At 33.1% G+C, this 72,089-nt stretch overlaps 4 protein-coding genes and 1 pseudogene across 26 annotated transcripts; all 5 read left to right on the top strand.

Moving 5' to 3' along the window:
• Positions 1–7,771: 7,771 nt before the first annotated feature.
• LOC123228753 lies at positions 7,772–8,967 on the top strand (annotated as a pseudogene).
• A 5,029-nt stretch (positions 8,968–13,996) lies between these two features.
• On the top strand, positions 13,997–40,684 carry LOC123229165 (pentatricopeptide repeat-containing protein At3g22470, mitochondrial-like). 13 transcript variants are annotated; one of them, XM_044654791.1, is made up of 6 exons: positions 14,175–14,310; positions 14,504–14,670; positions 14,776–14,812; positions 14,883–16,097; positions 40,061–40,284; positions 40,367–40,684. In XM_044654791.1, the coding sequence occupies exon 4, from the start codon at positions 14,934–14,936 to the stop codon at positions 16,017–16,019; it is 1,086 nt and encodes a 361-aa protein (XP_044510726.1). In that variant the 5' UTR covers positions 14,175–14,310; positions 14,504–14,670; positions 14,776–14,812; positions 14,883–14,933; the 3' UTR covers positions 16,020–16,097; positions 40,061–40,284; positions 40,367–40,684. The 13 variants fall into 13 exon arrangements, with proteins under 13 accessions (XP_044510720.1, XP_044510718.1, XP_044510719.1 ...); XM_044654796.1 differs by having other exon boundaries at positions 14,776–14,855; positions 14,932–16,097; XM_044654793.1 differs by lacking the exons at positions 14,175–14,310; positions 14,504–14,670; positions 14,776–14,812; positions 14,883–16,097 and adding exons at positions 36,940–37,273; positions 37,584–37,633; positions 37,739–37,775; positions 37,846–39,060 and having other exon boundaries at positions 39,913–40,284.
• LOC123228752 (polygalacturonase-like) lies at positions 21,391–22,325 on the top strand. Its single transcript, XM_044654211.1, has 4 exons — positions 21,391–21,565; positions 21,782–21,961; positions 22,027–22,178; positions 22,266–22,325. The coding sequence occupies exons 1-4, from the start codon at positions 21,391–21,393 to the stop codon at positions 22,323–22,325; spliced, it is 567 nt and encodes a 188-aa protein (XP_044510146.1).
• A 9,899-nt stretch (positions 40,685–50,583) lies between the features above and the next one.
• On the top strand, positions 50,584–56,600 carry LOC123229166 (pentatricopeptide repeat-containing protein At1g62930, chloroplastic-like). Of its 7 annotated transcripts, none has more exons than XM_044654804.1 (4): positions 50,584–50,884; positions 51,135–52,665; positions 55,873–56,236; positions 56,319–56,600. In XM_044654804.1, the coding sequence occupies exon 2, from the start codon at positions 51,175–51,177 to the stop codon at positions 52,585–52,587; it is 1,413 nt and encodes a 470-aa protein (XP_044510739.1). In that variant the 5' UTR covers positions 50,584–50,884; positions 51,135–51,174; the 3' UTR covers positions 52,588–52,665; positions 55,873–56,236; positions 56,319–56,600. The 7 variants fall into 7 exon arrangements, with proteins under 7 accessions (XP_044510739.1, XP_044510738.1, XP_044510737.1 ...); XM_044654803.1 differs by having other exon boundaries at positions 51,078–52,665; XM_044654802.1 differs by lacking the exon at positions 50,584–50,884 and having other exon boundaries at positions 50,891–51,244; positions 51,350–52,665.
• A 5,469-nt stretch (positions 56,601–62,069) lies between these two features.
• On the top strand, positions 62,070–68,338 carry LOC123230208 (pentatricopeptide repeat-containing protein At1g62930, chloroplastic-like). 5 transcript variants are annotated; one of them, XM_044656373.1, is made up of 3 exons: positions 62,070–62,406; positions 62,600–62,765; positions 62,871–64,934. In XM_044656373.1, the coding sequence occupies exons 2-3, from the start codon at positions 62,696–62,698 to the stop codon at positions 64,106–64,108; spliced, it is 1,308 nt and encodes a 435-aa protein (XP_044512308.1). In that variant the 5' UTR covers positions 62,070–62,406; positions 62,600–62,695; the 3' UTR covers positions 64,109–64,934. The 5 variants fall into 5 exon arrangements, 2 of the variants coding, with proteins under 2 accessions (XP_044512308.1, XP_044512309.1); XR_006505033.1 differs by adding an exon at positions 67,721–68,338 and having other exon boundaries at positions 62,070–62,765; positions 62,871–64,186; XR_006505032.1 differs by adding an exon at positions 67,617–67,685 and having other exon boundaries at positions 62,070–62,765; positions 62,871–64,186.
• The last annotated feature ends 3,751 nt before the right edge of the window (positions 68,339–72,089 follow it).

Genomic DNA, 72,089 nt, shown 5'->3' with positions numbered 1-72,089 from the left:
GTTGCCCCATAACAACAAATTCTACATACATGATTGAAGATGTTATCAAAGTCTATTTTGCACTTTTTTATGATATGGCCCCACCAGCAAGCATAAAAATGAATCCTAAAGTGAACTTGTAATTATCCACAAAACCACCAAAGTCTAAATCAGGATACCCCACTTCTTCAAAATTCTCATCCCTCTTGTATACCAGCTTGAAATCTTTTGTCCTTTGTAAATATCTCATGACTTTCTTGACAACAATCTAGTGATCAGTACTTGGATTGGAAAGATAATGACCAAACACATTCGCAATGAATTTAATGTCTGATCTAGTACAAACTTAAGCATACATTGAACTCTTAATTGCAGTAGCATAAGGAACATGAGACATAGATGTCTTTCCCACATCATTCTAAGGACATTTCTTATTACTAAGCTTATCTCTTTTCACCACCCTTATACTTGTTAAATCTCTTAAGTACTCGTTCAATGTAAGCTTTTTGTGATAATTCCAGTAACTTGCAACCCTAGTCATGGTGAATCTCTATATTGAGGATAAAAGAGGTTTCTTCAAGGTCTTTCATATAAAAAACCATATACAAAAATTACTTTAACTCATAAAGCAAATCAAATTACCATCATTGCTAGCCAACACAATATTATCAACATAAAGAACCAAAAAAATGAATCTTCTCCCACTAATATTAATATATACACACTGATTGAACTTGTTTTCAACAAACCCATCTGAAGTTATTACCTCATCAAACTTCAAATACCATTGTTAAGAAGGTTGTTTCAATCCACATATGAATTTCTTCAACCTACATACCATATGCCTTTTTGCTTCAACTTCAAAGCCTTTTGGTTGCTTCATATAGCCTTCTTTATAAAGATTTTCATTCAGAAAGGTTGTTTTAACATCCATTTGGTAAAGTTCCAAATCAAAATGAGCCACCAAAGCCATAATAATTCTAAATAAATCCTTAGTGGATTTCAGGGAAAAAGTCTTATTGAAGTTTATACCTTCTCTTTGAGTAAATCCCCTAGCGACCAATTTGGCTTTAAATCTATCAGTTTTGCCTTTAGAGTCTTTCTTGGTCTTGAAACCCATTTACAGTCAATAGGTCTAACTCTATCAAGATGTTCTACTAGATCCCATACACCATTGCCACTCATAGGCTGTATTTCCTCCTTCATAGCCTTAAATCACTTATCTGACTATAGGTAGGAAATGACTTTTCTAAAATTTATAAGATCTATAATCTGAGCAATATCATAATTAGACTCATCAAAATAGACATAATAATCATAAAAAATGGTTAGACATCTCTGTCTAATTGATCCTCTAATTGGAATTATAACTGTAGGCTTATCAAGCACAATATTCGATACAGGCAATTAAACTAATGCAGGATCTAAAACAGTTTCATTACTAATGCCTTTATTCTGAATAAGCTTATGTTTTGAAGGATTCAAAGTTTGTTGTTTGGGTTTATCAGTAGAAGTAGGTAAAATACCATTATATACATTAGTCAATGGCTTTGAGCTTGATAAACCTTCTTCAAATTCCTTTAACAGTTGAGAACTACTACCTTCTGCTGAATCAAGCTCAAGAAATTTAGCAATTATTGACTCTGTTACTTTTATGCTATGAGAAAGGTAATAAAACTTGTATCTTTTGGAATGTTTAGGATAACTTATGAAATATCCCCAAACAATCCTAGGATCCAATTTATTCATAAACCCTTATTTTGGTAGAACAACCCCAAACTTGAACATGTCTAAAATGAGGTTTGGTTCCTGTCTAAAGCTTAAAAGAAGTCTTAGGCATTGACTTTGAATAAACCCAATTTAGAACATACAATGTAATCTTAATAGCTTCATCTCATAAATACTCTAGTAAATTCGATCTACACATCATACTTCTCACCATATCTTTCAAGGTGCGACGATGCTTACATCTACTCCATTTTGTTCAGGAGTCTCAGACATAGTGTACTGAGAAAAAATTCCACATTCTTGTAAATACTTAGCAAAAGGACGCATTTGCCACCATGAATTAGTATATTTGCCATAATATTTTTCATCTCAAATAGATCTCACATTCTTGATGATTTTTCCAGTTTATTTATCTAATTTTGTCTTAAAAATCTTGAACTTTTCAAGAGCACTAAATTTCTCTTTAATAAAAAAACATACCCATATCTAGAAAAATCATCAATAAAGGTGATGAAAAACTTGTTACCACACAGTGTGTACAAATAAGGCCAACCAATAAGTTTATTACTCCCGATTAAACCATATTTCTTAGTCTTTGTTTATTTTCTCCTTATACAGTCAAAGGTGGAAGAATTTCATCTTTAATTAATTTATCTACTCTTTCCTTTGAAATATTCCCTAATCTTATGTGTCATAATAAGGATGACTTCTCTCTAATAAAAAATCTTTTAATACTAACATTCTCAACATTAAAAGAATAATCAACATTATTGAGAGTCAAACAAATCTATATAAATTATCATAAGTAAAATAACTATCAATAGACTGAGAATTATACCATAAATCAACATTTCCATTTCCAAACAAAAGTCTATATCTAGATTTGTCCAACAACAAAACATAAATTAAATTCCTCCTAAAAAAGGTACATAAAAACTATTTTTTAAACATAATTCAAAATCATTCTCTAACAATAACTTGATAGTTCTAACATAAACGACTTCTACTTCGATACCAATTTCTACTTTAAGTTTGGCCTCCCTATCAGTTGGTTTGAGTCGACTGATTAAGCCTTGTAAAGAAGTAGTCATATGAATAGTAACACCACTACAATGGCCAACCCGACCCAAAGGCCCATTACTGTTTGGGCCTCAAGCCTGACCTATCCTATCAGCTCAATGGGTTGAGCTAAAGCCAGCCCGACCTTGGCCCATTGACACCTCTATCTCTTCTTAATACTTAAAACACCAGATTAATTAAGTTAAAAGTTGTTGATTTGATTTGCTTTTTTACAATCTTTAGGATTCAATTTCCTCAAAGATTAAACAATTAAAAAAATAAAATCTAGTGATAACAAGAAAGTTCATATCCACATCACTTGCCACAACCTAAACCTAAAATCTATCAAGATTTCAGCACTCAAGGATAGTCCGAACACTGATGGAATTCATAGTGGGTTATCAACAGGGATTAAAACTTATGATTTAGTAATGGTTGTGTCTTTCTTAGTCCCGAAAGTGAAAATAGTTTAGTCTTCAATGTCATATGTGTACCAAGACATGATATTAGTGTCGGTAGTGTTAGAAGGACTTTGAATGAGAAAGAAATTACTGGTTTGGTAGTGAGAAATTGCACTTTCACAAGCACCGACAACGGTGTAAGAATCAAGACATGACCCAATTCTTATGAGGGTGTGCTTTCCAATTTCACATTTGAAGACATTGTCATGAATAATGTCCAAAACCCCATTGTTATTGATCAAGAAAATTGCTCGCATAACGTGTGTAACAAGAAGGTACTTGAACAAAATATTAATTGGTTCATTATTGATTCATTAATTAGTAAAGTGACTCGACTGATTTTTAGCTAACATGATGATTATTATCGATTTGTCTAGGTTCCGTCAAAAGTGAGGATCAACAATGTCAAATACAACATTCACGACACTTCCTCCTCCAAGGTTGCAGTTAATCTTCTGTGTAGGATATTGAATTTGTGCAATAATGTGGAGATCGGTGATACCAACTGGGTTTACAATGGCATTGAAGTGGGTTCAATAACGTCTTTTTGTTTAATCGTTAAGGCAATCCTCAAAGGAAAACACTACCTAACTACTTGTGTCTAGGTCTTTTAATCTATAAAACCACAATAATGTAACACATTAAATCCAAAGCCCAACCTTATTTTTGTACTTTTATTATTATTATTATTTTGATTCTAAAAGGTATGGAACTGGATGCAATTTTTTCTTTTTTATTACATACTAAGTGGAACTCTTCAAGAGCATATTTTACCTAAAAATGAGCTCAAGTTAAATCAAACCATTCCATACGTAAATCTGGACTATTCTACAATTTAGAAAATTTCCCAAAGAGTGATTGATGTAACATTTTTTTTAAAATACATACCTTTATACAAAATATAATCTGAAAAGGTATGCACAACTTAATTATTTAATGGATACAACGGAATATGAGCATGCAATAAAAACTTCTAATTCATTTGCATGCAAAAAAGTGCGAATAAAAATTCTTTAATCTCATAAATAGTCATAGTAAAACCCTTAAATATAAATTCATAATCCAATCTCTAAAATCCAAATGATAATAATACCACATTTATAATGTCCATATGTCTTATAACTCTTATGCTAACAATAAAATATGAAAATGTCATAAACTCTAAAATGATGCATTTGCCCTTAGTCTCATGCAACAAATTAAGGTGAACTGATGACTCCTCACATGTCTCACCACTCGTCTCTACCTACAAAATCACAAAAAGTGAACATATAAGTAAAAAATACTTCGTAAGTAGATGATTTTTTGACACCTAGTATAAGACATAACTGAAACTAGCATTCTATTATTAAAGATTGATGTGGTCATAATTTGGCACCCTTGTGCCCTAAACATAAGCATAACTAAAACTACCAATCTATTCCTAGTCATACATGACAAATATAAAATGATTTTAGCCAATTCTTGCTTGGATTTTTGTCAGTCAATCATCCAACAGTCAATATCATATGCCCTAAGCATGATACACACATACAAGAAGCTTTAAAAACCCTAATAATCAACTTAAACTTGTGCAAGAGTCTCATATAATCAACCTTCATTCCTTACTCATGCAACCCAAGAACATAACCAATCTTTGTGCACAAAATCAACAAGCAATCATAAAACATCAAGAATAATCAGAAACCATTATCAATTCATCATGGGAACCAAGGAAAGACCATCCTACTTAGTTTCTATAAACAAGTAGTTTCACCACAAGTCTCCACCAATAGCTCTTTTCATGGACTATTGGAACTCTCACCTACCGCAAATGTTTTCTCACTCTTTGGTTTGCATGAAGGCATAAGAAAAAAAAATAGGGTTTTGTAGCAAAGGATTATATATTTATATATACTCAGCTCCTAAGAATCATTTGTCTCTCAAGATTCAAATTTTATAACGAGGTGAGACTGTACATCCATGATGTACAAGCATACATCTATGCAGGGGATGTATGGGCATGTGTCCTATAAGCATGGTAGTACGTCAAGCCAAAATAAATATCCAATTTTAATTTTGGCCTAATTAAACCTGAATTCAATTCCAAAACTTGGGCAAGGATAACAATGCCTTGGAGCATACTTAAGGGTGTTACAGTTATTATCTCTCTATAAGCTTATGAAAACCTATAAAGACTAACATAACTTCTGCCTTTGATTTTAAAGGAAAAAACCCAAGTGAAACAAAAGTAATCATCTATGAAGTGAACATAAAAGCTATACGCTTCAAGTGAAACTAATAGTGATGGCACTTAAACATCACTACGAACCAATTCAAAAGGAGTTGAGGATTTTATGCTAAGAACAAGAAAAGAAAATTGATGTTGTTTTCCAAACTGACCGTCTTCACAAAAAGGTAATTACTTTGCATTGCAATCAGGCAAATAAAGTCATTTAAACATTGCTAACCATTTGTATATACAATTGTGATTAGATTCGAATTTACCATCACAATAGAGACATATTCTTTTTACCAACATATCTCCAGACTCCAATTCCTTTAGTTGTCGAAACCACAACCAACTCCCATCCTTATCCAACATAGCATTGATTGGTCTCATTCCCGAAATACTCTGATACCATTTTGATAGAAACTCAATGTTTATATTATAAATAAAAATAATTATGGTTGACAATAAGAGATGTCAACTCCTCTCAAAGGCAAATAGAGGTGTCTTTTCCCTCCCAATCAACCAAGTGTTGCCCAAATTATCGAAATAACAATAGAATAATGTTATGTATACCTACTTTTGATATACAATTCATATACATAGATGATGCATCATCATATGATTGGGTATTATTCAAAATCACCTAATTACATGATGAGATATCATTTGTGTACACAAATTATGTACCAAAAATGGGTACACATAGTTTTATTGATAACAATAATTATCTCCTCTCTTTCAATACTTACTCCCCTTTATATATAACTCATTAAATATTATCCTAATAATATCTTTATTAAATATTATCCTAATTTTATCCTAATATTAAATATCTTATCATAATCATATATTTTACCCTAATATTATTTTTCTTATAAGTGCTAGAACCTTGAGACTTGACAATTATAAAAGGATCAGAACAAGGAATAAGACCTGTAAGATGGTCTTCCATATCATACACCCCAACAACGACAAGATTTGTGCTCTCTAGTATTTGTAGTTATCTTTTGCCAGCTTGGGTGTGAACTGGAGAGAGAGAAGGAGTAGTACAAAATGTGTGAATGACGTAACCCTAAACTCATTTCAAACGAAGATATGTTGTTGAAAAAAAACAATGTGTTTTGATCACCGTTGCTCTTCTCTTAACACTGTTAACTCTTGTAGCTCTTTTGCTTGTACCTTAGTTAATTTTCGAAACCTCAGTTGAGTACAACACACAATTGCAGGAAAAAAAAAATCTTCGTTTTTTTTTTTTTTTTAAATTCTAACAGTGGGTGTCACTCTTAATGCAATAACCATTTTGATTAAAAAAGAGATGCCTTGAAACTTCATTGATTTGGTCAGTCTTTACGCATAGGAGTTCAATTTCTAAAATGGAATCGTTTGGTAGTTGCAAACCTTGATATTGTAATAAATTGTGCTTGACGCCATTTTGAATCAATATTACCTTCTGCTTGCTGATTGTGTCGATAATTCGACATATTCTTAAGGCTCGGATAAACCACAATCTTTATGTCACAAAATCTTTTTAAATTATATGTGAAAATTTAATTAATTATTTATTCAAAAAGTTAAGTGCATAAAGAAATTAATTATTTTATCAGTATACACTGAATGGCAAGTCGTATAATTGCCATAGTAGAAAATGACAAGCTAGCTCTATTCATTAATTTAATGACAAACAAGCCTTCTGCCGTTAAAAAATCGAAGTGCTAGCCATTTGGCTATCTAAGATTTATGTACATGTAAATCTTCATAAACTTTAGGTATCACAAATCGCGCTAGTTTGCTTATAGTAAACTACAATACATTGATGTCGTATTCAGTGAATCAAATTCACAAGCAAAATTGTACTAGATAGTCGAAAATGACGTTAATAGAAAAAAAGAGGCTCAACTGTCCTCCATATGTTAATAGAATCAACATTTGTAAATCTTCCTATTTTTTAAAATAGCTTGCTTTTCTTACAGTGTCAGCAACAATCAGCCTTATTTGTATAAGGAAGTTCCTCTAACTTACTAGCGGCCACTGTATTAAGTTACTCGCAGAATCATGGTAAATAAACACAGGCCAATAATTTTATTTAAAGGAAAACTATTGGGGATAGAGTGCTATCGAGAATCTATAAATGCCTCTTAAAATCAATATAGCTGCCATAAACAAAGTGAAGCACACTAATTTATTATTAAAGTTCAGTTCATCAAGCTAGCTATATATAATTACAGGCTCTCGTGGATTTTCATTTTATACTCTCAACAAGTATTTTCTATCTTGATTGTGCTTATATTGTCAAAAAAAAATTTGTGCAATAAATGAAGCGATTTTCAATGTAATGGATTTCGGTGCCATAGCAAATGGGAAGAGTGATGACAGCAAGGTCAGCAAGCTATTTGTCCCACCAGGGAAATACTTGATTAGTTCAGTGGTGTTTGAAGGTCCATGCAAAGGTCCAATTAATTTTGCTGTGAAGGGATTTGGGAAGGCTCCTGCTGACCTTTCAACATTGTTGATAAGAAAATATGGATTGGCTTTCGATACCTCAACAACTTTACCCTCGCTGGAGGTGGAATTTTCCTTGGCCAAGGACAAACTGCATGGAAACAAAATGACTGCCACAAAAACTCCAATGTGTGAGCTTCCAATGTTGAGTACTTACGTCAATTATATGCCTTACATATCCCCTCTTAATACTTAAAACACTAGATTTTTTCAACGACTCAACAATTGAAGAAATAAAATCTATTAATAGCAAGAAAGTTCATATCAACGTTTTTGCCTGCCACAACTCGAACCTAAAATCCATCGATTCTCAGCACCTGGGGATAGTCCCAACACTGATGGAATTCATATTGGGTCATCAACTGGGATTAAGATTTATGATTCACTGATAGGAACTGGTGATGATTGTGTATCACTCAGTCCCGAAAGTGAAAACATTCTTGTCTCCAATGTCGTATGTGGACCAGGACATGGTATTAGTGTTGGTAATGCTGGTAGTGTTGGAAGGACTCCCAATAAGAAATTACTGGTTTGACAGTGAGAAATTGCACCTTCACAGGCACCGACAATGGTGTAAGAATCAAGACATGGCCCGACTCTTATGAGGGTGTACTTTCCAATTTCACATTTGAAGACATTGTCATGAATAATGTCCAAAACCCCATTGTTATTGGTCAGGAATATTACCCATATAATGCTTGTAACAAGAAGGTATATGAACACAATACTAATCGTTCACGGTTGATTTCTCAATTAGTAATGTGACTAAACTAATTTTTCGCTTATCAATTTGTATAGGTTCCCTCAACGGTGAAGATCAGCAGCGTGAAATACAACAACATTCGCGGCACTTCCTCCGCCAAAGTTGCAGTTAATCTTCTGTGTAGCAGATTGAATCCGTGCAAAAATGTGGAGATTGGTGATATCAACTTGGTTTACAATGGCACTGAAGCGGGTCCAACAACGTCTTCTTGTTTAAACGTTGAGCCAATCCTCAAAGGAAAACATATTCCAATTACTTGTGTCTAGGTCTTTTAATCTATAAAACCACAATAATCGTTTGAGGCATTTACTTGATTCATTCTTATGTATGTTCAACTTCATCAAATCATACATTTAATCCAAAGCCCAACCTTATTTTTTTCTACTACTTTTTTTTTTTTCAATTCTAAAATGCATGGGACTTGATGAAGTTTTTTCTTTTTTAATGCATATTGAGTGGAACTATTTTGGAACATATTTTACCTAACAATAAGCTAAGTTAAATCAAACTATTCCACGAGGGAAAATCTAGACTATTCTATACATGCCGTAGTATTAGGTTTTCAATAACTTAACATATCTAAACCTCTACCCTCTTTGTGCCACGACATTGCTCTTCAAATTTCAAGGCATAACTTACTATGTCTTTTCAGTGTCAACACATCACATTTTGAATCCTCTTTCTTGAATATGAGAATCTATTATTTGAAATATCAAAACTGCTTTGTTTTAACTCCAATTCTTAATAGGTTTGATTCTCAGTCACAAAATCTCTTCCATAAAAAACTGTTAGTACGATTTTTTTTTTTAGAAATACAGACAGTTGTAATCGTTTCTTTAATAAAAAAAATTGAGATATTTTTTTCTCAAAGTGTCCATTCTTTTTTTTTTAATCCTTTTTAAAATTCAGGTGAAACCTTTCATGGTATCAAAGTTGTTTTGTGACTAGCATTATAAAATGGATTATTCATGGATTTCTTCTAGTTCTACTTTAAAGATTTGATAGAAGCCTCGAGTCTAATGACATTGTATTTACTCATTCAGCCCATATCAAAAGTATTTCCTGTGTTGAGCTTAATTACAGGCAGTTGATCCTAAATTGCTAGAAAAAAATTATCACTACTAGTGCGCATAGATGTTTATTTCATTAGTTCGCACGATTTAGAAGAGCATTTAACTGGGTTAGTTGCTTGTCCTTAACATTTTTTAGTTGTTCAAAATGAGTTTATGTCTATTACAATTAAGAAAATGAATCCTGAATTTGTTGTTTGAAAAAAGTGGGGAAAAGGACTATTTCCCACCCATATTTTAGATCTATCTTAAACCTATACCCACGAGAGATGAAAAACCCCTTTTCTCACCCATGACCAAACTGCAATCCAATTTTTCAGTTAGGGATAGGGGTAAAATTGGTGTTTTACTGTTTAAAACCTTAAAACTTTAAAATTTCACCATTTTCCCCCTCCAGGTTTTAAAAACTAATAACTCAACCCATCCTCAAAGTTTAAAAAATTTAGATTTCACCCCTAGGGTTTACTTCCTTCTCTGGCCACCACCGACAGTTGACACATTCCATTGATCTCCCATCTCTGACTACAAAGGATGACCCTTCGTTGCCTAGATCTGGATGACGAAGCATCATCTATATCTGGAAAAACAGACGAAGCACGACACTTCGTCATTGCATCGAGAGACGAAGGATGACGAAGCGTTGTCCTTCATCGTCTGGGTGGAGCGACAAAGAAAGACCTCTTTGTCGCACCGTGCAATAAGGAGATGAAGATCCCTTCATCACACCACCGTCGTCGCACCAAGAGAAGGAGAAGGCCGGTGACGATGCCGAAGACGATGTTGGAAGATGAAATTGAAGAATGGGGGTGAAACTGCTATTTTTTAAGTTATTGGGGGTAGTTACGTTTTGAAAAATATGGAAACCCTAGGTTTGGGGTTGAAAATGTTAGTTTTCAAAATTTAAAAACTTTAGATAAAGGTGAAATGTTAGTTTCTAAAACCTAAGAGGGATGAAAAGTAATAAACTTTATAACTTTTTAATGTAAACAATAAAATACCGATTTTACCCCTGTCTCTAACTGAAAAATTGGACGGTAGTTTGGTCATGGGTGGAAAAAGGGGTTTTTTATCTCCCGTGAGTATAGGTTTGAGATAGGCCTAAAAAATAGATGGAAAATAGTACTTTTCCCAAAAAAGTGTATGTAACATCTCTATTAAAAATATTGTCCTTCAAAGGAGACGTAAGCACATAAACTAAAAAAACATACATAACACTTAAAAGCATTTATCCATCAAATCATAATTTTAGAAAATTTCATAAATACCTTTCATTCAATTTAGATGCAAAAACATGCAAAGAATTTCTAAATACATAAAGATACTCAAATAATGTGTGTAACAAACCAAGATAAATTCATATATAGCCTTAAACATAAAATGACAAAATACATTATCGGAATGCCCTATACTGAACTCTATGTTGACACTCCTACACTGCAACCATCACAATTGCTCATTACCTAAAAAAACATTAAAAGTATAGGAGTGAGTAATAAATTACTTAGTAAGTATTGAGGCTTTACTTAAACTTAATTAATCCCCATTATAACCTTGACTTGCTTCCACTCTAACTTAGTCATTAGGAGTACTCTTCTTGGACTTCAACCTTTAATGACATAGAACTTTCCAGTCCTTTCTTAACTTTATCTTAGGAACACCTTTGGTCCCATACGGTCATCCCAGGAAATGCTAAGGTCTCATAACTATGATAACAAAATCTCTTGGTCATCTAAGATACACTCGAAATTTTATACGTAGATGACTTTCTCTCTAGATACTTGAAAACTCAGGTGAAAACACTTAGTATTTTTATGGAATACTTAAATATGAGTTGATAAAATTAGGTTAAAACATGGATTTGTCACCTTGGTCATGTGAGTAACATACTATACAGTCTCATTTCCTTAAAAACATTATTGTATTGTGATATCATATGTAGGCCCTACTACGGGCTAATTTACCCTTCTATGAATATTATGTCCTACTGACTACAAGCGATGCTCTATTTTGGGCATATGTAGAAAAAATCTCATAAGTGTCCTCTCGTAACAACCCACATGAAACATATCTACAACTGAAAGATTATGGTTTAATATGATAACACTGATTGGGATGTGCTCATATGTATAAACATACATGCATCTCGAGTCCCTAACTTAATTTAGACTTGTAATTAGTTCTCTTATGGCCTAACTATATTGTTACACTCTTTAGGCATGAGTCAATACTACTATATATGATATACATCAATATTATCCTTCGAACAACATTATGAATTTTTGGGTTCATGACTTAGCTCAACTTTACTTTGTTATCGAATGTACAATAGTACATCCTAAGGCTCACAGTCATGTACCTGGTCTCTTGTACATGGTTAACTACTCACAAGCATCCTTGATCATGACACACGTTCTTGTACATAGGCGTACACATGTTCCTCATTAATGACTTGGCCTTCCTCTTCATAGTCATGTTGAAACCCTAGGGATATAATCCACTTTTTACTTTGTGAACAACCATATACCCTTTTTGTACAGTCATCCACCATAACCTATTCTATGTGTCACAGAAGGTCATTTGTGTCTTTTGTACGAACATCCACCAATCGTCAAAAATCAGAATTAAATCAAATCAAACCAAAATTAAAATAAGATTAAATTAAAGCCAGAATCATATCAATCAAAATAAATATCAAATTGAATTAAATAGTGTTGACTATAATCTTTATTTGTTTGTTATGATCTTTCCTTATTAATTTCTACCTATAATATTAGGAAAAAAATGTTTTTGTATCATCCTGTTCATAACTCTTGAACTCTTAATCAATAATTCTCTATCTATTATACGTTGTGCTTTAATAAATGTTATACTTCAATTTTTTTTGTATAAGATTATAATGTTATGCTCATTCTATAAATCATCATTGTTATTTTCAATTAATTACTATATATGTATATATAAAAGGCATTTGTTATTTCCCCACACTTTACAGTATAATAAATTTCATAATGGGCAAAAGATTTATTCCCACTCAAGATTTAGTCCATTGACAAAATTATATATGTTAATTTTTAAAAATTTAAAAATTTACTTGTTATTCAAATTTGTTAGTCTAATTGTAAATTATTAATTTACCCTTTTTAACATATATGTATACATACACATGAAAAATCAAAAATTGATGAAGGAGTGTATCATTTAGACAACCAACTTTTTCCCCTTGTCCAAGAGTTTCATATTGTTCATATTTTTTCCTCTTACAACTACCCCCTAAGTTTTGAAACATTATACTTTCACCTATGTCTTCGATGAACTTCTCCCTTCATCTTTGGCTGACGAAGAAAATCAAGGAACAAGGCTTAATCTTGTTAACTAAGAAAATCAACATTGCCAAAAAAAACTAAGGAACCAAGCCAATGATCACATGTGCAAATAAAAAAAAGGATGGTTGGAACAAGATTCGACAAAGGGAGGGAACTGAGCCGATGTAATGAGCATCAATGACCGAAGGAGAGTGTTGACTTTCGCTAGAAAAAGAGTGAAAATATCACCAAAAAAAGGTTACATTTTCATCAAGAAACTTTAATAAAGGGGCCAAAAATATTATTGGCAAGGGAGAGAGTATCAACAAAATGGAAGTTACATAGTCGGACCAAGAAGAAAGGTTATAAAAATAAGAGAATATAGTTGTGGGGTGTAACTTTGATTTTATAAAAGTTAAGGGGGTGATGATAAGTTAAAAATAAGAAACCCTAACAAGAGAAAATATTAGTTTTCAAAGCTATAATGGAAAAAAATATGAGTTTTTAAAATTAAGCTGAGGAAAAGGATAAAATTTTATTTTTTTATTATTAATAAATACAATCACAATTATACTCTTATTATTAATAGATTTAAATAAAAGTTAGGTATTTAAATTTTAAAAGTTAATAAGTGAGATTTTTGTCGGTGGACTAAACCTTGGGTAGAATAACTTGTTTTGCCTTTCATAGTTCAATTATAGATCATTCTAGAGGTTTCTTATAAAATATACTGAATTAAAAGGAGGTTATCAATTTTATATTTCAAATCATTAGTAATTAATTAAAAAGGATTAAAGTTTTAAATGTTTTATATAAGGGTACTTATGGGTTAGTACTGTTACACTTAGTCACAAAAGAGGACAAATCAGTAATTATACATTATTTGCGATGCGTAGGAATAGGGCCAAACATATTATGCGTCTGTCCCTGTACATTTCGCGTCGCACAAATCTCTTTACGGCCGTTCACCAAGGAATTTCAAGCTCCCTCCCTTCACAGATCCCCTCTTCGAAAATGTTTCTTAAAACTTCAATTATTTCCCTTAAATCATCTTTGAATGTTAGATTTTCATCTTCATTCATTCCTTCGTCACTGAAATCAGCCAAACGCACCACTACTATTAAACACCTTTCTCAACTTGATAATTTCCTCCATGTAAACTGCAAGTCGGGTAGCTTTTCTCTTGATGAAGCTCTTGATTCTTTCGATTACATGATTCATATGGACCCCACTCCTGGTATGTCATCTTTCAGTATTTTGTTTTCTGCACTTATTAAGAAAAAATATTACGATGAATTCCTTGTGATATACACGAGGTTCGTTTCAGCTGGGTTGTTGCCTAATTTGATTACTTTGAACATTGTTATTAATTGCTTATGCAAAATGGCCCGGGTTTCTGACGGTTTTGTGGTTTTTGGGAGTATTTTTAGGAGGGGTTTTTACCCTGACGCTGTGACTTTGACTAGTCTGATTAATGGTCTTTGTAAGGAGGGCAAAATTAAGAAGGCGATTGAATTGTTTAGAAAAATGGTTTCTGTTGGATGTAGGCCTGATGTGGTTACAGTTGGGGGTTTGATCACCGGCTTGTGTCGAACAGGTAATGTCACTGTTGCCCTTCAGTTATTTGATGAAATGAATAATGGGAATGGTGAATTTGGTGTCATTTGCAAGCCTAATGTTGTTTGCTATGCTGCTATTATAGATGGTCTTTGCAAATATGGGTTAGTAGACAAGGCGAAGAAACTGTTTTCAGAAATGAAGTCCAAGGCTGTCAATCCAGATGTGATTACTTACAACACTTTAATTTATGGATTGTGTAATACATCTAATTGGGAGGAGGCTAAAACTTTATTTGCAGAAATGTCGGATGAAGGTGTAAAGCCTAATGAGGTGACATTTACTGTGGTTATGGATGAACTTTGTAAGAATGGGAAGATTGATGAAGCCAATGGATTGCTCCAACTAATGATAAATAGAGGTATTCACCCCAACACAATTACTTACAATGCAATTTTAAGTGGTTATTGCTTGGCAGGTAGAATTGAGGATGCAAGAAAACTATTTGATTCCATGGAAAGTAAGGGGTGTGAGCCTAATGTTTTTAGCTTCAATGTTTTAATGGATGGTATGTGCTTGGCAAATAAAATTGATGATGCTAAGGAATTGTTTTCTTTGATGTTGAGTAAGGGATGCAAACCTGATGTAGTTAGCTACACTACGTTGATCAATTGGTATTGTAAGAATCGAAAAGCTGATGAAGCTATTTGTGTTTATAAGGAAATGACCTCAAAGGGAATTCAGCCAACAATCGTTACATTTAACACCTTGCTAAAAGGTTTTTTCATGTATGGTAAAGTTGGACATGCAAAAAAGCTATTTGGTGAGATGCAACTTAGTAATATTCCTCCCAATTTAATTACGTATACGTATAATATTCTTATTGATGGGTTTTGCAAAAATGGTTGTGTTTTGGAGGCTGTTGAACTGTTTCATTCTTTAAGAAACGGAAACATTCATCCTGGCATCTTTACTTTCAATAGTCTCATTGATGGTTTGTGCAAAACAAGAAGACTCAATATTGCTTTGGGACTATTTAACAGATGGCGCAATGAAGGATTTGTTCCAAATGTTGTGACATATAACATTCTGTTGTATGGACTTTGTAAAGAAGGGAAGTCGGAGATGGCAAGTAATTTGTTATCAGATATGGAACAAAACGGTTGTGCTCCAGATTTCATCAGTTTTAGTACTCTTATGTCTGGTTTCTTGCAAAATAATGAGACTTCAAAAGTGGTAGAACTTCTTCACAAAATGAAAGAGAGAAATGTAAAGCCAGATGCATCCACGGCTTCAATTATTCTAGATTTACTACAAAGGTATAGAAACTACAGTGAAGTCCTAAATTTGCTACCAGTGTTCTCTAACCAAGAACCTACGGATAGTTGATTGTCAAGTAACTGCATTTTCTGAGGGAGTACAACTTATCACAAGAGTCTTGCCAGATGTCAAAGTTTCTATGTAAAGGTTTGTGCCAACATAGTAGTGCTCAATAGGAAATATGAAATTTCGGTCTCCTTATTAGGGAAAAAAAAAATCAGTCAACCAAAAAATATCCATGTCAACCTTAAATTGTGCATGTTAACCAAGAAATATCCTGGTCATGATTTCTAAATTAAAACAAAAGTCTAAATTTAAATGGTATTAAAGGTTGGACCTGTTTCTGTGTAAGAGAATGCAAGTTAGGTTTTTCTATTGGAAAATATGAAATTTCAGTCCCTGTATTTAAAAAAAAAGAAAGTTTCAATTTTTTTTATTCAAAAAACTAATAGTTCGGTACATTCAAGTGTTGTTATTTCTAAACTAAATCGTTATATTTTATTGACTGCAATCCGCATTTCAATCCTGTTAATCTGAGTAAAGTTGCAAGATGAATAGTCGATGGTGAATTTTGCATCCTTATCTATGTTCAGTCTAGTTTCTCTCCTCATTTGCAAAACCCATGATACGTTAATATTCAAACTCAATAGTATGGTAGTCCGCTTGAAGTCTATTATTTATTACAGTATCAGAATTCCTGAAGTCATTAGTACTAGTATGGTTGAGTCTATGTATTTTTTCATGTTGGATTAACATGTTTCATGATAGCTGTTAGATTATTTATTTGAACACCAAGTAATGAATTATTTTGTGAACTTAATTAATTCTAAAATGATATTAAATTAGTGTAATGATACTCAACCCAAGTTATTCCCAGATTATAATCCATATCTTCATTTTTTGGTGGTTTAGCGTGACCATCAAGTTGCTATTAGTATGTGGCTGACACATCTTTGTTTCTAACAAGTGCATTTTTAATGTTATCAAAGGTTGTAGATGGCTTCACATTCAAGGTTGTTGATTAAAATGATGTGATTGAACCAATAAAGAAATCGTATGAACTCTTTTGCAAATTATAATTGGATGGTGAAGAAGACTGAGAAAGTGTGTGCTTATTGTGTGTTAAAAAGAAGTGTGGTTATAAAGTGATGTGTAAGTTTACAATACTGGTTTCTGGGTGTCATTTTTAGTAATATTTTTTTTTTCACTTTTTAAATTTTTATTGATTTCAGGTGTCATTTTTGTCATTGAATTAATGGGTTTATTATATGTGTGGGATTGTTTGTCATCAGAATCTTATAAGATTTATCTAGGAAGTCAAGATGAAACAGTGAGGTTTTGGTATTGTCTCTTTGTCTAGCCACGATTGTTCTTTGGGATTACTTGGTTTTTGATTTGTTGGTATTTAGAAAATTTCTTAATTCATTGATTATTTGATTTGTTTCTTTAATAAGGACTGAAATTAATTTATTTTTTATATTATTTTAGACTTTTTTTATTAGGGGCATTTAAAACTTTTGATAAAAGATATGTATTAGATAACAAAACTAAGGGTGTAAACAACGTTGAGTCGCTTATGACCTAGATGTCTTAAGTTAGGTTTGGCTTGATTTAAGTAAAGTCAAGTTTTAGCTTGCCACTCGAGTTCGAACACTTGAGCTAGAGGTTGATGTTGGTTGGCTCACTAAGCTGATGACTTAACTCGAGTAAAATATCAATATTTTACTAAAATTTTCAAATCTTGCATTTATATTCCAAAAAAATTATTTTTTATTTTTAAATATAAACGGCAATTAATAAATATATAAATTATGAAATTTATAATATTGTTTTGAAAGTTAAAGTGTTTAAATGTAATTTTTTAAGTCAAGATCAAATCAATCTTCTTGTCTCAAGCTTGAGCTTGAGTTCTCCTTTAATGTAATTAGGTGGAGCTCAAGCTAGGCACAACTTTACAAGGCTCGGATTAATTACACCCTTAAATGGAACTGAGTAGTGTTACTTAGTTTCAAGGATTATATTGTCGTTGAAAAATCAATGTGTCTTGAATTTGACCAAGTGTATATCTATCTCTAAGTATGTACCTCCTAGAAATTTTTGATGAGAGTGTGCAAAACACAGTTAAAACCATAAAACTAAATTAAGCCATTCAATTTTTTTGGTAGTTTGGTTTGAGTTGGGTTGAAAAAAAATTGGAAAATGGTTTACAATTTGGGTTTTGGTTTAGATAGTTTTGAAATTGAACGAAACCATAATTCTTTTTTTTTTTTTTGGACAAAACGACGTTGTTTTGTCCCCTTTATAACAAGATAAAATATAAATTGGTCAATTTCCACTGTGTCATAATTGACATCACTTTCCTCTCGACATCATTCTCTCCTTGCTCGAAGGTTGACGTTTCTACACTGATTCTGTATGAGAGGTTGTAAATTATCCCTAAACAATATTGTTGCAAACCTGAATGATAGGCCCTCCTAGTTAAGGGTTTTAACAGCGCTCAGCAGCTCCTTCAGCAGGTCTTTCAGTAGGTTCTAGGCATAGCTCCTTTCTACAAATTCACAATCCCAGTTCCTTTCCAACAACAATCCAAACGACATCACCAAATCTCTCACAACAGTAAGGGAGACGGGAGATAATCACATACATAAACTCACTCTCATTGTTCTTTTTATCAATTATACTTGTGCCATGTTTGTAATGAGATTAAACAGAGCAGTAATCATATTTCATTTCATATTCATAATGTGAAAAATAGTTACAACAATGTTCCAAGAATGTAATAATAAGTTCCTCTGGAAATTCAAGAATCCACAAAAGGTGATAACAAAAGCAGCAGAAACAGAAACAGAAAATGAACAATAGTCCAGAGATAGTGGGTTGCGAGAGCTAGCACCCTCCCACTATCTCTACCTACCTAGTAACAATATTCTGAATAATAATTTCTGCCCCCCCTTTCCTATTCCAAGCATTTCCCATTATACGTGCAGCCTTCTAATCGTAAATGGACCCCACCACTAAGGATTTTTCTCTGAATTCTGAGAAGGAGGTTTCAATTAATTTCAATTGCTTTTGTGAACTGTCCAAATTGCCCTCACCCATTTGGTCTTCATTTTTGCTCTTAGTTGGGCTATCTTCTTCACCTACTGAGCTGCCTTCTAGATTTTTGCCTTTGGGCCTACAGTGGTAGACTTTTGTAATTAGATTCCCAACAAATATCTTCGTTAATGGGAATCTCATTTCCTAGAATTTGTTTGGGTTCTAAGATCGAGTCAATTCAATCGGTTCAGGTTTAACACTAATTAGACGTTTCTCCAATTTTCCACTTATACCTTTTGCGACATCAAACCTCCACATCTTTATAATCATGATGTTTTGATTTAAATTTGTAGAAAAATGATTATTTCAATATGAATAAGCAAATGCTGCTAATGTCGGCAGCAAGAGCAATCAACTACTCCCAACAATAGTAGCCTGTGTCTACAATACATAAATAATAATATTCTTGTCTCTCTAATTTATTTATTCAACCAATGTATAATTTTTGCATTTAAATACTATCTTAATTAAATATTTCGTCTAATAAAATATTATGTTAATAATATTATTATTATTAATGTTATGATTATTATAATTATTTTTATCATCATTGACTAATCCTAACAAAAGCTTTTAGCCTCGTTTTTCAGTGGTGCACTTTTGATTTTCTTATCGGGACCAAACAAAACCATCTTGTCTCGAAAGCAAGAATAGATACGAATCGGATTGAGTTTAAATACTTTTTAGTTTAAGTTTGATTTGAATAGAAAATGTTCTAGTTTGAGTTTTAAACCCAAGTTTTTCGAGCCAAAATCAATAGTAGTTTAAGTTTGATTCAAATAAAAAATGATTTGGCTTTATTCATGGTTTGATTCGATTTGAAATTGTAATTCAAATTAATTATTTGAATTGGTGATTTAGATTTGTAACTCATTAACAAAACAATATTATTTTATCCAAACAATAAGTAAAATCATTTATTCAAACTGAATTGAGTTATAAATTTAAACCTTCAATTCGGACTATGAATTCAAACTGAACCGAATCTTGAATTCAAATAATCGATTTAAATAATAAATTTAAACTGAACTTGAGTCAAACTGAACTAAACACCTTCTATTGTATACCCAAATTGTCCATTTGCATGCAGGTTATAGTGTTTATATACTTATTTTGGTTAAATGGTGCTTAAATTTGAGAAATTATTGTTTAGTCTCTTTCAGAAAGAGAGCAAATATTTTGGTTATAGTTAATATTTGGTTTTGATTTATGGTGATGTTGGTTGTGAAGGGCTTTCCATATGGGAAAAGGCAAGTAACAGAATCGGTTGCAGCTTGTGAAGGGCTTCATTTATAGGTAACTGATCTAGGGATGACAACGGGGAAAGGCGGGGAGGGGATATCAATCCCCGTCTCCGTCCTCGTAGGGGATATCAATCCCCGTCCCTGCCCCGTCCCCATTACGGGGATAACAAATAATCTCTGTCCCCTCCCCGCGAAGGAAAATCTCCTCCCCATCTTCGTGGGGAAAAATCCCCTCCCCATCCCCGCTTGTCCCCGTGGGGAAAAATCCTCTCCCCATAACCATAAATATAAATTTTAATTCATTTATGTATTTCAATAAATAAAATAAATCATATTTTCCCAAAATATCACTTGTTACAAGAGCTACAAAATATTCATTGTTATTTTAGTTCAAATACAAAGTTTGCACAAAATTTAACAATATGCAATAATCAATCTTTTCATTAGTAGCTCTTTATGTATGTGATTTAGGGTAATTTTGTAATAACATTAAATTTAACACTTTTCATTCACTTCAATTGATTTTATCAAGTTTATAATTTGTTTTTTTTTGTAAAACCTGGTGGATTGACTAACTAAGTTTTGAAGTTAAAATATAATTAATTTGGTGCATTTACATTTTATGATAATGAGATTCTGGGGTTTTTTTAATATATTAGATTAATAATTCAGAAATTAGTAAAAGCTAATAATTGATAATTCAAAAATTAGTAAAATTAAAGCTATAGTTTTAATAAATCATAATATAAAAATTTTTAGAACTTAATAGTTTATAAATTATTATATTAATATATTATATTTAGGGGGTGGGGTGGGGTGGGGTGGGGATGGGACGGGGTGGGGAGGGGAGGGGAAGGGAGGGGAGGGACGGGGCGGGGACATATGTATCCCCGTCCCCGACCAGTCCCCGATTACAGAGATTTTTTTCGTCCCCATCCCCGCCCCTTTCTCCTTTTTTATCGGAGAATCCCCTCCCCGTTAGGGTTGGGGAGGGTCGAGGCCTCTAAAGTCGAGCCCAAATTGCCATAGCAAATGGGAAGAGTGATGACAGCAAGGTCAGCAAGCTATTTGTCCCACTAGGGAAATACTTGATTAGTTCAATGGTGTTTGAAGGTCCATGCAAAGGTCCAATTAATTTTGCTGTGAAGGGATTTGCGAAGGCTTCTGCTGACCTTTCAACATTGTTGATAAGAAAATATGGATTGGCTTTCGATACCTCAACAAACTTTACCCTCGCTGGAGGTGGAATTTTCCTTGGCCAAGGACAAACTGCATGTAAACAAAATGACTGCCACAAAACTCCAATGTGTGAGCTTCCAATGTTGAGTACTTACATCAATTATATGCCTTACATATCCCCTCTTAATACTTAAAACACTAGATTTTTTCAACGACTCAACAATTGAAGAAATAAAATCTATTAATAGCAAGAAAGTTCATATCAACGTTTTTGCCTGCCACAACTCGAACCTAAAATCCATCGATTCTCAGCACCTGGGGATAGTCCCAACACTGATGGAATTCATATCGGGTCATCAACTGGGATTAAGATTTATGATTCACTGATAGGAACTGGTGATGATTGTGTATCACTCAGTCCCGAAAGTGAAAACATTCTTGTCTCCAATGTCGTATGTGGACCAGGACATGGTATTAGTGTTGGTAATGCTGGTAGTGTTGGAAGGACTCCCAATAAGAAATTACTGGTTTGACAGTGAGAAATTGCACCTTCACAGGCACCGACAATGGTGTAAGAATCAAGACATGGCCCGACTCTTATGAGGGTGTACTTTCCAATTTCACATTTGAAGACATTGTCATGAATAATGTCCAAAACCCCATTGTTATTGGTCAAGAATATTACCCATATAATGCTTGTAACAAGAAGGTATATGAACACAATACTAATCGTTCACGGTTGATTTCTCAAGTAGTAATGTGACTAAACTAATTTTTTGCTTATCAATTTGTATAGGTTCCCTCAAAGGTGAAGATCAGCAGCGTGAAATACAACAACATTCGCGGCACTTTGTAACATCCCTCCCTAGAAGTACTACCCATCAAAGGAGAAATGTTACGAATTAATATTCGGAGCGTCTATTTTTTTTTCTTTTTTAAAAATACTTTAAAATAAACGCATCATTAAAAGTGTTTAGGAAGTATTCCAAGAAAACTAAAAATCTGGAAGCGAACAAAAGATGTATATACTCATATGAAGACTCATCTGAAAGTATCTGAAAATAGGGAGTAATCATATGTAACTGTACCATAATCTCAAAAGTCAAAAGTCCATAAGAACATGCTACTGTATGCATGTAATATAAACCAGAGATAACATGCTCCAGCTGGATCTACCTACGCTGACCTGACCCTGCCTCGCAGCTACCTCGATCACCTGTACCTGCAGTCAGGAAAGAAAAGGGAGTGAGTGATAAGAACACTCAGTAAGGGGAAAAATTAAGTAAACTATCCTTTTTTCCTGTTCTAACTCACTTTTGGGACTCAACCCCACATCCTAACCTCTATAAGAGATTGAGGGGGTAATTTAGTTCACTCTTTACTATTTGGGTCATACTTTGTCCCATCTGGTGTCTATTTAATACTTTCTGGAAGCTAACTATAGGGATTTAGCACTTTTTTTTAAGCTCAAGCTCTTTTTCTTTCACTACACTATTTCTGACTCTGAATTAAGCTCTACTGCGAGCATGCTCTACTGCGAGCATGCTCTACTGCGAGCGGACCCTACTGGGGGTCTATGTCCTACTACGGACGTGTCCTACTGCGGACGTGCCCTACTGCGGACGGTGTAGTGTAAAGTGCCCCCTCATAGTTTATAGCATACATACGGGTCTTATATTTTACTAAATTTGCTTCCATTTAATTTTATTCATAACTCACCAGACATTACTCTTGGGACGACCCCTAAATCTTGAGTCCCAAATTCTTTTTCTTATTTTTCTTTCTTTTTCTTTCCTTCTTTTCTTTCCTTTCCTTTCCTTTCTTTCCTTTCTTCTTCCTTTTCTTTCTTTCTTTCTTTCTTTCTTTCTTTCCTTCTTTCCTTCTTTCTTTCCTGCCCAGAATTGCAAAACACTGTTCACAGAACAGTCATTTAACAGGGCAACCTTCTTTTTCATACAATTTAACATCCCAAACGGTTTCTAATTCATACAAGCTATATATCATTGGAAAGAGGATTCAAAGAGATTTCCAACGACCTATAATAGCACTCATAATCCAATAGATAAGGCAGTCAAAACGTGAGCTAAACTCAGTGATAAATTTACGAAATACTGTTCACAGAACAGACATTTAGCAGGGCAGCATACTTTTTATACAATTTAACAGCCCAAATGGTTTCTAATTCATACAAACTATATATCGTTGAAAAGAGGATTCCAAGATCTTTCCAACAAGCTATAATAGCACTCATAATTCATTCAATCAGGCAGTCAAAACAGCAGATAAAGTCAGTGGCAAAAACTGCCTCCCCTGTTTTTCTTTAGTAAAACAGTCCTTTCGGTTTATACAATCTTTAACAGTCCAAATGATCTCTAATTCATACAAGCTATATATCATTGGAAAGAGGATTCAAAGAGCTTTCCAACAAGATATAATAGCACTCATAATTCATTCAATAAGGCAGCCAAAACATGGGACGAACTCAGTGGCAAAAACTGTAAATATTCTGTAACTTTCTGCCATGAACAAAATCACATACATAGACATCCCAAATGGCAAAACAAAATTCCTCAACATCAAAATCAACATATATAATATAGATCTAAGGAACCAAAACCCTAAAACATGTCACATATCAAGGAGGAAACCCCTTACCTTGCTTTAAGCCAAATCTTTGAAAGTTGGCTTCCTCCTCTTTGTTTTGCTTCCTTTATCACCAAGATCACTTTAAATCAATATCAAAACACTCTAACATATTCACATAACATGCATATAAACATAGATAAAAGAAGAAGGAAGGAGATCTTTGGTTACCAAAGCTTCCAAGTGCTTCCTTTTCTTTTCTTTTCTTTTCTTATCTTCCAACTCCCTCAAATCCTTCCTTTTTCTTCAAGAAAGCAAAGGAAAAAACATGAAAAATGGTGGCTGCTGGAGTTTATTACGGGAGAAGATGTAAAATGATGGAAAAGTCTTCTCTTTCTCTTTATATCTAAAGTCTTATCTCTTTCTCTTTTTCTCTTTTCCCTTTTTGCCCTTTTTTGCATTTATATATATTTATTTATGCATATATATATATATAAAGCACACCCCTACATATATATATTTAAAATGAGAAAAATCTCAAAACAGGGTCAAAAGACATAATTACCCCTGGAATATACCTGAGGGTATTACAACTCTCCCCCCTCACAAAAATTTCGTCCTCGGAATTCACAAAAAACAACTCTGGATGCTTCTCCTTCATGGTTTGCTCCATTTCCCAGGTAGCCTCCTCTGTCTTCTGGTTTGTCCATAAGACTTTTACTAAAGGAATCTGTCGGTTCCTTAGTTGTTTAATTCTTCTGTCAAGTATCTGAATCGGTTTTTCTTCATAACTAAGGTCTTCTGATAACTTAATATCTTCTGTATTCACAACCTGGGAATGATCACCAAGACATTTTCTTAACGATGAGACATGAAATACATCATGAATCCGGTCCATACTCGCTGGTAAGGCTAATCTGTAAGCCACTTTACCAACTCTATCAAGTATCTCATATGGACCAATAAATCTGGGAGCTAGCTTTCCCTTCTTTCCAAATCTCATCAAATGCTTGAATGGAGCAACCTTTACAAATACAAATTCACCTACATTGAATTCCAAGTCTCGGCGTCGATGATCTGCATAGCTTTTCTGTCGATCCTGAGCCTGTTTTATTCTCTGCCTGATCAGTTGGACATCATCAATCATTTTCTGGGTCAATTCGGGCCCAAGGGATCGGGATAACACATCTCTCTCTCCTATCTCATCCCAGTGAAGAGGAGAACGACACCTCCTACCATATAATGCCTCATAAGGTGCCATCTGAATAGTCGTCTGGTAGCTATTATTGTAAGCAAACTCCACCAAGGGCAACATTTCTACCCACGTGGCTTTATGATCTAGGCAACAAGCTCTCAACATGTCTTCCAAAATCTGATTAACCCTCTCCGTCTGACCATCTGTCTGAGGATGATAGGCTGTACTAAATGCCAAATTAGTACCCAAGGATCTTTGGAGACTCTTCCAAAAAGCTGATACAAATCTTGTATCACGATCAGATACTATGGTCCTGGGTACACCATGTAATCTAATAATCTCCCTAACATATAATCTCCCCAACTGATCTGTGGTAGTAGTATCTTTGATGGACAGGAAATGAGCTGACTTGGTTAATCTATCAACAATCACCCAAATAGCATTACATCCATTCTGAGCTCTAGGGAGTCCACTAATGAAGTCCATGGAGATATGCTCCTATTTCCATTCTGGAATAGGTAGAGGCTGAAGTAACCCTGCAGGTCTCTGGTGTTCGGCCTTAATTTGCTGACAGGTGAGACATCTAGTAACAAACTCACCTATATCCTTTTTCATGCCTGACCACCAAAAATGTCTTTTTAAATCTTGATACATCTTTACACCCCCAGGGTAGGCAGTGTAAAGAGAACTATGAGCCTCTGTAAGAATTTTCTGTCTCAAATCAGTTATCTGGGGAACATATACTCGATCTCTGAATTTGAGAATTTTATTCGATACTTGAAAATCTGTCTCAAGACCCTCTTGAACCTTTTGAAGTTTCTGTTGACACCATTCATCTTGTGTCTGAGCCTCTCGAATCTCATCTAGGAGAGTGGATTGAATCTCTAACCTGGTGAGGGCCCCAATCACAAGCTCAATTTGTTCTCGGTCCATCTCTCTCTGAATTTCTCTCTGGACCGTCAATTGTGATATCATTACATTTCTACTGAGGGCATCTGCAGCTACATTAGCCTTGCCTGGATGGTACTTAATATCACAGTCATAGTCTTTTACTAACTCGAGCCATCGCCTCTGTCTCATATTTAACTCCTTCTGAGTGAAGAAATATCTGAGACTCTTATGGTCAGTATAAATATTACATTTTACCCCATACAAATAGTGTCTCCAGATTTTTAAAGCAAAAACCACCGCTGCTAACTCCAAATCATGAGTGGGGTATCGAGTTTCAAATTCTTTCAATTGTCTTGAGGCATATGCTATCACCTTGCCTCGCTGCATCAACACTGCTCCTAAACCACCGTGTGAGGCATCCGTGTATAAATCATACTCAACTCCCTCCTCTGGAAGTGCTAACACAGGAGCAGTAGTCAATCTTCTTTTCAATTCTTGGAAGCTTGTCTTACAGGCATCTGACCACTGAAATGGCATTGCTTTCTTCGTGAGGGTTGTAAGAGGTCTAGCTAATCTGGCAAATCCTTCCACAAACCTTCGATAATACCCTGCCAAACCCAGGAAACTACGAACCTCTTTGACTGTCTTTGGTCTCTGCCATTCAACTATTGCCTCAATCTTACTGGGATCCACTGATATACCCTCTGCTGAAATCACATGCCCCAAAAAGGTAACTCTATCTAGCCAAAATTCACATTTCGAGAATTTGGCATACAGTTGTTTTTCTCTCAATCTCTGGAGGGTAAACCTCAAGTGTTGTTCATGCTCCTATCAACTGCAAGAATATACTAAGATATCATCAATGAATACCACAATAAATTTATCCAGGCAGTCATGAAATACCCTATTCATCAAATCCATAAATACTGCAGGGGTATTTGTCAATCCGAATGGCATCACTACAAACTCAAAGTGGCCATACCTCTTTCGGAAAGCTGTCTTGGGTATATCCTTCTCTGTCACTCTCACCTGGTGATAACCAGATCTCAAATCTATCTTGGAGAAGACCACGGATCCCTTCAACTGATCAAATAAATCATCAATCCTGGGTAATGGGTACTTGTTCTTAACTGTGGCCTTATTTAGCTCTCTGTAATCAATGCACATTCTCATAGACCCGTCTTTCTTTTTCACAAATAAGATGGGAGCTCCCCAAGGAGAATGGCTCGGTCTGATAAAACCATGATCTAATAACTCTTGAAGGTGCTTTTTCAATTCTTGTAACTCGGCAGGGGCCATTCGATAGGGTGCTCTTGAAATAGGTGCTGTGTCAGGTGCCAACTCTATGCTAAACTCAATCTCTCTCTCGGGAGCTAATCCCGGTAGCTCACTTGGAAACACATCTGGAAACTCACGTACCACTGGTGTTTCCTCAATAGTTGGGCCTGACTCAACTTTGCTCACTATATGAGCCAAATATCCTGTACACCATTTTTTCAACATTTTACTAGCTTTTAACATACTGATCATCAGACTCCGGATATGACCTTCACCGAACTCGAATTGATCTCCAGAGTCTAGGTTAAATCTCACTTTCTTCTTTTTACAATCAATTTCAGCTCCGTATCTCCCCAAAAAGTCCATCCTTAAAATCATGTCAAAATCTGGCATTTCGAACACAATCAGGTCCACTAGTAACTGTCGACCCTGAATCATAATACTCTGTCCTAGTAGCATCATCTCACTAATGACTGACCCCCCATCCGGTAACTCAATCATAATCCTCTGGGCTATTCTAACAGGTTGCAACTTTAACCTCTCAAGTAAACTCTTGGCTATAAAACAATGAGTAGCCCCACAATCAATTAAAACATAAATAGGAGTATCAAGATAGAGAATCTGACCCGTGACTGCTAATGGGTTAGCCTCTGCTGGGCCCTGAGTGATCGTATAAACTCTGGCTGTGGCTCCTCCTATAGGCTGCTGCTGCTCTACTCTCACTGGGGCAGCTGTGCAGAAACGAGCAATATGTCCAGGCTGACGACATCTGAAACAAACTGCCTGACCTGTCAAACACTCTCCTCTATGGTGCTTCCCACATTTCTGGCAAGCTGGTATCTCAGGTCCTCTTTGTTTCTTTCCACTCTTCCAGTTCTTTTTCATGCCTCTGAATTGGAGAGGTCGTTTACCTTTCCTGTCTCGCTCTGGAGGAGGGCCTCTCTGTACTGAAGTTGAACCACTACTCACCGGGGGAGCTGGCATGGTAGAAAGAGGTGTAACTTTTTGCCCTGTAGTCTGACCAAACCTCCTCCTAACAAAAACCTCTGCCCTCAAAGCTCTATCAAGGGCCTCTGCATAAGTTCTGGGTGGCTGCGCCCCGGTCATAACGTCTCGAGCTATCTCTGGATCCAGCCCGTACACAAACTTCTACATACGCCCCATTTCTGTGCTAGCTATCTCAGGGGCATACTGGGACAATTGATTAAACTTTGTGGAATATTCTTTTACAGAGTCTATCCCTTGCACTAGACTGATAAACTCCTGGGCCCTGATACAAGTAACATCGGCGCCCCTGTACTCTGCCTCGAATCGACGCTAAACTCTGTCCATGTCATTTCTGAGACATTGACCGTCTCCCTGACTAAGTTTCACCATATTCTTGCCCCTGACTTGAAAAGATAAGTGGCATATCTCACTCTTTCTTGGTCAGTCATGTCAAACAAGGCCATGACACTCTCTACTGATTCTAACCACTCTTCAGTTGCTATTGGGTCCCTTGCACCATCAAATTTTTGAGGTTGGTGCATACTAGGGAGGTTGAAAATAGGATGTAATTGAGTCCTCACTAGGGCTGCTGTAGATGCTGAAGTAACCTCCCTCACATCATGCCCCTGGATTGGCGGCGTATGAGCCGTCTCACTTCCCTATGTAGGAGCACCTTTGTGCTCTCTCATCATCTCTCTGAAAATCTCTCGCACATCATGTGCACTGAGTGCCCCCTGGGGTACCTGAGGGGCTGCTCCTTCATTTTGGCCCCTCTGAGAGGGATCTACTGGTGTTTGACTCATAGGTCCTGAAAATGAACACATTAGTTTCATAAAACTCAGCAGGTATAAATGAAAACTTAACTTACAGTGATCGGCTGCGAGGGTGGTCAGCGTGGCTGAAGAGTATTTCATCTCTGTGTTACTTTGATTACTCCATTTTGTTTTAGAAAACATCTTTTGGGTTCCAAAATCATGCTCTGATACCAACTGTAACATCCCTCCCTAGAAGTACTACCCATCAAAGGAGAAATGTTACGAATTAATATTCGGAGCGTCTATTTTTTTTTCTTTTTTAAAAATACTTTAAAATAAACGCATCATTAAAAGTGTTTAGGAAGTATTCCAAGAAAACTAAAAATCTGGAAGCGAACAAAAGATGTATATACTCATATGAAGACTCATCTGAAAGTATCTGAAAATAGGGAGTAATCATATGTAACTGTACTATAATCTCAAAAGTTAAAAGTCCATAAGAACATGCTACTGTATGCATGTAATATAAACCAGAGATAACCTGCTCTAGCTGGATCTACCTACGCTGACCTGACCCTGCCTCGCAGCTACCTCGATCACCTGTACCTGCAGTCAGGAAAGAAAAGGGAGTGAGTGATAAGAACACTCAGTAAGGGGAAAAATTAAGTAAACTATCCTTTTTTCCTGTTCTAACTCACTTTTGGGACTCAACCCCACATCCTAACCTCTATAAGAGATTGAGGGGGTAATTTAGTTCACTCTTTACTATTTGGGTCATATTTTGTCCCATCTGGTGTCTATTTAATACTTTCTGGAAGCTAACTATAGGGATTTGACACTTTTTTTTAAGCTCAAGCTTTTTTTCTTTCACTACACTATTTCTGACTCTGAATTAAGCTCTACTGCGAGCATGCTCTACTGCGAGCGGACCCTACTGGGGGTCTATGTCCTACTGCGGGCGGTGTAGTGTAAAGTGCCCCCTCATAGTTTATAGCATACATACGGGTCTTATATTTTACTAAATTTGCTTCCATTTAATTTTATTCATAACTCACCAGACATTACTCTTGGGACGACCCCTAAATCTTGAGTCTCAAATTCTTTTTCTTATTTTTCTTTCTTTTTCTTTCCTTCTTTTCTTTCCTTTCCTTTCCTTTCTTTCCTTTCTTCTTCCTTTTCTTTCTTTCTTTCTTTCTTTCTTTCTTTCCTTCTTTCCTTCTTTCTTTCCTGCCCAGAATTGCAAAACACTGTTCACAGAACAGTCATTTAACAGGGCAACCTTCTTTTTCATACAATTTAACATCCCAAACGGTTTCTAATTCATACAAGCTATATATCATTGGAAAGAGGATTCAAAGAGATTTCCAACGACCTATAATAGCACTCATAATCCAATAGATAAGGCAGTCAAAACGTGAGCTAAACTCAGTGATAAATTTACGAAATACTGTTCACAGAACAGACATTTAGCAGGGCAGCATACTTTTTATACAATTTAACAGCCCAAATGGTTTCTAATTCATACAAACTATATATCGTTGAAAAGAGGATTCCAAGATCTTTCCAACAAGCTATAATAGCACTCATAATTCATTCAATCAGGCAGTCAAAACAGCAGATAAAGTCAGTGGCAAAAACTGCCTCCCCTGTTTTTCTTTAGTAAAACAGTCCTTTCGGTTTATACAATCTTTAACAGTCCAAATGATCTCTAATTCATACAAGCTATATATCATTGGAAAGAGGATTCAAAGAGCTTTCCAACAAGATATAATAGCACTCATAATTCATTCAATAAGGCAGCCAAAACATGGGACGAACTCAGTGGCAAAAACTGTAAATATTCTGTAACTTTCTGCCATGAACAAAATCACATACATAGACATCCCAAATGGCAAAACAACATTCCTCAACATCAAAATCAACATATATAATATAGATCTAAGGAACCAAAACCCTAAAACATGTCACATATCAAGGAGGAAACCCCTTACCTTGCTTTAAGCCAAATCTTTGAAAGTTGGCTTCCTCCTCTTTGTTTTGCTTCCTTTATCACCAAGATCACTTTAAATCAATATCAAAACACTCTAACATATTCACATAACATGCATATAAACATAGATAAAAGAAGAAGGAAGGAGATCTTTGGTTACCAAAGCTTCCAAGTGCTTCCTTTTCTTTTCTTTTCTTTTCTTATCTTCCAACTCCCTCAAATCCTTCCTTTTTCTTCAAGAAAGCAAAGGAAAAAACATGAAAAATGGTGGCTGCTGGAGTTTATTACGGGAGAAGATGTAAAATGATGGAAAAGTCTTCTCTTTCTCTTTATATCTAAAGTCTTATCTCTTTCTCTTTTTCTCTTTTCCCTTTTTGCCCTTTTTTGCATTTATATATATTTATTTATGCATATATATATATATATAAAGCACACCCCTACATATATATATTTAAAATGAGAAAAATCTCAAAACAGGGTCAAAAGACATAATTACCCCTAGAATATACCTGAGGGTATTACACACTTCCTCCGCCAAAGTTGCAGTTAATCTTCTGTGTAGCAGATTGAATCCGTGCAAAAATGTGGAGATTGGTGATATCAACTTGGTTTACAATGGCACTGAAGCGGGTCCAACAACGTCTTCTTGTTTAAACGTTGAGCCAATCCTCAAAGGAAAACATATTCCAATTACTTGTGTCTAGGTCTTTTAATCTATAAAACCACAGTAATCGTTTGAGGCATTTACTTGATTCATTCTTATGTATGTTCAACTTCATCAAATCATACATTTAATCCAAAGCCCAACCTTATTTTTTTCTACTACTTTTTTTTTTCAATTCTAAAATGCATGGGACTTGATGAAGTTTTTTCTTTTTTAATGCATATTGAGTGGAACTATTTTGGAACATATTTTACCTAACAATAAGCTAAGTTAAATCAAACTATTCCACGGGGGAAAATCTAGACTATTCTATGCATGCCGTAGTATTAGGTTTTCAATAACTTAAAATATCTAATCCTCCACCCTCTTTGTGCCACGACATTGCTCTTCAAATTCCAAGGCATAACTTACTATGTCTTTTCAATGTCAACACATCACATTCTTGGATGTGGAGTCTTTGAATCCTCTTTCTTGAATATGAGAATCTATTATTTGAAATATCAAAACTGCTTTGTTTTAACTCCAATTTTTAATAGGTTTGATTCTTAGTCACAAAATCTCTTCCATAAAAAACTGTTAGTCCGATTTTTTTTTTTTAGAAATACAGACAGTTGTAATCGTTTCTTTAATAAAAAAAATTGAGATATTTTTTTCTCAAAGTGTCCATTCTCTTTTTTTTAATCTTTTTTAAAATTCAGGTGAAACCTTTCATGGTATCAAAGTTGTTTTGTGACTAGCATTATAAAATGGATTATTCATGGATTTCTTCTAGTTCTACTTTAAAGATTTGATAGAAGCCTCGAGTCTAATGACATTGTATTTACTCATTCAGCCCATATCAAAAGTATTTCCTGTGTTGAGCTTAATTACAGGCAGTTGATCCTAAACTGCTAGAAAAAATTATCATTACTAGTGCGCATAGATGTTTATTTCATTAGTTCGCACGATTTAGAAGAGCATTTAATCGGGTTAGTTGCTTGTTCTTAACATTTTTTAGTTGTTCAAAATGAGTTTATGTCTATTACAATTAAGAAAATGAATCCTGAATTTGTTGTTTGAAAAAAGTGGGGAAAATGACTATTTCCCGCCCATTTTTTAGGTCTATCTCAAACCTATACCCACAGGAGATGAAAAACCCCTTTTCTCACCCATGACCAAACTGCAGTCTAATTTTTCAGTTAGGGATAGGGGTAAAATCGGTATTTTACTGTTTAAAACCTTAAAACTTTAAAATTTCACCATTTCCCCCTCTAGGTTTTAAAAACTAATAACTCAACCCATCCTCAAAGTTTAAAAAATTTAGATTTCACCCCTAGGGTTTACTTCCTTCTCTGGCCACCACCGACGGTCGACACATTCCATTGATCTCCCATCTCTGACTACAAAGGACGACCCTTCGTTGCCTAGATCTGGACGACGAAGTATCATCCATATCTGGAAGAACAGACGAAGCACGACACTTCGTCGTTGCATCAAGCGACGAAGGATGACGAAGCGGTGTCCTTCGTCGTCTGGGTGGAGCGACAAAGAAAGACCTCTTTGTCGTACCATGCAACTAGGAGATGAAGATCCCTTTATCACACCACTGTCGTCGCACTAAGAGAAGGAAAAGGCCGGTGACGATGTCAAAGACGACGTTGGAAGATGAAGTTGAAAAATGGGGGTGAAACTGCTATTTTTTAAAGTTATTAGGGATAGTTACGTTTTGAAAAATATGGAAACCCTAGGTTTAGGGTTGAAAATGTTAGTTTTCAAAATTTAAAAACTTTAGATAAAGGTGAAATGTTAGTTTCTAAAACCTAAGAGGGATGAAAAGTAATAAACTTTATAACTTTTTAATGTAAACAGTAAAATACCGATTTTACCCCTATCTCTAACTGAAAAATTGGACGGTAGTTTGGTCATGGGTGGAAAAAGGGGTTTTTTATCTCCCGTGAGTATAGGTTTGAGATAGGCCTAAAAAATAGATGGAAAATAGTACTTTTCCCAAAAAAGTGTATGTAACATCTCTATTAAAAATATTGTCCTTCAAAGGAGACGTAAGCACATAAACTAAAAAAACATGCATAACACTTAAAAGCATTTATCCATCAAATCATAATTTTAGAAAATTTCATAAATACCTTTCATTCAATTTAGATGCAAAAACATGCAAAGAATTTCTAAATACATAAAGATACTCAAATAATGTGTGTAACAAACCAAGATAAATTCATATATAGCCTTAAACATAAAATGACAAAATACATGATCGGAATGCCCTATACTGAACTCTATGTTGACACTCCTACACTGCAACCATCACAATTGCTCATTACCTAAAAAAACATTAAAAGTATAGGAATGAGTAATAAATTACTTAGTCAGTATTGAGGCTTTACTTAAACTTAATTAATCCCCATTATAACCTTGACTTGCTTCCACTCTAACTTAGTCATTAGGAGTACTCTTCTTGGACTTCAACCTTTAATGACATAGAACTTTCCAGTCCTTTCTTAACTTTATCTTAGGAACACCTTTGGTCCCATACGGTCATCCCAGGAAATACTAAGGTCTCATAACTATGATAACAAAATCTCTTGGTCATCTAAGATACACTCGAAATTTTATACTTAGATGACTTTCTCTCTAGATACTTGAAAACTCAGGTGAAAACACTTAGTATTTTTATGGAGTACTTAAATATGAGTTGATAAAATTAGGTTAAAACATGGATTTGTTACCTTGGTTATGTGAGTAACATACTATACAGTCTCATTTCCTTAAAAACATTATTGTACTGTGATATCATATGTAGGCCCTACTACGGGCTATTTTACCCTTCTATGAATATTATGTCCTACTGACTACAAGCGATGCTCTATTATGGGCATATGTAGAAAGAATCTCATAAGTGTCCTCTCGTAACAACCCACATGAAACATATCTACTACTGAAAGATTATGGTTTAATATGATAACACTGATTGGGATGTGCTCATAGGATGTGTTCATATGTATAAACATACATGCATCTCGAGTCCCTAACTTAATTTAGACTTATAATTAGTTTTCACCCTAATTTTTCTTTCTCTTATGGCCTAACTGTATTGTTACACTCTTTAGGCATGAGTCAATACTACTATATATGATATACATCAATATTATCCTTCGAACAACATTATGAATTTTTGGGTTCATGACTTAGCTCAACTTTACTTTCTTATCGAATGTACAATAGTACATCCTAAGGCTCACAGTCATGTACCTGGTCTCTTGTACATGGTTAACTACTCACAAGCATCCTTGATCATGACACACGTTCTTGTACATAGGCATACACATGTTCCTCATTAATGACTTGGCCTTCCTCTTCATAGTCATGTTGAAACCCTAGGGATATAATCCACTTTTTACTTTGTGAACAACCATATACCCTTTTTGTACAGTCATCCACCATAACCTATTCTATGTGTCACAGAAGGTCATTTGTGTCTTTTGTACGAACATCTACCAATCATCAAAAATTAGAATTATATCAAATCAAATCAAAATTAAAATAAGATTAAATTAAAGTCAGAATCATATCAATCAAAATAAAGATCAAATTGAATTAAATAGTGTTGACTATAATCTTTATTTGTTTATTATGATCTTTCCTTATTAATTTCTACCTATAATATTAGGAAAAAAAATGTTTTTGTATCATCCTGTTCATAACTCTTGAACTCTTAATCAATAATTCTCTATCTATTATACGTTATGCTTTAATAAATGTTATACTTCAATTTTTTTTGTATAAGATTATAATGTTATGCTCATTCTATAAATCATCATTGTTATTTTCAATTAATTACTATATATATATATATATATATATATATATATATATATATATATATAAAAGGCATTTGTTATTTCCCCACACTTTACAGTATAATAAATTTCATAATGGGCAAAAGATTTATTCCCACTCAAGATTTAGTCCATTGACAAAATTATATATGTTAATTTTCAAAAATTTAAATATTTACTTGTTATTCAAATTTGTTAGTTTAATTGTAAATTATTAATTTACCCTTTTTAACATATATGTATACATACACATGAAAAATCAAAAATTGATGAAGGAGTGTATCATTTAGACAACCAACTTTTTCCCCTTGTCCAAGAGTTTCATATTGTTCATATTTTTTCCTCTTACAACTACCCCCTAAGTTTTGAAACATTATACTTTCACCTATGTCTTCGACGAACTTCTCCCTTCATCTTTGGCTGACGAAGAAAATCACGGAACAAGGCTTAATCTTGTTAACTAAGAAAATCAACATTGCCAAAAAAAAACTAAGGAACCAAGCCAACGATCACGTGTGCAAATAAAAAAAAGGATGGTTGGAACAAGATTCGACAAAGGGAGGGAACTGAGCCGATGTGATGAGCATCAATGACCGAAGGAGAGTGTTGACTTTCGCTAGAAAAAGAGTGAAAATATCACCAAAAAAACGTTACATTTTCATCAAGAAACTTTAATAAAGGGGCCAAAAATATTATTGACAAGGGAGAGAGTATCAACAAAATGGAAGTTACATAGTCGGACCGAGAAGAAAGGTTATAAAAATAAGAGAATGTAGTTGTGGGGTGTAACTTTGATTTTATAAAAGTTAAGGGGGTGATGATAAGTTAAAAATAAGAAACCCTAACAAGAGGAAATATTAGTTTTCAAAGCTATGATGGAAAAAAATATGAGTTTTTAAAACTAAGTTAAGGAAAAGGAAAAAAATTTATTTATTTTTTATTACTAAATACAATGACAATTATACTCTTATTATTAATAGATTTAATTAGTAGTTAGGTATTTAAATTTTAAAAGTTAACAAGTGAGACTTTTGTTAGTGGACTAAACCTTGGGTAGAATAACTTGTTTTACCTTTCATAAATCAATCATAGATCATTCTAGAGGTTTCTTATAAAATATACTGAATTAAAAGGAGGTTATCAATTTTATATTTCAAATCATTAGTAATTAATTAAAAAGGATTAAAGTTTTAAATGTTTTATATAAGGGTACTTATGGGTTAGTACTGTTACACTTAATCACAAAAAAGGACAAATCAGTAATTATACATTATTTGCGATGCGTAGGAATAGGACCAAACTTATGATGCGTCTGTCCCTGTACATTTCGCGTCGCACAAATCTCTTTACGGCCGTTCACCAAGGAATTTCAAACTCCCTCCCTTCACAGATCCCCTGTTCGAAAATGTTTCTTAAAACTTCAATTATTTCCTTTAAATCATCTTTGAATGTTAGATTTTCATCTTCATTCATTCCTTCGTCACTGAAATCAGCCAAACGCACCACTACTATTAAACACCTTTCTCAACTTGATAATTTCCTCCATGTAAACTGCAAGTCGGGTAACTTTTCTCTTGATGAAGCTCTTGATTCTTTCGATTACATGATTCATATGGACCCCACTCCTGGTATGTCATCTTTCAGTATTTTGTTTTCTGCACTTATTAAGAAAAAATATTACGATGAATTCGTTGTGCTATACACGAGGTTCGTTTCAGCTGGGTTGTTGCCTAATTTGATTACTTTGAACATTGTTATTAATTGCTTATGCAAAATGGCCCGGGTTTCTGACGGTTTTGTGGTTTTTGGGAGTATTTTTAGGAGGGGTTTTTACCCTGACGCTGTGACTTTGACTAGTCTGATTAATGGTCTTTGTAAGGAGCGCAAAATTAAGAAGGCGATTGAATTGTTTAGAAAAATGGTTTCTGTTGGATTTAGGCCTGATGTGGTTACAGTTGGGGGTTTGATCACCGGCTTGTGTCGAACAGGTAATGTCACTGTTGCCCTTCAGTTATTTGATGAAATGAATAATGGGAATGGTGAATTTGGTGTCATTTGCAAGCCTAATGTTGTTTGATATGCTGCTATTATAGATGGTCTTTGCAAATATGGGTTAGTAGACAAGGCGAAGAAACTGTTTTCAGAAATGAAGTCCAAGGCTGTCAATCCAGATGTGATTACTTACAACACTTTAATTTATGGATTGTGTAATACATCTAATTGGGAGGAGGCTAAAACTTTATTTGCAGAAATGTCGGATGAAGGTGTAAAGCCTAATGAGGTGACATTTACTGTGGTTATGGATGAACTTTGTAAGAACGGGAAGATTGATGAAGCCAATGGATTGCTCCAACTAATGATTAATAGAGTTATTCACCCCAACACAATTACTTACAATGCAATTTTAAGTGGTTATTGCTTGGCAGGTAGAATTGAGGATGCAAGAAAACTATTTGATTCCATGGAAAGTAAGGGGTGTGAGCCTAATGTTTTTAGCTTCAATGTTTTAATGGATGGTATGTGCTTGACAAATAAAATTGATGATGCTAAGGAATTGTTTTCTTTGATGTTGAGTAAGGGATGCAAACCTGATGTAGTTAGCTACAATACGATGATCAATTGGTATTGTAAGAATCGAAAAGCTGATGAAGCTATTTGTGTTTATAAGGAAATGACCTCAAAGGGAATTCAGCCAACAATCGTTACATTTAACACCTTGCTAAAAGGTTTTTTCATGTATGGTAAAATTGGACATGCAAAAAAACTATTTGGTGAGATGCAACTTAGTAATATTCCTCCCAATTTAATTACGTATACGTATAATATTCTTATTGATGGGTTTTGCAAAAATGGTTGTGTTTTGGAGGCTGTTGAACTGTTTCATTCTTTAAGAAATGGAAACATTTATCCTGGCATCTTTACTTTCAATAGTCTCATTGATGGTTTGTGCAAAACAAGAAGACTCAATATTGCTTTGGGACTATTTAACAGATGGCGCAATGAAGGATTTGTTCCAAATGTTGTGACATATAACATTCTGTTGTATGGACTTTGTAAAGAAGGGAAGTTGGAGATGGCAAGTAATTTGTTATCAGATATGGAGCAAAACGATTGTGCTCCAAATTGCATCATTTTTAATACTCTTATGTCTGGTTTCTTGCAAAATAATGAGACTTCAAAAGTGGTAGAACTTCTTCACAAAATGAAAGAGAGAAATGTGAAGCCAGATGCATCCACGGCTTCAATTATTCTAGATTTACTACAAAGGTATAAAAACTACAGTGAAGTCCTAAATTTGTTGCCAGTGTTCTCAAACCAAGAACCTACGGATAGTTGATTGTCAAGTAACTGCATTTTCTGAGGGAGTACAACTCATCACAAGAGTCTTGCCAGATGTCAAAGTTTCTATGTAAAGGTTTGTGCCAACATTGTAGTGCTCAGTAGGAAAATATGAAATTTTGGTCTCCTTATTAGGAAAAGAAAAATCAGTCAACCAATAATAATTCCCCCCCTTCCTATTCCAAGCATTCCCCATTGTATAGGCAGCCTTCTAACTGTAAATGGATCCCACCACTAAGGATTCTCCTCTGAATTATGCGAAGGAGGCTTCAACTAATTTCAGTTGCTTTTGTGAACTGTCCAAACTGCCCTCACCCATTTGGTCTTCACTTTTGCTCTCAGTTGGGCTATCTTCCTCACCTCCTGGGCTGCCTTCTGGATTTTTTCCTTTGGGCCTGCGATGGTAGACTTTTGTAATTAGATTCCCAACAAATATCTTCGTTAATAGAAATCTCATTTCCTAGAATTTGTTTGGGTTCTTAGTGCTGAAACGTTAACTAGTATTGTGTGTTTCTAAACTCCACGTTTTCTTGTGATGTTGATGTTCAACTTTTGAGTGTCCCACTTCATTAGGAACATACAAACTCAAGTTCTGGTGTAGAAGCTCAACTACCAATCATTCTTTTTTTTATTTTTTTTCGGCTAAGTACCACTGACCAATCTTTGGTAATATGATTGTTTGCAATCCAAAGTTCCAGTGTAACATTTTGAGTGAATGTTGGATTTATTTAAGTTTTGATTGAGATTCTTAATTATTGTTGATGAATCTGTGAATGTATCCCAGGATGCCAATCATAGGTTGTTTCGTCCAAGTTGGTATGTCTAAATTCGATTTAGTAGTATATATTGTCACCTTTATTAAATGAGTTGGGATGACTTGGGCCACATGAAATGTGTCTCACTCATCTCTGGTCTAATGTTTCATCAGCTTGGCAATTGCTTAAGTCGCTGATGGGAAACCCACATCAAAGTGGGCTAACCTAAATCCAGGAGTGCTTGCTTAAGTCGTTGTTTCTGACGGGTGCCTATTATTGTTTTCAGAGGAATTTCTTACAAAGATGTTTCTAAGGTTGCAGGTGGTTTAGCACTCAGGGCTGCTGATTGAAATGATGCTATTGAAGCAGTGAAGAAATTGTATTAACTCTTTTGCAAATATTAATCATATAGTGAGGAAGACAGAGAAAGTGTGTGCTTATTGGGTTGAAAGGAAGTGTGGTTATGGAGTGATGTGTAAGTTTTGCAATCCTGGTTTCCAACTGAGGGTTTTAGGTTGTTGAAGTAGCATGAAGGCCAGTTGAAGGTACAATCAATTTTATTTAAGATCTTTTTCTTTTTTCTTTTTTAATTTTTGTTTATTTTTGGTGTTTTTTTATTATGAGCAGTTATGTGTGGGGTTGTGTTGCCATCGGAATCTTTTAATCTTTATCCGGGAAGTCGAGATGAAACTGTGAGGTTTTGGAATTGTCTCTGCATCTGGCTGCGATTGTTGTTGGTACAAAGAAAATTTCTTAAGTCACTGATTATTTAATTTGTTTATTTTATAAGGGTTGAAATTATGGTAGTTTTTATATTATAGAATTTTTTTGTTAGGAGCATTTCAACCTATTATAAAAGATTATGTATTAGATAACGAAATTTTCATTGAAAAATTATTGTGTCCTGAATTTTACCAATGGTAAAATTGTCTGAGTATTTGCCTCCCTGAAATTGACAACAAATTTGTAGAAATAACTGAAGAATTACATAGTTTGTGGAGCATCAACAACTCCATTTGGTAGATGGCGATTGTATTAGTAGCTTCATGAGCCGAAAAATCTACAAATCTCTTAGTCTTTTAGAACGACATAAAAGAAGCCAATGGGTCACACATAAAAGAAGTTGATGAACTATGGAGGCATGAGGATTGTTCAAGTTAAATTCGGTCTGAATTCTAAATGGAGAATTTAGAGCCTTGGAAAGTTTATGGGCTCGAAAGTCTATTTTATTATACTTAGGGACCTTCGATAATAATCATGAAAAACTAAAGGTGTTTGCAATAAATGACATGGGGAAATTATATTAAATGGCCAAATTACCCCTCCATTAAGAAAAAAAGCCCAATTTCCCAATTCTTAAGCAAAAATGCCCAATTTCCTTGTTCTTAAGCAAAAATGCTATAAACTTTTTATAAAATGCTAAAATTACCCTTCACCACATCTATATAAACCCTCTCACTCACTCTTATTACATACACTTCTCATATCACTTAAACATTCACTTTAACTCTTATTTTTATTCAATATCAATTAGTATGGATTCGTTCGAAAGAAAGAAGTTCGTATTTCTGAATTCGAATCTAAAAAAGAGTATTCATAAAAAAAAGGTATTTATACGAATTTTAACCTAAAAACTTAACTTTATTTGTTAAATCTAGTTTATATGTCATGTAAAGGAGGTACTTGAATATTAGGTAATAATATAAGGGTTAAATGAATGTTAGAGAAATATAGAGGTATTTTGATATTATACAATATAGAAAGGATTTAAATAACATATTAAAAATAGATAGGTATATTTTGATACAAGACAACATACAAGAATATTAAATGAAGTGTTAGATAATTATGGGGGGTCAAATGAAATGTTATAAAAACATGGGGGGCATTTTGATATTAAATATTGTAAGAGCATTATAAACGAAATTTTAGGAATAGATAGATGTATTTTGATATGAGACAACATACAAGAGTGGTAAATGTAATGTTAGGTATTTTTAGGGAGTAAAAAAATTTTAAAAAAATATATAGGGTATTTTGAAATTACATAATATATAAAGGATTTAAATAATAGGTTAAGAATAAATAGATATTTTTTGATACAAGAGAACATCAAATGGTGTTAAATAAAAGGTTAGATAATTATAGGGGATTAAATGAAATGTTAAGAAAAACATGGGGGTATTTTGATAGTTCATAATATCTGAAGGATTTAAAAACCATTTTAAGAATGAATAGATATATTTTGATAATAGGAAACATACGAAGGTATTAAATGAAATATTAGATAAGTATGGAGGGATAAATGAAATATTAAAAAATATAGGAGGTATTTTGATATTAAATATTGTAAGAACGTTTTAAATGAAATGTTAAGAATAGATAGATACATTTTGATACAAGGTAACAGAAAAGGCTGTTAAATAAATTGTTAAATAATTATTGGGGGTTAAATGAAATATTAGGAAAACATAGGAGGTATTTTGATATTAAACATTGTAAGAATGTTTTTAATGAAATATTAAGAATAAATATATACATTTTGATACAAGATGTTATACAAGAGTGTTAAATAAAATATTAGATAATTATAAAGGGTTAAATGAAATATTAGAAAAATATAGGGGTATTTTGATATTAAACATTGTAAAAACATTTTAAATAGAATGTTAAGAACAGATAGATGTATTTTGATACAAGATAACATACTAGAGGGTTACATAAATTGTTAAATAATTATAAGGGGTTAAATGAAATATTAGAAAAATATGAGGGGTTTTTTATGTTAATAATTGTAAGACTGTTTTACATAGTTATTACAGATTTTTTGTTATAAATGAATAATTATTTTCAAAAACTTGTCATTGTAAGATTGATAATTAAAATTGATGATTATGCATCAATTTGAGGGATTTATTGAGCTTTTGAAGGATTTTTGTAATATTGATTCAATGAAAAATTATTTTCAACTATCAATGAAGTCAAGAAAAATTGAGCTCAACTGCTACGTACAGATCCAAAATGATGAAGATGTCAATTGGTCTTATTGATATGTCTCAATACTTACAAGAATGTATTCTTGTTTTTGTTATATGTACCCCAATTGAAGGACAGGAGGAAGAAGATGAAGATGAAGATGAAAAAGAAATTAGTGGGGTGAAAAAAGAATATGATTGGAAAACTTGATTAATTTCAGTAATGACCCATTGTATATTGCAAACTCATAGGCTCATGGAGAAAAAAATAGGGTTCTCGACTAAGGTGACTTTGATGGAAATGATATACCTGATATTTCTTCTGAAAATGTAGAACCTGAGTATATGTCATCAGTTACCAAGGGTATGAATAGTTTATAGCTTGAAGATCCTATTTCAGGTGGTAGAAATTATTCTGGGCCATTTTTTGATAATGTTCTCATTGATCCATTTAGGTGAGTTTCTGATTTTCCTCCACAGCCATCAACATCATCAGGTGGTACCGGATCGATCCAAGAGGAGAATGGTGTAAAGGTTGGTGATATTTTTCATAATAAAGTATAATTGAAAGATATTGTGAAGCAATTTGCCTTACTTAAAGGATTTCAATTCATGATCAAGAAGTCTGATAGGACATGATGGGAAATTAAGTGCAAGGCTGAAAATTGTGAGTGGGATATACATGCAAACAAGTCAAAGTTGGTGAAGTGTTTCAAATCAACCAAATGAATCCTACCCACATATGTTCTGTTGATCAAATCATGCCACATCACAAACAAGCTGGGGCTTGAGCTTTAAGTCAATTAATGAGGTCAAAGTTTGTGTTGATTGATCAAATTGATTAGCCTAAGGAAATAATTGTGGACATCATCGACAGGTATAAAATTGACATTTCATATTCACAAGCGCGGCGGGCAAAAAACTAGGCTATAAATTCATTAACAGACTCATCGGAGGAATCATTTATGCTCTTACCATATTATTGCTACAATCTATAGCGTACTAGCCATTATTGCTATTGAAACGGACGATGACCATCGATTTAAGAATTTCTTTGTGGCATTAGGATGTTCTGTTTATGTATTCAGATAATATCTCCGAGCTGTTATTTGCATTAACGCTACTTTCTTTAAAGGCCAATATCTAGGATATTTATTCATTGTGGTGGCTCTTGACGGTAATAAATAACCAAATATATCCCATTGGTTTCAGTGTCGATAAAAAAGAAGATCACGACACTTGGTGTTGGTTTCTCAGGAAGATTAAAGAATGCATTCATGACCTCTCTAAGCTAGCGATAATCTTAGATCAACATCATGTTATATACTTTGTAATAGTTGAAGTCTTTCTAGATGTCCACTATGGATGTTGTTGTCATCATCTTTTGTGTAACATGCCGGTAAAGTATAAACGAGACTCAAAGGTAAAGTGTTTAAATAAGTATTAAAATTTTGAAATGTTTATCTTTTTCATACATTTTGATTATAAAGTTCTCATATTTTTTACCACCTTACAGGTTGCAAATGCATATTGGAAAGTCGTAAAATCATACACAGAAGCAGAATTTGAGGCGATAATGCAATCTCTTGATCCAATGAACCCTTAAGCTAGAGCTTATCTACGTAAGGTCGGATTTGAGTGTTGGGGTAAAACATACTTTTCCAAGATATTGATACAACATCATAACAACTAATATTGAAGAGTCATTTAACGCCCTTGTCAGACATACATAGGGTCTGTCTATCACAATGCTCGTCAAGTTCATTCGTGGTACCATGCAGCTATTGTTTTAAGAGAGGAGAAACCATGCAAGTAAGTACCCAATCGTTAATAATTAAAAGTTTTTAATCATGTACTTTTTTGTCTTTGTTTTGGTTATTAACAAATGTGTTGTTAATATTTTTTTCAAATTATAGATAAATGTTTTAACTTTATCACCCCTTGGACAAAGGAGAAGACCAACAGTTGTCTGTCAAAGTCTACACGTTTGGAGGTTCGACCAATTACACCTACTTGGTATTAGGTTGTTGGTTTTGGTGGATACATAAGTATTATAGACTTCGGTGAAATGTTTTGTATGTGTAAAAAGCTTCAGTTTTCACGTATTTCGTGCAAGCATGTCATTGTTGTTGCACGACACATGAGGCTCACAAATGTCAATGCATGGGTTCATCCATTCTTCTACACCGAATTCTACTGTGTAATGTATCAGAACTTGCCAATCCTCTTAGAAACCAATCAGAATGGTTGCACTCACCAAAAGAAATAGTTATTCTGTCCCCTGTCCTCGATAGTCGTTGTCTAGGTCACCCTTCCAATAGAAATTGATGTCCTTCACAAAGAGAAAATATTACACCCAGGATTTGTAATCGTTGCCATGAACCAGGACATGTAAGAACCCAATGTAAAAGTGCAACACCTGTCCCGAGCTCTACCTCGCAGCATTCATCTAGAAAAGGCAAAGGGTCGAGATCTTGACAAGCTTATATTTAGTTTTGTTAGTTATATGATTCATCATTGTTATACTTCAGTGATATGTGATCGATGTAATAATTTTAATGTGAATAATTTCTTCATTTCATATTTGTTGGAATGAGTTGTTTGAGTATTTCTTTATTTCATCTCATGTTTAATAGTAACATCACTCAAATCACATATAATTATTTCTGTGACAAGAGTATTTAAAAAATGAAATCAAATGAATATTCATATATAATGATGGATAAAGTACATCATACACATACGCACATACAATAAATATATACATAAGAACATATGAAAAACGACAAATAAATAATAAGGTAACTAAATATACACCCATGATCTACTCAATATAGTGGAAATATAACTGTGACATTAAAAGTTGACGTATAAAGGTAGACAACTCTTGAGGAAAATCGACACTCTATGATAATGTCAAACACTCAAAAAAATGTAACATAAACACGTCACAGCTACCGAAGCCTTCCCCCTACTGAGGGACATCCGTCACTCAATGTAACACGAGGGGATCACATTGTGGAGTCTGTCAATAAGCTGAATCGTATGATACCTCTAAATCATATACTGTAATCGATCACTCATAAAAATCTATAACTCCGATCACCCTATATGCATAGTCGAAGTTTATAGGAATGTAAACCTATAAACAGTGACAAATTAAAATTGATTATAAACTAATTCGATGTAAAATGTAATGAAAATACAATTATTATGTACTTTATCGACCATCTCTCATGGTTTGTAAAACAACCCTAGGGTATAAGCTGCCTCAACCATCCTCGTGAAAAGCCTCGAAAGTTGAAACTCCTCATCTAGTGTGGTCTGCTAACTCTTTCAAGCCATCTTAATATGTCCTACGAAGAATGTATGAGCAGTAGTCTAGCGTTGTGAAACAGTCAAACGGTGAACATCCTAGTACCGACATAATATAGCCAAAAAAATTAGCAGCACTTCCTCTACCAAAGTTGCAGTTAATCTTCTGTGTAACAGATTGAATCCATGCAAAAATGTGGAGATTGGTGATATCAACTTGGTTTACAATGGCATTGAAGCGGTCCAACAATGTCTTCTTGTTTAAACGTTGAGCTAATCCTCAAAGGAAAACATATTCCAGTTACTTGTGTCTAGGTCTTTTAATCTATAAAACCACAATAATCATTTGAGGCATTTAGTTGATTCATTCTTATGTATGTTCAACTTCATCAAATCATACATTTAATCCAAAGCCCAACCTTATTTTTTTCTTCTACTTTTTTTTGTTTTAATTCTAAAATGCATGGAACTTGATGAAGTTTTTTCTTTTTTAATGCATATTGAGTGGAACTATTTAGGAACATATTTTACCTAACAACAAGCTAAGTTAAATCAAACTATTCCACGGGGGAAAATCTAGACTATTATATGCATGCCGTAGTATTAGATTTTTAATAACTTAACATATCTAATCTTCTACCCTCTTTGTGCCACGACATTGCTCTTCAAATTCCAAGGCATAACTTACTATGTCTTTTCAGTGTCGTTACGTCACATTCTTGGATATGGATACATTGAATCCTCTTTCTTGAATATGAGAATCTATTATTTGAAATATCAAAACTGTTTTGTTTTAACTCCAATTCTTAATATGTTTGATTCTCATAGTCACAAAATCTCTTCCATAAAAAACTGTTAGTCTGATTTTTTTTTTTTAAAGAAATACAAACAGTTGTAATCGTTTCTTTAATAAAAAATAGAGATATTTTTTTTCTCAAAGTGCCTGTTGTCTTTTTTTTAATCTTTTTTTTAAATTCAGGTGAAACCTTTCATATTATCAAAGTTGTTTTGTGACTAGCATTATAAAATGGATTATTCATGGATTTCTTCTAGTTCTACTTTAAGATTTGATAGAAGCCTTAAGTATAATGATATTGTATTTACTAATTCAACCCATATCAAAAGTATATCCTATGTTAAGCTTAATTACAGGCAGTCGATCCTAAACTGTTAGAAAAAATTATCACTACTAGTGTGCGTAGATGTTTATTTTATTAGTTCGCACGATTTAGAAGGGCATTTAATCAGGTTAGTTGCTTGTCCTTAACATTTTTTAGTTATTCAAAATGAGTTTATGTTTGTTACAATTAAGAAAATGAATCCTGAATTTCTTGTGTGAAAAAAGTGTATGTAACATCCCCTATAAAAATATTATCCTTCAAAGGGAAACGTAAGTACATAAACTTAAAAAAACATGCATAGCACTTAAAAGTGTTTATCCATCAAATCATAATTTTAAAAAATTTCATCAATACCCTTTATTAAATTTAGATGTGAAAACATGCAAAGAATGTTTAAATACATAAAGATACTTAAATAATGTGTGTAACAAACCAAGATAAATCCATCCATAACACTCATCACCTAGAAAACATTAAAAGTAGAGGAGTGAGTAATAAATTACTTGGTCGTATTGAGGTGTTACTTAAACTTAATTAATCCCCATTATAACCTTGAGTTGCTTCCACTCTAACTTAGTAATTAGAAGTACTCTTCTTGGACTTCAACCTTTAATGACTTTGTCATTAGAAGTGCTTTTGGTCCTTTCTTAACTTTATCTTAGAAACACCTTTGGTCTCATATAGTCATCTCAAAAAACACTAAGGTCTCATAACTATAATAACAAAATCTCTTGGTCATCTAAGATACACTCGAGATTCTATACTTAGATGACTTTCCTTCTAAATACTTGAAAACTCAGGTGAAAGCACTTTGTACTTTTACTAAATACTTAAATTTATGTGTTGATCAAATTAGGTTAAAACATAGATTTGTAACATACTATACAGTCTCATTTTTCTTAAAAACATTATTGTATTGTGATATCATATGTAGGCCCTACTATGGGCTATTTTACCCTCCTACGAATATTGTGTCCTACTGACTACAAGCGATGCTCTACTATAGGCATATGTAGAAAGAATCTTATAAATATCCTCTCGTACCAACCCTCATGAAACATGTCTACTAATGAAAGATTATGGTTTAATATGATAACACTGATTGAGATATACTTATGTATAAAGATACATGCATCTCGAGTTTCTAACTTAATTTAGACTCGTCAGTAGTTTTCACTCTAATTTTTCTTTCTCTTATGGCCTAACTATATTGTTACACTCTTTAGGCATGACTCAATACTACTATATACGATATACATTAGTATTATCCTTTGGACAACATTATGAATTTTTGGGTTCATGACTTAGCTCAACTTTACTTCCTTACCGAATGTACAATCGTACATCCTAGGGCTCATAGTCACGTACCTATTCTCTCATACATGGTTAACTACTCACAAGCATCCTTGATCATGACGCACGTTCTTGTGCATAGGCGTACACATCTTCCTTATTAATGACTTGGCCTTCCTCTTCATAGTCATCTTGAAACCCTAGGGATATAATCCACTTTTTACTTTGTGAACACCCATATACCCTTTTTGTATAGTCTCATTTGTGTCTTTTGTACGAACATCCACCAATTGTGAAAAAATAGATTCAAATCAAATCAAAATCAGAACAAGATTAAATTAAAGTTAGAATCATATCGAATCAGAATCATATCAATCAAAATCAAGATCAAATTAAATTAAATAGTGTTGACTGTAATCTTTATTTGTTTATTATGATATTTCCTTATTAATTTCTACCTATAATATTAGGAATATAATATTTTTGTATCATCTTGTTCATAACTATTGAACTCTTATTCAATAATTCTCTATCTATTATACATTGTGCTTCAAAAAATGTTATACTTCAAATTTTTTTATATAAGATTAAAATGTTATGCTCATTCTATAAACCATCATTGTTATTTTCAATTATTTATTTTCAATTAATTATTATAAATAAATAAATATATATATATGTATATATATATATATGTAAGGCATTTGTTATTTCCCCACACTTTAAAATATAATAAATTTCATAATGGGCAAAGGATTTATTCCCCCTCAAGATTTAGTCCATTGACAAAATTATATATGTTAATTTTTAAAAATCTAAATATTTATTTGTTATTCAAATTTGTTAGTTTAATTGTAAATTATTAATTTACCCTTTTTAACATATATGTATACATACACATGAAAAATCAAAAATTGATGAAGGAGTGTATCATTTAGACAACTAACTTTTTTCCCTTGTCCAAGAGTTTCATATTATTCATATTTTTTCCACTTACAACTACCCCTTAAGTTTTGAAACATTATACTTTCACCTATGTCTTCGATGAACTTCTCCCTTTATCTTTAGTTGACGAAGAAAATCAAGGAACAAGGCTTAATCTTGTTAACTAAGAAAATCAACATTGCCAACAAAAAACTAAGGAACTGAGCCAACGATCACGTGTGCAAATCAAAGAAAGGATGGTTGGAACAAGATTTGACAAAGGGAGGGAACCGAGCCAATGTGATGAGCATCAATGACCGAAGGAGAGTGTTGACTTTCACTAGAAAAAAAGTGAAAATATCACCAAAAAAATGTTACACTTTCATCAAGAAACTTTAATAAAGGGGCCAAAAATATTATTGGCAAGGGAGAGAGTATCAACAAAATGGAAGTTACATAATCGGACTAAGAAGAAAGGTTATAAAAATTAGAGAATGTAGTTGTAGGGTGTAACTTTGATTTTATAAAAGTTAAGGGGGTGATGATAAGTTAAAAATAAGAAACCCTAACAAGAGGAAATATTAGTTTTCAAAGTTATGATGGAAAAAAATATGAGTTTTTAAAACTAAGCTGGGGAAAAGGAAAAAAAATTATTTTTTTATTATTACTAAATACAATGACAATTATACTCTTATTATTAATAGATTTCACTAATAGATTTAAATAATAGTTAGGTATTTAAATTTTGAGCAATACTATGTGTACCCACTTTGGGTACACAAATGTATACACACTCATATGTGTCATCATATGATTGGTTATTGTTTTATTCTTAATTCAAAATCATCCAATCACATGATGATACATATAAATGTGTATACATTTGTGTATTCAAAGTGGGTACACATAGTTTTATTGTTAAATTTTAAAAGTTAACAAGTGGACTAAACCTTGGGTAGAATAATTTGTTTTGCCTTTCATAATTCAATTATAGATCATTCTAGAGGTTTCTTATAAAATATACTGAATTAAAAGGAGGTTATCAATTTTATATTTCAAATCATTAGTAATTAATTAAAAGGGATTAAAGTTTTAAATGTTTTATATAAGGGTACTTATGGGTTAGTACTGTTACACTTAATCACAGACAGGACAAATCAGTAATTGTACATTATTTGCGATGCGTAGGAATAGGACCAAACTTATGATGCGTCTGTCCCTGTACATTTCGCGTCGCACAAATCTCTTTACGGCCGTTCACCAAGGAATTTCAAGCTCCCTCCCCTCTTCGAAAATGTTTCTTAAAACTTCAATTATTTCCTTTAAATCATCTTTGAATGTTAGATCATCATCTTCATTCATTCCTTCGTCACTGAAATCAGCCAAACGCACCACTATTATTAAACACCTTTCTCAACTTGATAATTTCCTCCATGTAAACTGCAAGTCGGGTAACTTTTCTCTTGATGAAGCTCTTGATTCTTTCGATTACATGATTCATATGGACCCCACTCCTGGTATGTCATCTTTCAATATTTTGTTTTCTGCACTTATTAAGAAAAAATATTACGATGAATTCGTTGTGCTATACACGAGGTTCGTTTCAGCTGGGTTGTTGCCTAATTTGTTTACTTTGAGCATTGTTATTAATTGCTTATGCAAAATGGACCGGGTTTCTGACGGTTTTGTGGTTTTTGGGAGTATTTTTAGGAGGGGTTTTTACCCTGCCGCTGTGACTTTTACTAGTCTGATTAATGGTCTTTGTAAGGAGGGCAAAATTAAGAAGGCGATTGAATTGTTTGGAAAAATGGTTTCTGTTGGATGTAGGCCTGATGTGGTTACAGTTGGGAGTTTGATCACTGGCTTGTGTAGAACGGGTAATGTCACTGTTGCCCTTCAGTTATTTGATGAAATGAATAATGGGAATGGTGAATTTGGTGTCATTTGCAAGCCTAATGTTGTTTGCTATGCTGCTATTATAGATGGTCTTTGCAAATATGGGTTAGTAGACAAGGCGAAGAAACTGTTTTCAGAAATGAAGTCCAAGGCTGTCAATCCAGATGTGATTACTTACAACACTTTAATTTATGGATTGTGTAATACATCTAATTGGGAGGAGGCTAAAACTTTATTTGCAGAAATGTCGGATGAAGGTGTAAAGCCTAATGAGGTGACATTTACTGTGGTTATGGATGAACTTTGTAAGAATGGGAAGATTGATGAAGCCAATGGATTGCTCCAACTAATGATTAATAGAGGTATTCACCCCAACACAATTACTTACAATGCAGTTTTAAGTGGTTACTGCTTGGCAGGTAGAATTGAGGATGCAAGAAAACTATTTGATTCCATGGAAAGTAAGGGGTGTAAGCCTAATGTTTGTAGCTTCAGTATTTTAATGGATGGTATGTGCTTGGCAAATAAAATTGATGATGCTAAGGAATTGTTTTCTTTGATGTTGAGTAAGGGATGCAAACCTGATGTAGTTAGCTACACTACGTTGATCAATTGGTATTGTAAGAATCGAAAAGCTGATGAAGCTATTTGTGTTTATAAGGAAATGACCTCAAAGGGAATTCAGCCAACAATCGTTACATTTAACACCTTGCTAAAAGGTCTTTTCATATATGGTAAAGTTGGACATGCAAAAAAACTATTTGGTGAGATGCAACTTAGTAATGTTCCTCCCAATTTAATTATGTATAATATTCTTATTGATGGGTTTTGCAAAAATGGTTGTGTTTTGGAGGCTGCTGAACTGTTTCATTCTTTAAGAAACGGAAACATTCATCCTGACATCATTACTTTCAATTGTCTCATTGATGGTTTGTGCAAAACAAGAAGACTCAATATTGCTTTGGAACTATTTAACAGATGGCGCAATGAAGGATTTGTTCCAGATGTTGTGACATATAACATTCTGTTGTATGGACTTTGTAAAGAAGGGAAGTTGGAGATGGCAAGTAATTTGTTATCAGATATGGCACAAAACGATTGTGCTCCAAATTGCATCAGTTTTAATACTCTTATGTCTGTTTTCTTGCAAAATAATGAGACTTCAAAAGTGGTAGAACTTCTTCACAAAATGAAAGAGAGAAATGTGAAGCCAGATGCATCCACGGCTTCAATTATTCTAGATTTACTACAAAGGTATAAAAACTACAGTGAAGTCCTAAATTTGCTACCAGCGTTCTCAAACCAAGAACCTGCGGATAGTTGATTGTCAAGTAACTGCATTTTCTGAGGGAGTACAACTTATCACAAGAGTCTTGCCAGATGTCAAAGTTTCTATGTAAAGGTTTGTGCCAACATTGTAGTGCTCAATAGGAAAATATGAAATTTCGGTCTCCTTATTAGGGAAAAAAAAAATCAGTCAACCAATAAATATCCATGTCAACCTTAAATTGTGCATGTCAACCAAGAAATATCCTGGTCATGATTTCTAAATTAAAACAAAAATCTAAATTTAAATGGTATTAAAGGTTGGACCTGTTTCTGTGTAAGAGAATGCAAGTTTGGTTTTTCGATAGGAAAATATTAAATTTCAGTCCCTGCATTTTTTAAAAAAAAAAATTTCAATTTTTTTAATTCAAAAAACTAATAGTTTTGTACATTCAAGTGTTGTTATTTCTAAACTAAATCGTTATATTTTATTGACTGCAATTCACATTTCAATCCTGTTATTCTGAGTAAAGTTGCAAGATGAATAGTCGATGGTGAATTTTGCATCCTTATCTATGTTCAGTCTAGTTTCTCTCCTCATTTGCAAAACCCATGAGGGTATTACACTAAATAATATGTTAATATTCAAACTCACTAGTATGGTAGTCCGCTTGAAGTCTATTATTTGTTACAGTATCAGAATTCCTGAAGTCATTAGTGCTAGTATGGTTGAGTCTATGTATTTTTTGATGTTGGATTAACATGTTTCATGATAGCTGTTAGATTATTTATTTGAACACCAAGTAATGAATTATTTTGTGAACTTAATTAATTCTAAAATGATATTAAATTAGTGTAATGATACTCAACCCAAGATATTCCCAAATTATAATCCATATCTTCATTTTTTGGTGGTTTAGTGTGACCATCGAGTTGCTGTTAGTATATGGCTGACACATCTTTGTTTCTAACAAGTGCATTTTTAATGTTATCAAAGGTTGTAGATGGTTTCACATTCAAGGTTGTTGATTAAATCGATGTGATTGAACCAGTAAAGAAATCGTATGAACTCTTTTGCAAATTATAATTGGATGGTGAAGAAGACTGAGAAAGTGTGTGCTTATTGTGTTAAAAAGAAGTGTGGTTATAAAGTGATGTGTAAGTTTACAATACTGATTTCTGGGTGTCATTTTAAGTAATTTTTTTTTCATTTTTTTAATTTTTATTGATTTCGGGTGTCATTTTTGTCATTGAATTAACGGGTTTATTATATGTGTGGGATTCTTTGTCATCACAATCTAATAAGATTTATCTAGGAAGTCAAGATGAAACAGTGAGGGTTTGGTATTGTCTCTTTGTCTAGCCACGATTGTTCTTTTGGATTACTTGGTTTTTGATTTGTTGGTATTTAGAAAATTTCTTAATTCATTGATTTGTTTCTTTAATAAGGGTTGAAATTAATTTATTTTTTTATATTATTTTAGACTTTTTTTATTGGGAGCATTTAGGTCTTTTGATAAAAAATCGTGTATTAGATAACGAAACTAAGGGTGTAAACAACGTTGAGTTGCTTATGACTTAGATATCTTAAGTTAGGCTTGGCTTGATTTAAGTAAAGTCAAGCTTTATCTTAAACCACTCGAGTTCAAACACTTGAGCTAGAGGTTGATGTTGGTTGGCTCACTAAATTGATGACTCAACTCGAGTAAAATATCAATATTTTACTAAAATTTTCAAATCTTGCATTTACACTCCAAAAATTTTATTTTTTATTTTTGAATATAAAAGGTGATTAATAAATATATAAATTATGAGGTTTATAATATTGTTTTGAAAGTTAAAGTGTTTGAATGTAATTTTTTGAGTCAAGATCGAATCAATCTTCTTGTCTCAAGCTCGAGCTTGAGTTCTCCTTTAATGTAATTAGGTGGAGCTCGAGCTAAGCACTACTTTACAAGGCTCAGATTGATTACACCCTTAAATGGAACTGAGTAGTGCTACTTAGTTTCAAGGATTATATTGTCATTGAAAAATCAATGTGTCTTGAATTTGACCAAGTGTATATCTATCTCTAAGTATGTACCTCCTAGAAATTTTTGATGAGAGTGTGCAAAACACGGTTAAAACCATAAAACTAAATTGAATCATTCGATTTTTTTTGTAGTTTGGTTTGAGTTGGGTTGAAAAAAATTTGGAAAATGGTTTACAATTTGGGTTTTGGTTTAGGTGGTTTTGAAATTGAATCAAACCATAGTTCTTTTTTTTTTGGGCAAAACGACATTGTTTTGTCCCTTTTATAACAAAATCAAATACAAATTGGTCAATTTCTACTGTGCCATAATTGACATCACTCTCTTCTCGACATCATTCTCTCTTTGCTCGATAGTTGATGTTTCCACATTGATTCATTATGAGAGGTTGTAAATTATCCCTAAACAATATTATTGCAAACCTGAATGATCGGCTAACTGACCTCCTAGCTGAGGGTTTCAGTAGCTCATTCAGCAGGTTCCAGGCACAACTCCTTTCTACAAATTCACAATCCCAGTTCCTTTCCAACAACAATCAAAACGACATCACCAAATCTCTCACAACAGAAAGGGAGATGGGAGATAATCACAGATATAAACTCAGTCTCACTATTCTTTTCATCAACTATACTTGAGCCATGTTTGTAATGAGATTAAACAGAGCAGTAATCATATTTCATTTCATATTCATAATGTAAAAAATAGCTACAACAATGTTCCAAGAATGTAACAATAAGTTCCGCTGGAAATTCAAGAATCCACAAAAGGTAATAACAAAAGCAACAGAAACAGAAACAGAAATAGAAAATGAACTTAGTGATAATATTCTGAATAATAATTCGCCCCCTTCCTATTCCAAGCATTCCCCATTATATAGGCAGCCTTCTAACCGTAAATGAACCCCACTACTAAGGATTCTCCTCTGAATTATAGGAAGGAGGCTTCAACTAATTTTAGTTGCTTTTGTGAACTGTCCAAACTGCCTTCACCCATTTGGTCTTCACTTTTACTCTCAGTTGGGCTATCTTCCTCACCTCCTGGGCTGCCTTCTGGATTTTTGCCTTTGGGCCTGCGATGGTAGACTTTTGTAATTATTGTTGATGTTGGATTTATTTAAGTTTTGATTGAGATTCTTAATTATTGTTGATGAATCTGTGAATGTATCCCAAGATGCCAATCATAGGTTGTTTCGTCCAAGTTGGTATGTCTAAATTCGATTTAGTAGTATATATTGTCACCTTTATTAAATGAGTTGGGATGACTTGGGCCACATGAAATGTTTCTCACTCATCTCTGGTCTAATGTTTCATCAGCTTGGCAATTGCTTAAGTCGCTGATGGGAAACCCACATCAAAGTGGGCTAACCTAAATCCAGGAGTGCTTGCTTAAGTCGTTGTTTCTGACGGGTGCCTATTATTGTTTTCAGAGGAATTTCTTACAAAGATGTTTCTAAGGTTGCAGGTGGTTTAGCACTCAGGGCTGCTGATTGAAATGATGCTATTGAAGCAGTGAAGAAATTGTATTAACTCTTTTGCAAATATTAATCATATAGTGAGGAAGACAGAGAAAGTGTGTGCTTATTGGGTTGAAAGGAAGTGTGGTTATGGAGTGATGTGTAAGTTTTGCAATCCAACTGAGGGTTTTAGGTTGTTGAAGTAGCATGAAGGCCCGTTGAAGGTACAATCAATTTTATTAAAGGTCTTTTTCATTTTTCATTTTTAATTTTTGTTTATTTTTGGTGTTTTTTTATTATGAGCAGTTATGTGTGGGATTGTGTTGCCATCGGAATCTTCTAATCTTTATCCGGGACGTCGAGATGAAACTGTGAGGCTTTGGAATTGTCTCTGCATCTGGCTGCGATTGTTGTTGGTATAAAGAAAATTTCTTAAGGCACTGATTATTTAATTTGTTTATTTTATAAGGGTTGAAATTATGGTAGTTTTTATATTATAGAATTTTTTTGTTAGGAGCATTTCAACCTATTATGAAAGATTATGTATTACATAACGAAATATTCATTGAAAAATTATTGTGTCCTGAATTTTACGAATGGTAAAATTATCTGAGTATTTACCTCCCTGAAATTGACAACAAATTTGTAGAAATAACTGAAGAATTACATAGTTTGTGGAGCATCAACAACTCCATTTGGTAGATGGCGATTGGATTAGTAGCTTCATGAACCGAAAAATCTACAAATCTTTTACTCTTTTAGAACAACGTCTACTATACTTTAATCCCAATTGGGTTTCAAGAATGCTTATTCATGGTGGTTGTGCGTGATATTCTGAGATGTTTGTTTTGCAAGCGAGGTCTGGTTTGAATATGGATAGTCTTGTTTAACCTGTTTGGTACGTTTGGTGAGGGAAAGTAAATGAGTGATACATAAGAAAACCACTAAAAATAGAGCAGAATTTGCAGTAATAATCACAATGTGTATGGATTCTGTACTCCAATATGAAAACATTTTAGAATAAAACCCCACAAGGTAGTTGAATCCGTTGGGAAAATTCCTGAGATTAGGACTAGTTGTAGCTTTTGGCTATGGCGGAGATTGACAGTATTGACAATGGTTAGGAACCTCTTAACAAGAGAACAAATATTCCAACACTGAAGAACTAGTCAGAATCTAACAACTGAATTCTCGAATCTACTGATACCGCCCTCTTGATTGTCGTATTTGATCAACTGAACCCCAAATTCTATCAATTCCATTTTTTGGTTCATTGTCAGCTTAATATCTTCGTCTAAACTAGCAGATTTTGTGTCAAATTTTACTGTGTCGACCAGATCAGCTTCATTCTTCTTTCATCGCTCATTGTACACGATCAAGATGGCATCGTTACCCCTTGACAGTCATGATTTGGTTTCTATTTGCTTTTACAATGGAAATAAATTTTACTCTCACCTATTGCTCAAGCTTTCAATTTTGTTAGTCATTATACCTAAGGGGGGATGAGTTGAGTTCGAACACTCTCCACCTAAAATTTGGTTTGAATATAAAATGATCTAATTCAAATTCATCAAGCTAAAAGTAAGGATGACTTGAGTTTGACTCGAATTTATAACTCAAATTCATAATTCAAATTTATATTTCGGATTTGTGATTTGAGTTCGTAACTCATTGAAAAAACAATATAACGTTAGTTAATAATTGGGGAGAACAACATAATTTTATCAATGAACTACAAACTCCAACCATAAAATTGAGTAAAATTTTCTCTAACTCAAGTTTGGTTTGACTTAAAAAATAAGTTTGATCCTCTTGACTCAAATGCAAATTAAACAAATTCGGACTGAGCTAAATTCAGGTTTAACACTACTTAGACGTTTCTCCAATTTTCCACTTATACCTTGTGCGAAATCAAACCTCCACATCTTTATAATCATGATGTTTTGATTCAAATTTGTAGAAAAATGATTATTTCAATACTAATAAGCAAATGCTGCTAATGTCGGTAGCAAGAGCAACCAACTACTCTCAACAATAGTAGCCTGTGTCTACAATACATAAATAATAATATTCTTGCCTCTCTAATTTATTTATTCAACCACTGTATAATTTTTACATTTAAATACTATCTTAATTAAATATTTCGTCTAATCAAATATTATGTTAATAATAATAATATTATTAATATTATGATTATTATAATTATTTTTATCATCATTGACTAATCCTAACAAAAGCTTTTAGCCTTGTTTTTCAGTGGTGAGCTTTTGATTTTCTTATTGGGACCAAACAAAACCATCTTGTCCTGAAAGCAAGAATGGCTACGAATCCGATTGAGTTTGAATACTTTTTAGTTTGAGTTTGACTCAAATTTTTCGAGCTAAAATCAATAGTAGTTTAAGTTTGATTCAAATAAAAAATTATTTGACTTTATTCATGATTTGATTCAATTTGATTCGATTTGAATTTATAATTCAAATCAATTATTTGAATTTGTGGTTTAGATTTGTAACTCATTAACAAAACAATATTATTTTATCCAAATAATAGGTAAAATCACCCATTCAAACTCAAATCAAACCTAATATTTCACAATAAATTCTGAAAAACACTATAGATAAGCGCATTTTCAAGAACTTATCAACAGTTAAAAAAGAAAAAAAATTATTTAAGAAGATAAGAAGTTGTTCATTTTTAGATCCCAATAGCAACAATAACTAAAATTGACCTTAACAAAACATTGAAAGTCATAAAGCATGATCAGAGGGTGAGTGATTCGATTTAATAGATATTTCTATCAGTTAGTCCGATTTTTTTTTTTTTTATAGAAATACAAACAGTTGTAATCGTTTCTTTAATAAAAAATTGAGATATTTTTTCGTCAAAGTGTCTGTTGTCTTTTTTTTAAATCTTTTTTAAAATTCAAGCGAAACCTTTCATGGTATCAAAGTTGTTTTGTGATCAGCATTATAAAATGGATTATTCATGGGTTTCTTCTAGTTCTACTTTAAGATCTGATAGAAGCCTCGAGTCTAATGATATTGTATTTACTCATTCAACCCATATCAAAAGTAATTCTTATGTTGAGCTTAATTATAGGCAGTCAATCCTAAACTGTTAGAAAAAATTATCACTACTAGTGTGCATAGATGTTTTATTTTATTAGTTCGCACGATTTAGAAGAGCATTTAATCGGGTTATTTGCTTGTCCTTAACATTTTTTACTTGCTCAAAATGAGTTTATGTCTGTTACAACTAAGAAAATGAATCTTGAATTTGTTGTGTGAAAAAAGTGTATGTAACATCTCCTATAAAAATATTATCCTTCAAAGGCAAACGTAAGTACATAAACTAAAATAAACATGCATAACACTTAAAACTGTTTATCCATCAAATCATAATTTTAAAAAATTTTATAAATACCCTTCATTAAATTTAGATGCGAAAACATGCAAAGAATGTCTAAATACATAAAGATACTTAAATAATGTGTGTAACAAACCAAGATAAATTCATACATAGCACTCATTACCTAAAAAACATTAAAAGTAGAGGAGTGAGTAATAAATTACTTGGTCGTATTGAGGTTTTACTTAAACTTAATTAATCCCCATTATAACCTTGACTTGCTTCCACTCTAACTTAGTCATTAGAAGTACTTTTCTTGGACTTCAACCTTTAATGACTTTGTCATTAGAAGTGCTTCCGGTCCTTTTTTAACTTTATCTTAGGAAAACCTTTGTCCCATATAGTCATCTCAAAAAACACTAAGGTCTCATAACTATGATAACAAAGTCTCTTGGTTATCTAAGATATACTCGAGATCTTATACTTAGATGACTTTCCCTCTAAATACTTGAAAACTCAAGTGAAAGCATTTTGTACTTTTACTAAATACTTAAATTTATGTGTTGATCAAATTAGGTTAAAACATAGAATTGTCATCTTGGTCATGTAACATATTATATAGTCTCATTTCCTTGAAAACATTATTGTATTGTGATATCATATGTAGGCCCTACTATGGGCTACTTTACCCTTCTACGAATATTGTGTGCTACTGACAATGAGCGATGCTCTACCATGGGCATATGTAGAGAGAATCTTATAAGTATCTTCTCGTAACAACCCTCATAAAACATATCTACTAATGAAAGATTATGGTTCAATATGATAACACTGATTGGGATATGCTCATGTATAAACATACATGCATCTCGAGTCCTTAACTTAATTTAGACTTGTAAGTAGTTTTCACCCTAAGTTTTCTTTCTCTTATGGCCTAACTATATTGTTACACTCTTTAGGCATGACTCAGTACGACTATATATGATATACATTAGTATTATCCTTCGGACAACATTATGAATTTTTGGGTTCATGACTTAGCTCAACTTTACTTCCTTATCAAATGTACAATAGTACATGGTTAACTACTCACAAACATCCTTGATCATGACGCACGTTCTTGTACATAGGCGTACACATCTTCCTCATTAATGACTTGGCCTTCCTCTTCATAGTCAGGTTGAAACCGTAGGGATATAATCCACTTTTTACTTTGTGAACAACTATGAACCCTTTTTGTATAATCATCCACCATAACCTATTCTACGTGTCACATAAGGTCATTTGTGTCTTTTGTATTGTCAAAAATTAGAATCAAATCAGAATCATAATAAGATTAAATCAAAGTCAACATCATATCAAATCAAAATCATATCAAACAAAAACAAGATCAAATTAAATTAAATAGTGTTGACTATAATCTTTATATGTTTATTATGATCTTTCCTTATTAATTTCTACCTATAATATTAGGAATAAAATGTTTTTGTATCATCCTGTTCATAACTCTTGAACTCTTAATCAATAATTCTCTATCTATTATACATTGTGTTTTAATAAATGTTATACTTCAAATTTTTTTATATAAGATTAAAATGTTATGCTCATTCTATAAATCATCATTGTTATTTCCAATTAATTACCATAAATATATATATATATATATATATAAGGCATTTGTTATTTCCCTGCACCTTACAGTATAATAAATTTTTATAATGGGCAAAAGATTTATTCCCACTCAAGATTTAGTTCATTGACAAAATTATATATGTTAATTTTTAAAAATCTAAATATTTACTTGTTATTCAAATTTGTTAGTTTAATTGTAAATTATATTAATTTACCCTTTTTAACATATATGTATACATACACATGAAAAATCAAAAATTGATGAAGGAATGTATCATTTAGACAACTAACTTTTTCCCCTTGTCCAAGAGTTTCATATTATTCATATTTTTTTACAACTACCCCCTAAGTTTTGAAGCATTATACTTTCACCTATGTCTTCGACAAACTTCTCCCTTCATCTTTAGCCGACAAGGAAAACCAAGGAACAAGGTTTAATCTTGTTAACTAAGAAAATCAACATTGCCAACAAAAAACTAAGGAACCGAGCCAACGATCATGTGTGCACATAAAAAAAAGGATGGTTGAAACAAGTTCCACAAAGGGAGGGAACTGAGCCGATGTGATGAGCATCAATGACCGAAGGAGAGTGTTGACTTTTGCTAGAAAAAAGAGTGACAATATCACCAAAAAAAGGTTACACTTTTATCAAGGATTTTGCTCGTTTACAATTGAAACTTTAATAAAGATGCCAAAAATATTATTGGCAAGGGAGAGAACATCAATAAAATGAAAATTACATCGTCGGACCGAGAAGAAAGGTTATAAAAAGAAGAGAATGTAGTTGTGGGGTGTAACTTTGATTTTCTAAAAGTTAAGGGGGTGGTTGATAAGTTAAAAATAAGAAACCCTAACAAGAAGAAGTGTTAGTTTTCAAAACTATAATGAAAAAAAATGAGTTTTTAAAATTAAACTAAACAAAAAAGATAAAATTTTATTTTTTTAATATTATTAAATACAATGACGACTATACTCTTATTATTAATACATTTATAATATTTGTAAAGAGTACTGTTACACTTAATCGCAAAACAGGACAAATAAGTAATTATACATTATTTGCGATGCGTAGGAGTAGGATCACACTTATGATGCGTCTGTCCTTGTACATTTCGCATCGCACAAGTCTCTTTTACGGCCGTTCACCAAGGAATTTCAAACTCCCTCCCTTCACAGATCCCCTCTTCGAAAATGTTTCTTAAAACTTCAATTATTTCCTTTAAATCATTTTTGAATGTTAGATTTTCATCTTCATTCATTCCTTCGTCACTGAAATCAGCCAAACGCACCACTATTATTAAACACCTTTCTAAACTTGATAATTTCCTCCATGTAAACTGCAAGTCGGGTAACTTTTCTCTTGATGAAGCTCTTGATTCTTTCGATTACATGATTCATATGGACCCCGCTCCTGGTATGTCATCTTTCAGTAATTTGTTTTCTGCACTTATTAAGAAAAAATATTACGATGAATTCCTTGTGCTATACACGAGGTTCGTTTCAGCTGGGTTGTTGCCTAATTTGTTTACTTTGAGCATTGTTATTAATTGCTTATGCAAAATGGACCGGGTTTCTGACGGTTTTGTGGTTTTTGGGAGTATTTTTAGGAGGGGTTTTTACCCTGCCGCTGTGACTTTTACTAGCTGATTAATGGTCTTTGTGAGGAGGGCAAAATTAAGAAGGCGATTGAATTGTTTGGAAAAATGGTTTCTGTTGGATGTAGGCCTGATGTGGTTACAGTTGGGAGTTTGATCACTGGCTTGTGTCGAACAGGTAATGTCACTGTTGCCCTTCAGTTATTTGATGAAATGAGTAATGGGAATGGTGAATTTGGTGTCATTTGCAAGCCTAATGTTGTTTGCTATGCTGCTATTATAGATGGTCTTTGCAAATATGGGTTAGTAGACAAGGCGAAGAAACTGTTTTCAGAAATGAAGTCCAAGGCTGTTAATCCAGATGTGATTACTTACAACACTTTAATTTATGGATTGTGTAATACATCTAATTGGGAGGAGGCTAAAACTTTATTTGCAGAAATGTCGGATGAAGGTGTAAAGCCTAATGAGGTGACATTTACTGTGGTTATGGATGAACTTTGTAAGAATGGGAAGATTGATGAAGCCAATGGATTGCTCCAACTAATGATTAATAGAGGTATTCACCCCAACACAATTACTTACAATGCAATTTTAAGTGGTTATTGCTTGGCAGGTAGAATTGGGGATGCAAGAAAACTATTTGATTCCATGGAAAGTAAGGGGTGTGAGCCTAATGTTTTTAGCTTCAATATTTTAATGGATGGTATGTGCTTGGCAAATAAAATTGATGATGCTAAGGAATTGTTTTCTTTGATGTTGAGTAAGGGATGCAAACCTAATGTAGTCAGCTACAATACGATGATCAATTGGTATTGTAAGAATCGAAAAGCTGATGAAGCTATTTGTGTTTATAAGGAAATGACCTCAAAGGGAATTCAGCCAACAATCGTTACATTTAGCACCTTGCTAAAAGGTTTTTTCATGTATGGTAAAGTTGGACAAGCAAAAAAACTATTTGGTGAGATGCAACTTAGTAATGTTCCTCCCAATTTAATTACGTATAATATTCTTATTGATGGGTTTTGCAAAAATGGTTATGTTTTGGAGGCTGTTGAACTGTTTCATTCTTTAAGAAACGGAAACATTCATCCTGACATCATTACTTTCAATTGTCTCATTGATGGTTTGTGCAAAACAAGAAGACTCAATATTGCTTTGGAACTATTTAACAGATGGCGCAATGAAGGATTTGTTCCAGATGTTGTGACATATAACATTCTGTTGTATGGACTTTGTAAAGAAGGGAAGTTGGAGATGGCAAGTAATTTGTTATCAGATATGGAACAAAACGACTGTGCTCCAGATTGCATCAGTTTTAATACTCTTATGTCTGGTTTCTTGCAAAATAATGAGGCTTCAAAAGTGGTAGAACTTCTTCGCAAAATGAAAGGGAGAAATGTGAAGCCAGATGCATCCACGGCTTCAATTATTCTAGATTTACTACAAAGGTATAAAAACTACAGTGAAGTCCTAAATTTGCTACCAGCGTTCTCAAACCAAGAACCTGCGGATAGTTGATTGTCAAGTAACTGCATTTTCTGAGGGAGTACAACTTATCACAAGAGTCTTGCCAGATGTCAAAGTTTCTATGTAAAGGTTTGTGCCAACATTGTAGTGCTCAATAGGAAAATATGAAATTTCGGTCTCCTTATTAGGAAAAAAAAAAATCGGTCAACCAATAAATATCCATGTCAACCTTAAATTGTGCATGTCAACCAAGAAATATCCTGGTCATGATTTCTAAATTAAAACAAAAATCTAAATTTAAATGGTATTAAAGGTTGGACCTGTTTCTGTGTAAGGGAATGCAAGTTAGGTTTTTCGATAGGAAAATATTAAATTTCAGTCCCTGCATTTTAAAAAAAAAAAATTCAATTTTTTTTTTTCAAAAAACTAATAGTTCGGTACATTCAAGTGTTGTTATTTCTAAACTAAATCGTTATATTTTATTGACTGCAATTCACATTTCAATCCTGTTATTCTGAGTAAAGTTGCAAGATGAATAGTCGATGGTGAATTTTGCATCCTTATCTATGTTCAGTCTAGTTTCTCTCCTCATTTGCAAAACCCATGAGGGTATTACACTAAATAATACGTTAATATTCAAACTCACTAGTATGGTAGTCCGCTTGAAGTCTATTATTTATTACAGTATCAGAATTCCTGAAGTCATTAGTGCTAGTATGGTTGAGTCTATGTATTTTTTGATGTTGGATTAACATGTTTCATGATGGCTGTTAGATTATTTATTTGTACACCAAGTAATGAATTATTTTGTGAACTTAATTAATTCTAAAATGATATTAAATTAGTGTAATGATACTCAACCCAAGATATTCCCAAATTATAATCCATATCTTCATTTTTTGGTGGTTTAGTGTGACCATCGAGTTGCTGTTAGTATATGGCTGACACATCTTTGTTTCTAACAAGTGCATTTTTAATGTTATCAAAGGTTGTAGATGGTTTCACATTCAAGGTTGTTGATTAAATCGATGTGATTGAACCCGTAAAGAAATCGTATGAACTCTTTTGCAAATTATAATTGGATGGTGAAGAAGACTGAGAAAGTGTGTGCTTATTGTGTTAAAAAGAAGTGTGGTTATAAAGTGATGTGTAAGTTTACAATACTGATTTCTGGGTGTCATTTTAAGTAATTTTTTTTTTTCATTTTTTTAATTTTTATTGATTTCGGATGTCATTTTTGTCATTGAATTAATGGGTTTATTATATGTGTGGGATTCTTTGTCATCACAATCTAATAAGATTTATCTAGGAAGTCAAGATGAAACAGTGAGGGTTTGGTATTGTCTCTTTGTCTAGCCACGATTGTTCTTTTGGATTACTTGGTTTTTGATTTGTTGGTATTTAGAAAATTTCTTAATTCATTGATTATTTGATTTGTTTCTTTAATAAGGATTGAAATTAATTTATTTTTTATATTATTTTAGACTTTTTTTATTAGGAGCATTTAAGACTTTTGATGAAAAATCGTGTATTGGATAATGAAACTAAGGGTGTAAACAACGTTGAGTTGCTTAAGACCTAGATATCTTAAGTTAGGCTTGGCTTGATTTAAGTAAAGTCAAGCTTTATCTTAAACCACTCGAGTTCAAACACTTGAGCTAGAGGTTGATGTTGGTTGGCTCACTAAATTGATGACTCAACTCGAGTAAAATATCAATATTCTACTAAAATTTTCAAATCTTGCATTTACACTCCAAAAATTTTATTTTTTATTTTTGAATATTAAAGGTAATTGATAAATATATAAATTATGAGGTTTATAATATTGTTTTGAAAGTTAAAGTGTTTGAATGTAATTTTTTGAGTCAAGATCGAATCAATCTTCTTGTCTCAAGCGCGAGCTTGAGTTCTCCTTTAATGTAATTAAGTGAAGCTTGAGCTAAGCACTACTTTACAAGGCTCGGATTGATTACACCCTTAAATGGAACTGAGTAGTGCTACTTAGTTTCAAGGATTATTTTGTCATTGAAAAATCAATGTGTCTTGAATTTGACCAAGTGTATATCTATCTCTAAGTATGTACCTCCTACAAATTTTTTATGAGAGTGTGCAAAACACGGTTAAAACCATAAAACTAAATTGAACCATTAAATTTTTTTTGTAGTTTGGTTTGAATTGGGTTGAAAAAAATTTGGAAAATGGTTTACAATTTGGGTTTTGGTTTAGGTGGTTTTGAAATTGAACCAAACCATAATTCTGTTTTTTTTTTGGGCAAAACGACATTGTTTTGTCCCCTTTATAACAAGATCAAATACAAATTGGTCAATTTCCACTGTGTCATAATTGACATCACTCTCTTCTCGACATCATTCTCTCCTTGCTCGATAGTTGATGTTTCCACACTGATTCTTAATGAGAGGTTGTAAATTATCCCTAAACAATATTATTGCAAACCTTAATGATCGACTAACTGACCTCCTAGCTGAGGGTTTCAATAGCTCCTTCAGCCGGTATCCCTAAACAATATTATTGCAAACTTGAGCCATGTTTGTAATGAGATTAAACAGAGCAGTAATCATATTTCATTTCATATTCATAATGTGAAAAATAGCTACAACAATGTTCCAAGAATGTAACAATAAGTTCCTCTGGAAATTCAAGAATCCACAAAAGGTGATAACAAAAGCAACAGAAACAGAAATAGAAAATGAACAATAGTCCAGCTGGGTTTCAAAAGTCAGCCCTCTCCTACTATCTCTACCAACTTAGTGATAATATTCTGAATAATAATTCGCCCCCTTCCTATTCCAAGCATTCCCCATTATATAGGCAGCCTTCTAACCGTAAATGGATCCCACCACTAAGGATTCTCCTCTGAATTATGGGAAGGAGGTTTCAACTAATTTCAGTTGCTTTTGTGAACTGTCCAAACTGCCCTCACCCATATGGTCTTCACTTTTGCTCTCAGTTGGGCTATCTTCCTCACCTCCTGGGCTGCCTTCTGGATTTTTCCCTTTGGGCCTGCGATGCGATGGTAGACTTTTGTAATTAGATTCCCAACAATTATCTTCGTTAATAGAAATCTCATTTCCTAGAATTTGTTTGGGTTCTTAGTGCTGAAACGTTAACTAGTATTGTGTGTTTCTAAACTCCACGTTTTCTTGTGATGTTGATGTTCAACTTTTGAGTGTCCCACTTCATTAGGAACATACAAACTCAAGTTCTGGTGTAGAAGCTCAACTACCAATCATTCTTTTTTTTATTTTTTTTCGGCTAAGTACCACTGACCAATCTTTGGTAATATGATTGTTTGCAATCCAAAGTTCCAGTGTAACATTTTGAGTGAATGTTGGATTTATTTAAGTTTTGATTGAGATTCTTAATTATTGTTGATGAATCTGTGAATGTATCCCAAGATGCCAATCATAGGTTGTTTCGTCCAAGTTGGTATGTCTAAATTCGATTTAGTAGTATATATTGTCACCTTTATTAAATGAGTTGGGATGACTTGGGCCACATGAAATGTTTCTCACTCATCTCTGGTCTAATGTTTCATCAGCTTGGCAATTGCTTAAGTCGCTGATGGGAAACCCACATCAAAGTGGGCTAACCTAAATCCAGGAGTGCTTTTTTAGGTCGCTGACACATCTTTGTTTCTGACAGGTGCCTATTATTGTTTTCAGAGGAATTTTTTACAAAGATGTTTCTAAGGTTGCAGGTGGTTTAGCACCCAGGGCTGCTGATTGAAATGATGCTATTGAAGCAGTGGAGAAATTGTATTCACTCTTTTGTAAATATTAATCATATAGTGAGGAAGACAGAGAAAGTGTGTGCTTATTGGGTTGAAAGGAAGTCTGGTTATGGAGTGATGTGTAAGTTTTGCAATCCAACTGAGGGTTTTAGGTTGTTGAAGTAGCTTGAAGGCCAGTTGAAGGTACAATCAATTTTATTATGTGTGGGATTGTGTCGCCATCGGAATCTTCTAATCTTTATCCGGGAAGTCAAGCTGAAACTGTGAGGTTTGGAATTGTCTCTGCATCTGGCTGCGATTGTTGTTGGTACAAAGAAAATTTCTTGATTCACTGATTATTTAATTTGTTTATTTTATAAGGGTTGAAACTATGGTTTATATTATAGAATTTTTTTGTTAGGAGCATTTCAACCTATTATAAAAGATTATGTATTACATAACGAAATATTCATTGAAAAATTATTGTGTCCTGAATTTTACCAATGGTAAAATTATCTGAGTATTTACCTCCCTGAAATTGACAACAAATTTGTAGAAATAACTGAAGAATTACATAGTTTGTGGAGCATCAACAACTCCATTTGGTAGATGGCGATTGGATTAGTAGCTTCATGAACCAAAAAATCTACAAATCTCTTAGTCTTTTAGAACAACATAAAAAAGCCAATGGGTCACACATAAAAGAAGTTGATGAACTATGGAGGCAAGAGGATTGTTAAAGTTAAATTCGGTCTGAATTCTAAATGGAGAATTTAGAGCCTTGGAAAGTTTATGGGCTCGAAAGTCCATTTTATTATACTTAGGGACCTTCGTATAATAATCATGAAAAACTAAAGGTGTTTGCAATAAATGACATGGGGAAATTATATTAAATGGCCAAGTTACCCCTCCATTAAGAAAAAAAGCCCAATTTCGCAATTCTTAAGCAAAAATGCCCAATTTCCCTATTCCTAACAAAAATGCCGTAAACTTTTTATAAAATACTAAAATTACCCTTGACCACATGTATATAAACCCTCTCAGTCACTCTTATTATACACACTTCTCATATCACTTAAACATTCACTCTTACTCTCATTTTTACTCAATATCAATTAGTATAAATTTGTTCGAACGGAAGAAATTCGTATTTTAGAATTCGAATCTAAAAAAGGCTATTTGTAAAAAAAAGGTATTTATACGAATTTTAATCTAAAAACTTAATTTTATTTGTTAAATCTTGTTTATATGTCATGTAAATGGGGTACTTGAATATTAGATAATAATATAGGGGTTAAATGAATGTTAGAGAAATATGGGGGTATTTTAATATTATACAATATATAAAGGATTTAAATAATATGTTAAGAATAGATAGGTATATTTTGATACAAGGCAACATACAAGGATATTAAATGAAGTGTTAGATAATTATGGGGGGTCAAATGAAATGTTATAAAAACATGGGGGGCATTTTGATATTAAACATTGTAAGAGCATTATAAATGAAATTTTAGGAATAGATAGATGTATTTTGATATGAGACAACATACAAGGGTGGTAAATGCAATGTTAGGTAATTTTAGAGGGTAAAAAAATTAAAAAAAAAATATACGAGGTATTTTGAAATTACATAATACATGAAGGATTTAAATAATAGGTTAAGAATAGATAGATGTTTTTTGATACAAGAGAACATCAAATTGTGTTAAATAAAAGGTTAGATAATTATAGGGGGTTAAATGAAATGTTAAGAAAAACATGGGGGTGTTTTGATAGTTCCTAATATATGAAGGATTTAAAAACATATTAAGAATGAATAGATGTATTTTGATAATAGGAAACATACGAGAGTATTAAATGAAATATTAGATAAGTATGAAAGGATAAATGAAATATTAAAAAATATAGGGGGTATTTTGTTATTAAATATTGTAAGAACGCTTTAAATGAAATGTTAAGAATAGATAGATACATTTTGATATAAGGTAACAGAAAAGGCTGTTAAATAAATTGTTAAATAATTATTGGAGGTTAAATGAAATATTAGGAAAACATAGGGGGTATTTTGATATTAAACATTGTAAGAATGTTTTTAATGAAATATTAAGAATAGATATATACATTTTGATACAAGATATTATACAAGAGTGTTAAATAAAATATTAGATAATTATAAAGAGTTAAATGGAATATTAAAAAAATATAGGGGTATTTTGATATTAAATATTGTAAAAACATTTTAAATGGAATGTTAAGAACAGATAGATGTATTTTGATACAAGATAACATACGAGGGGGTTACATAAATTGTTAAATAATTATAAGGGGTTAAAAAAATATTAAAAAAATATGAGGGGTTTTTTATATTAATAATTGTAAGACTGTTTTACATAGTTATTACAGATTTTTTGTTATAAATGAATAATTATTTCCAAAAACTTGTTATTGCTGGATTAATAATTAAAATTAATGATTATGCATCAATTTGTTACCAAGGAGAATCGATTCAATGTGGCGATAACACAATGAAATATGTTGGATGATTTAAACAATTGATTAAAATTCCTTATGGAACAACATTTGAGGGATTTATTGAACTTTTGAAGGATTTTTGTAATATTGATTCAATGAAAAATTACCTTCAACTATCAATGAAGTCAAGAAAAATTGAGCTCGACTGCTCTGTACAGATCTAAAATGATGAAGATGTCAATTGGTCTTATTGTTATGTCTTAATACTTACAAGAATGTATTTCTGTTTTTGTTATATGTGAAGGATTTTGGCAACAAAATTAAAATTTTTAATTTATGTTCACATCATATGTAACAATGGTATTGAAAAGTTTACATGATTTTTCAAGAAATAAAATATATAAACATGTAAACTACTTTGTACCTTGTAATTTGATTTGAAGTTTGAAAGCTTGAATCACTAAAATAAGTGATCTCTTGACTTACACCATGCAAGGAAGAAAAATGGAAGAAAGGAGAAACTTTTTCCCGGCCAAGAAGAAGAAGTAAAGAAAAATTGCATATTTTTCTTTATTTTCTCTCAAATTTATGGCATTAAAACTTGATAATTATCAAGTTAAACATATGTTTAATTCTCATTGGTGGAAAAGTAAGAGAAATGAGAATTTGACACATGTTAATTCATTTATGCCCAAAATTAATCATTTTAACTTTCTAAACAATTTGAAAGGTGTAAAATGACAATTTTGCCCCTTTTCCGAATCTTATTCGAAAAGCACAATTTTTATCCTCGGAAAGTGCTAGCCCACCATGGATAAATATTTTCAGCTTCATAATGCCATTTTCTTCCTTGAAATATAGGTGTGACCTTCAAGGTTCATAGTGATGTAGTCGTGGGCCCCATATCGGACGATACGTTTCATTATATCATTATATAACCTAAAACTGTCGTTAACTGATATACTTCATTTTCCGCTACAAAATGAAGCTCCCACTGATCATGTGGTATCATCTAGCAATGTCCCATGACCCCTACATCACAATGAAATACAAGCTTCACATAATATCAAATGAACCTTTCTTACTCACACTTACCATGTAGTCCAATCCCTCCATCATTACATCCCGATTAAGCTTGGATTCATGGAATGTCAAAATCCAATATTTAATCTTTTCGAATATCAGGTAATACATCATAACGTGCCACATCGAAACTTTTTTCTTGTGGTCTTTTATCTACACTGGCCAGTGTTTTAGATTTTCATGTTTCTCGATATTCGTATGGGAACTCGGGAGCAGTCGAGCTGACGGATCCTTGTATGATCATCACTTGTCCTCTCGCTCAAGCAACATATGATCAAAACGGCTTCTGAACGAGACATGATTAGCTTCGTGGTATACACCGTATGAACCATATGTTCCGGAACGAAGCACAACTATGATATCTCAAGTCAAAGGATCTATACACTAGTATGATTCACGATGTATCATTGACTACATATTAATGCCCATGTGATCATCGTTCAGCGGTCACGTTCGATAAACAATATAATAAAATAACCTTTGATCAGTTCTCTAACAATCAAATGGTTCCATTGTTTACCCATGTGTATATCCACCATGTCTAATATCATTCATTGATATACTGTGGTGATATAGCACACACCCACTATGCAATACTATTGCCCAAACAGATTGCCTATGTAGGGAACGATTTGATGACGTTTATTAAAACTCATCGGGACCTTTCACATGTCGTATGCATGTAGTTAATATGAATGTAATATACAACTACAACATATATATATATAAGTGACGTTGAAAACA

The sequence above is a fragment of the Mangifera indica genome, chromosome 11, assembly GCF_011075055.1.
Source record: "Mangifera indica cultivar Alphonso chromosome 11, CATAS_Mindica_2.1, whole genome shotgun sequence".
NCBI lineage: Eukaryota > Viridiplantae > Streptophyta > Magnoliopsida > Sapindales > Anacardiaceae > Mangifera > Mangifera indica.
Note: the sequence above shows the minus strand (reverse complement) of the source record. Positions and strands in the feature narration are given on the sequence as shown.

What these genes read in the sequence shown, in the direction of transcription:
- LOC123228752 (XM_044654211.1), top strand. Translation starts at nt 21,391, where the DNA reads ATGGTGTTTGAAGGTCCATGCAAAGGTCCAATTAATTTTGCTGTGAAG. An exon ending in TGGCCAAGGACAAACTGCAT is followed by an intron (nt 21,566 to 21,781) that starts GTAAACAAAATG and finishes ATCGATTCTCAG; the next exon opens with CACCTGGGGATAGTCCCAAC. An exon ending in TATTAGTGTTGGTAATGCTG is followed by an intron (nt 21,962 to 22,026) that starts GTAGTGTTGGAA and finishes GCACCTTCACAG; the next exon opens with GCACCGACAATGGTGTAAGA.
- LOC123229165 (XM_044654783.1), top strand. Translation starts at nt 14,088, where the DNA reads ATGTTTCTTAAAACTTCAATTATTTCCCTTAAATCATCTTTGAATGTT.
- LOC123230208 (XM_044656373.1), top strand. Translation starts at nt 62,696, where the DNA reads ATGGTTTCTGTTGGATGTAGGCCTGATGTGGTTACAGTTGGGAGTTTG. An exon ending in CACTGGCTTGTGTCGAACAG is followed by an intron (nt 62,766 to 62,870) that starts GTAATGTCACTG and finishes CTGCTATTATAG; the next exon opens with ATGGTCTTTGCAAATATGGG.
- LOC123229166 (XM_044654800.1), top strand. Translation starts at nt 51,031, where the DNA reads ATGGACCGGGTTTCTGACGGTTTTGTGGTTTTTGGGAGTATTTTTAGG.